We start from the raw sequence: 72,089 nt of genomic DNA, 5'->3' as shown, positions 1-72,089 counted from the left end.
CGAGATCTAGCCCTTTGACTTCCCACGGACGGGCTCTGACCAGTGGACCTCTCCACCCGGTTGTGTCAGGTCTACCCATAGGGACACCCGGGAGCAACATCCGGGCCAAACCCACAGCTACATCCACTCCGTGTAGACCCGACGCGTCCGTTTCCCCCCTCCAGGTGACGGCAGCGGCGCCGTCCATGATGGGGGGCACACCCCGGAGACGCGTGTCGCCTCTTCGGACATGCCACAACACCACCCCGCATGTATGAGGGCCCGGTACGACGCTCCGGTGGCATTGCTACCCCCAGGGCCCCCGTCCCGCCTAACGCTGGAGCGGTTGACCACGGGATCTAGCCATTTGACTTTGCACGGACGGGATTTGACCAGCGGACCTCCCTGCCCGGTTGTGTTAGGTCAGCCCAAAGGAACACTTTGGAGCAACAACCGGGCCAGACCCACAGCAAGATCCTCTCCATGTAGACCCGACGCGTCCGTTTCCCCCCTCCAGGTGCCAGCGGCGGCGCCGTCCGTGAGGGGGGGCACACCCCGGACACGCGTGTCGGGCGTTTGCAACCACCAAAACACTTCCAAACTTGTGAGAGGCCGCCTACGCAAGATTTGGCGGCATGCTAGCCCCCGGAGGCCGCCGGCCACAGCCGTAGACGCGCGAAGGGCAATCCGCGTATAGGGAATTTTTGGGATACTTCTCCATCACCAAAAATTATGAAAAAAATATTATCGTTCCATATAGCACATGTGCCCACGTCGTGCAAAAAAACTCATGATTTTATCGCGCTCCGAGGTATTTAATAATATTCACGCCGCATCTTTACCGCAGAATGGCTACTACCGTGTCATCCCCTTCCGTTAGGGGGGGGGCACGCCCCAGAGATGCGTGCCGCCTCTTCGGACATTCCACCACACCCCCCGCATGTATGAGGGCTCGGTGTGATGCTCCGGTGGCATTGCTACCCCCAGGGCCCCCGTCCCGCCTAACCCTGTAGCGTTTGACCACAGAATCTAGCCCTTTGACTTTGCACGGACGTGATTTGACCAGTGGACCTCTACACCTGGTTGTGTTAGGTCAGCCCATAGGAACACATTGGAGCAACATCCGGGCCAGACCCACAGCAAGATCCCCTCCGTGTAGACCCGACGCGTTCGTTTCCCCCCTCCAGGTGCCGGCGGTGGCGCCATCCGTGAGGGGGGACAAACCCCGGAGACGCGTGCCGGGCGTTTGCAACCACCACAACACTTCCAAACTTGTGAGAGGCCGCCTACGCAAGATTTGGCAGCATGATAGCCCCCGGAGGCCGCCGGCCACAGCCGTAGACGCGCGAAGGGCAATCCGCGTAGAGGGAATTTTTGGGATACTTCTCCATCACCAAAAATTAGGAAAAAATATTATCGTTCCTATAGCACATGTGCCCACGTTGTGCAAAAAAAACTCATGATTTTATCGCGCTCCGAGTATTTAATAATATTCATGCCGCATCGTTACCGCAGAATGGCTACTACCGTGTCATCGCCGTCCGTTAGGGGGGGCCACGCCCCGGAGACGCGTGCCGCCTCTTCGGACATGCCACCACACCACCCCGCATGTATGAGGGCCCGGTGCGATGCTCCGGTGGCATTGCTACCCCCCAGGGCCCCCGTCCCGCCTAACCCAGGAGCGATTGATCACAAGATCTAGCCCTTTGACTTCCCACGGACGGGCTCTGACCAATGGACCTCTCCACCCGGTTGTGTCAGGTCTACCCATAGGGACACCCGGGAGCAACATCCGGGCCAAACCCATAGCTACATCCACTCCGTGTAGACCCGACGTGTCCGTTTCCCCCCCTCCAGGTGACGGTAGCGGCGCCGTCCGTGATGGGGGGCACACCCCGGAGACGCGTGTCGCCTCTTCGGACATGCCACAACACCACCCCGCATGTATGAGGGCCCGGTACGATGCTCCGGTGGCATTGCTACCCCCAGGGCCCCCGTCCCGCCTAACCCTGGAGCGGTTGACCACGGGATCTAGCCCTTTGACTTTGCACGGACGGGCTTTGACCAGCGGACCTCCCAGCCCGGTTGTGTTAGGTCAGCCCAAAGGAACACTTTGGAGCAACAACCGGGCCAGACCCACAGCAAGATCCTCTCCGTGTAGACCCGACGCGTCCGTTTCCCCCCTCCAGGTGCCGGCGGCGGCGCCGTCCGTGAGGGGGGCACACCCCGGACACGCGTGCCGGGCGTTTGCAACCACCAAAACACTTCCAAACTTGTGAGAGGCCGCCTACGCAAGATTTGGCGGCATGCTAGCCCCCGGAGGCCGCCGGCCATAGCCGTAGACGCGCGAAGGGCAATCCGCGTAGAGGGAATTTTTGGGATACTTCTCCATCACCAAAAATTATGAAATAAATATTATCGTTCCTATAGCACATGTGCCCACGTCGTGCAAAAAAAACTCATGATTTTATCGCGCTCCGAGTATTTAATAATATTCACGCCGCATCGTTACCGCAGAATGGCTACTACCGTGTCATCGCCGTCCGTTAGGGGGGGCCACGCCCCGGAGATGCGTGCCGCCTCTTCGGACATGCCACCACACCACCCGCATGTATGAGGGCCCGGTGCGATGCTCCGGTGGCATTGCTACCCCCAGGGCCCCCGTCCCGCCTAACCCTGTAGCGGTTGATCACGAGATCTAGCCCTTTGACTTCCCACGAACGGGCTCTGACCAGTGGACCTCTCCACCCGGTTGTGTCAGGTCTACCCATAGGGACACCCGGGAGCAACATCCGGGCCAAACCCACAGCTACATCCACTCCGTGTAGACCCGACGCGTCCGTTTCCCCCCCTCCAGGTGACGGCAGCGGCGCCGTCCGTGATGGGGGGCACACCCCGGAGACGCGTGTCGCCTCTTCGGACATGCCACAACACCACCCCGCATGTATGAGGGCCCGGTACGACGCTCCGGTGGCATTGCTACCCCCAGGGCCCCGTCCCGCCTAACCCTGGAGTGGTTGACCACGGGATCTAGCCCTTTGACTTTGCACGGACGGGCTTTGACCAGCGGACCTCCCCGCCCGGTTGTGTTAGGTCAGCCCAGAGGGACACATTGGAGCAACAACCGGGCCAGACCCACAGCAAGATCCTCTCCGTGTAGACCCGACGCGTCCGTTACCCCCCTCCAGGTGCCGGCGGCGGCGCCGTCCGTGAGGGGGGCACACCCCGGACACGCGTGCCGGGCGTTTGCAACCACCAAAACACTTCCAAACTTGTGAGAGGCCGCCTACGCAAGATTTGGCGGCATGCTAGCCCCCGGAGGCCGCCGGCCACAGCCGTAGACGCGCGAAGGGCAATCCGCGTAGAGGGAAATTTTTGGGATACTTCTCCATCACCAAAAATTATGAAAAAATATTATCGTTCCTATAGCACATGTGCCCACGTCGTGCAAAAAAACTCATGATTTTATCGCGCTCCAAGTATTTAATAATATTCACGCCGCATCGTTACTGCAGAATGGCTACTACCGTGTCATCGCCGTCCGTTAGGGGGGGCCATGCCCCGGAGATGCGTGCTGCCTCTTCGGACATGCCACCACACCACCCCGCATATATGAGGGCCCGGTGCGATGCTCCGGTGGCATTGCTACCCCCCAGGGCCCCCGTCCCGCCTAACCCTGTACCGTTTGACCACGGGATCTTGCCCTTTGACTTTACACGGACGGGATTTGACCAGTGGACCTCTCCACCCGGTTGTGTTAGGTCAGCCCATAGGAACACTTTGGAGCAACATCCGGGCCAGATCCACAGCAAGATCCCCTCCGTGTAGACCCGACGCGTCCGTTTCCCACCTCCAGGTGCCGGCCGTGGCGCCATACGTGAGGGGGGCCAAACCCCGGAGACGCGTGCCGCCTCTTCGGACGTGCCACCACACCACCCCGCATGTATGAGGGCCCGGTGCGACGCTCCGGTGGCATTGCTACCCCCCCGGGCCCCTGTCCTGCCTAACCCTAGAGCGGTTGACCACGAGATCTTGCCCTCTGACTTTCCACGGACAGGTTTTGAACAGGGGACCTCTCCACCCGGTTGTGTCAGGTCAGCTCAGAGGGACACCTGGGAGCAACATCCGGGCCAAACCCACAACAAGATCCCCTCCGTGTACACCCGACGCGTCCGTTTCCCCCCTCCAAGTGTCGGCGGCGGCACCGTCCGTGAGGGGGGGCACACCCCGGACACGCGTGCCTGGCGTTTGCAACCACCACAACACTTCCAAACTTGTGAGATGCCGCCTACGCAAGATTTGGCGGCATGCTAGCCCCCGGAGGCCGCCGGCCACAGCCATAGACGCGCGAAGGGCAATCCGCGTAGAGGGAATTTTTGGGATACTTCTCCATCACCAAAAATTATGAAAAAATATTATCGTTCCTATAGCACATGTGCCCACGTCATGCAAAAAAACTCATGATTTTATCGCGCTCCGAGTATATAATAATATTCACGCCGCATCGTTACCGCAGAATGGCTACTACCGTGTCATCGCCATCCGTTAGGGGGGGCCACGCCCCGGAGACGCGTGCCGCCTCTTCGGATATGCCACCACACCACCCCGCATGTATGAGGGCCCGGTGCGATGCTCCGGTGGCATTGCTACCCCCCAGGGCCCCCGTCCCGCCTAACCCTGTAGCGGTTGATCACGAGATCTAGCCCTTTGACTTCCCACGGACGGGCTCTGACCAGTGGACCTCTCCACCCGGTTGTGTCAGGTCTACCCATAGGGACACCCGGGAGCAACATCCGGGCCAAACCCACAGCTACATCCACTCCGTGTAGACCCGACGCGTCCGTTTCCCCCCCTCCAGGTGACGGCAGCGGCGCCGTCCGTGATGGGGGGCACACCCCGGAGACGCGTGTCGCCTCTTCGGACATGCCACAACACCACCCCACATGTATGAGGGCCCGGTACGACGCTCCGGTGGCATTGCTACCCCCAGGGCCCCCGTCCCGCCTAACCCTGGAGCGGTTGACCACGGGATCTAGCCCTTTGACTTTGCACGGACGGGCTTTGACCAGCGGACCTCCCCGCCCGGTTGTGTTAGGTCAGCCCAAAGGAACACTTTGGAGCAACAACCGGGCCAGACCCACAGCAAGATCCTCTCCGTGTAGACCCGACGCGTCCGTTTCCCCCCTCCAGGTGCCGGCGGCGGCGCCGTCCGTGAGGGGGGGCACACCCCGGACACGCGTGCCGGGCGTTTGCAACCACCAAAACACTTCCAAACTTGTGAGAGGCCGCCTACGCAAGATTTGGCGGCATGCTAGCCCCCGGAGGCCGCCGGCCACAGCCGTAGACGCGCGAAGGGCAATCCGCGTAGAGGGAATTTTTGGGATACTTCTCCATCACCAAAAATTATGAAAAAAATATTATCGTTCCTATAGCACATGTGCCCACGTCGTGCAAAAAAACTCATGATTTTATCGCGCTCCAAGTATTTAATAATATTCACGCCGCATCGTTACCGCAGAATGGCTACTACCGTGTCATCGCCGTCCGTTAGGGGGGGCCATGCCCTGGAGATGCGTGATGCCTCTTTGGACATGCCACCACACCACCCCGCATGTATGAGGGCCCGGTGTGATGCTCCGGTGGCATTGCTACCCCCAGGGCCCCCGTCCCGCCTAACCCTGTAGCGGTTGATCACGAGATCTAGCCCTTTGACTTCCCACGAACGGGCTCTGACCAGTGGACCTCTCCACCCGGTTGTGTCAGGTCTACCCATAGGGACACCCTGGAGCAACATCCGGGCCAAACCCACAGCTACATCCACTCCGTGTAGACCCGACGCGTCCGTTTCCCCCCCTCCAGGTGACGGCAGCGGCGCCGTCCGTGATGGGGGGCACACCCCGGAGATGCGTGTCGCCTCTTCGTACATGCCACAACACCACCTCGCATGTATGAGGGCCCGGTACGACGCTGTGGTGGCATTGCTACCCCCAGGGCCCCCGTCCCGCCTAACCCTGGAGTGGTTGACCATGGGATCTAGCCCTTTGACTTTGCACGAACGGGCTTTGACCAGCGGACCTCCCCGCCAGGTTGTGTTAGGTCAGCCCAAAGGAACACATTGGAGCAACAACCGGGCCAGACCCACAGCAAGATCCTCTCCGTGTAGACCCGACGCGTCCGTTACCCCCCTCCAGGTGCCGGCGGCGGCGCCGTCCGTGAGGGAGGGCACACCACGGACACGCGTGCCGGGCGTTTGCAACCACCAAAACACTTCCAAACTTGTGAGACGCCGCCTACGCAAGATTTGGCGGCATGCTAGCCCCCGGAGGCCACCGGCCACAGCCGTAGACGAGCGAATGGCAATCCGCGTAGAGGGAATTTTTGGGATACTTCTCCATCACCAAAAATTATGAAAAAATATTATCGTTCCTATAGCACATGTGCGCACGTCGTGCAAAAAAACTCATGATTTTATCGCGCTCCAAGTATTTAATAATATTCACGCCGCATCGTTACCGCAGAATGGCTACTACCGTGTCATCGCCGTCCGTTAGGGGGGGCCATGCCCCGGAGATGCGTGCTGCCTCTTCGGACAAGCCACCACACCACCCCACATGTATGAGGGCCCGGTGCGATGCTCCGGTGGCATTGCTACCCCCCCGGGCCCCCGTCCCGCCTAACCCTGTACCGTTTGACCACGGGATCTAGCCCTTTTACTTTACACGGACGGGATTTGACCAGCGGACCTCCCCGCCCGGTTGTGTTAGGTCAGCCCAAAGGAACACATTGGAGCAACAACCGGGCCAGACCCACAGCAAGATCCTCTCCGTGTAGACCCGACGCGTCCGTTACCCCCCTCCAGGTGTCGGCGGCGGCGCCGTCCGTGAGGGGGGGGACACCCCGGACACGCGTGCCGGGCGTTTGCAACCACCAAAACACTTACAAACTTATGAGAGGCCGCATACGCAAGATTTGGCGGCATGCTAGCCCCCGGAGGCTGCCGGCCACAGCCGTAGACGCGCGAAGGGCAATCCGCGTAGAGGGAATTTTTGGGATACTTCTCCATCACCAAAAATTATGATATAAATATTATCGTTCCTATAGCACATGTGCCCACGTCGTGCAAAAAAACTCATGATTTTATCACGCTCCGAGTATTTAATAATATTCACACCACATCGTTACCGCAGAATGGCTACTGCCGTGTCATCGCCGTCCGTTAGGGGGGAGGGCACGCCCCGGAGATGCGTGCCGCCTCTTCGGACATGCCACAACAACACCCTGCATGTATGAGGGCCCGGTGCGATGCTCCGGTGGCATTGCTACCCCCAAGGCCCCCGTCCCGCCTAACCCTGTAGCGTTTGACCACAGGATCTAGCCTGGGGACCTCTCCACCCGGTTGTGTCAGGTCAGCTCAGAGGGACACCTGGGAGCAACATACGGGCCAAACCCACAAGAAGGTCCCCTCCGTGTAGACCCGATGCGTCCGTTTCCCCCCTCCAGGTGTCCGCGGCGGCGCCGTCCGTGAGGGGGGGCACACCCCGGACACGCGTGCCGGGCGTTTGCAACCAGCACAACACTTCCAAACTTGTGAGAGGCCGCTTACGCAAGATTTGGCGGCATGCTAGCCCCCGGAGGCCGCCGGCCACAGCCGTAGACGCGCGAAGGGCAATCCGCGTAGAGGGAATTTTTGGGATACTTCTCCATCACCAAAAATTATAAAAAAATATCATTGTTCCTATAGCACATGTGCCCACGTCGTGCAAAAAAAACTCATAATTTTATCGCGCTCCGAGTATTTAATAATATTCACGCCGCATCGTTACCGCAGAATGGCTACTACCGTGTCATCGCCGTCCGTTAGGGGGGGCCACACCCCGGAGACGCGTGCCGCCTCTTCGGACATGCCACCACACCACCCCGCATGTATGAGGGCCCGGTGCGATGCTCCAGTGGCATTGCTACCCCCCAGGGCCCCCGTCCCGCCTATCCCAGGAGCGGTTGATCACGAGATCTAGCCCTTTGACTTCCCACGGACGGGCTCTGACGAGTGGACCTCTCCACCCGGTTGTGTCAGGTCTACCCATAGGGACACCCGGGAGCAACATCCGGGCCAAACCCACAGCTACATCCACTATGTGTAGACCCGACGCGTCGTTTCCTCCCCTCCAGGTGACGGCAGCGGCGCCGTCCGTGATGGGGGGCACACCCCGGAGACGCGTGTCGCCTCTTCGGACATGCCACAACACCACCCCGCATGTATGAGGGCCCGGTACGATGCTCCGGTGGCATTGCTACCCCCAGGGCCCCCGTCCCGCCTAACCCTGGAGTGGTTGACCACGGGATCTATCCCTTTGACTTTGCACGGACGGGCTTTGACCAGCGGACCTCCCCGCCCGGTTGTGTTAGGTCAGCCCAAAGGAACACAATGGAGCAACAACCGGGCCAGACCCACAGCAAGATCCTCTCCGTGTAGACCCGACGCGTCCGTTTCCCCCCTCCAGGTGCCGGCGGCGGCGCCGTCCGTGAGGGGGGCACACCCCGGACACGCGTGCCGGGTGTTCGCAACCACCAAAACACTTTCGAACTTGTGAGAGGCCGCCTACGCAAGATTTGGCGGCATGCTAGCCCCCGGAGGCCGCCGGCCACAGCCGTAGATGCGCGAAGGGCAATCCGCGTAGAGGGAATTTTTGGGATACTTCTTCATCACCAAAAATTATGAAATAAATATTATCGTTCCTATAGCACATGTGCCCACGTCGTGCAAAAAAACTCATGATTTTATCACGCTCTGAGTATTTAATAATATTCATGCCGCATCGTTACCGCAGAATGGCTACTACCATGTCATCGCCGTTCGTTAGGGGGGGCCACGCCCCGGAGATGCGTGCCGCCTCTTCGGACATGCCACAACACCACCCCGCATGTATGAGGGCCCGGTGCGATGCTCCGGTGGCATTGCTACCCCCAGGGCCCCCGTCCCGCCTAACCCTGTAGCGTTTGACCACGGATCTAGCCCTTTGACTTTGCACGGACGGGATTTGACCAGTGGACCTCTCCACCCGGTTGTGTTAGGTCAGCCTATAGGAACACTTTGGAGCAACATCCGGGCCAGACCCACAGCAAGATCCCCTCCGTGTAGACCCGACGCATCTGTTTCCCACCTCCAGGTGCTGGCGGTGGCGCCATCCGTGAGGGGGGCCAAACCCCGGAGACGCGTGCCGCCTCTTCGGACATGTCACCACACCACCCCGCATGTATGAGGGCCCGGTGCGTTGCTCCGGTGGCATTGCTACCCCCCCCCCCCAGGGCCCCTGCCCTGCCTAACCATAGAGCGGTTGACCACGAGATCTTGCCCTTTGACTTTCCACGAACAAGCTTTGAACAGGGGACCTCTCCACCCGGTTGTGTCAGGTCAGCTCAGAGGGACACCTGGGAGCAACATCCGGGCCAAACCCACAACAAGATCCCCTCCGTGTAGACCCGACGCGTCCGTTTCACCCCTCCAGGTGTCCGCGGCGGCGCCGTCCGTGAGGGGGGGGGGCACACCACGGACACGCGTGCCGGGCGTTTGCAACCACCACAGCACTTCCAAACTTGTGAGAGGCCACTTACGCAAGATTTGGCGGCATGCTAGCCCCCGGAGGCCGCCGGCCACAGCCGTAGACGCGCGAAGGGCAATCCGCGTAGAGGGAATTTTTGGGATACTTCTCCATCACCAAAAATTATAAAAAAATATTATCGTTCCTATAGCACATGTGCCCACGTCGTGCAAAAAAAACTCATAATTTTATCGCGCTCCGAGTATTTAATAATATTCACGCCGCATCGTTACCGTAGAATGGCTACTACCGTGTCATCGCCGTCCGTTAGGGGGGGCCACACCCCGGAGAGCGTGCCACCTCTTCGGACATGCCACCACACCACCCCGCATGTATGAGGGCCCGGTGAGATGCTCCAGTGGCATTGCTACCCCCCAGGGCCCCCGTCCCGCCTAACCCAGGAGCGGTTGATCACGAGATCTAGCCCTTTGACTTCCCACGGACGGGCTCTGACCAGTGGACCTCTCCACCCGGTTGTGTCAGGTCTACCCATAGGGACACCCGGGAGCAACATCCGGGCCAAACCCACAGCTACATCCACTCTGTGTAGACCCGACGCGTCCGTTTCCCCCCCTCCAGGTGACGGCAGCGGCGCCGTCCATGATGGGGGGCACACCCCAGAGACGCGTGTCGCCTCTTCGGACATGCCACAACACCACCCCGCATGTATGAGGGCCCGGTACGACGCTCCGGTGGCATTGCTACCCCCAGGGCCCCCGTCCCGCCTAACGCTGGAGCGGTTGACCACGGGATCTAGCCATTTGACTTTGCACGGACGGGATTTGACCAGCGGACCTCCCTGCCCGGTTGTGTTAGGTCAGCCCAAAGGAACACTTTGGAGCAATAACCGGGCCAGACCCACAGCAAGATCCTCTCCATGTAGACCCGACGCGTCCGTTTCCCCCCTCCAGGTGCCGGCGGCGGCGCCGTCCGTGAGGGGGGGCACACCCCAGACACGCGTGTCGGGCGTTTGCAACCACCAAAACACTTCCAAACTTGTGAGAGGCCGCCTACGCAAGATTTGGCGGCATGCTAGCCCCCGGAGGCCGCCGGCCACAGCCGTAGACGCGCGAAGGGCAATCCGCGTAGAGGGAATTTTTGGGATACTTCTCCATCACCAAAAATTATGAAAAAATATTATCGTTCATATAGCACATGTGCCCACGTCGTGCAAAAAAACTCATGATTTTATCGCGCTCTAAGTATTTAATAATATTCACGCCGCATCGTTACCGCAGAATGGCTACTACCGTGTCATCGCCGTCCGTTAGGGGGGGGGCACGCCCCAGAGATGCGTGCCGCCTCTTCGGACATTCCACCACACCCCCCCGCATGTATGAGGGCTCGGTGTGATGCTCCGGTGGCATTGCTACCCCCAGGGCCCCCGTCCCGCCTAACCCTGTAGCGTTTGACCACAGAATCTAGCCCTTTGACTTTGCACGGACGGGATTTGACCAGTGGACCTCTACACCTGGTTGTGTTAGGTCAGCCCATAGGAACACATTGGAGCAACATCCGGGCCAGACCCACAGCAAGATCCCCTCCGTGTAGACCCGACGCGTTCGTTTCCCCCCTCCAGGTGCCGGCGGTGGCGCCATCCATGAGGGGGGACAAACCCCGGAGACGCGTGCCGGGCGTTTGCAACCACCACAACACTTCCAAACTTGTGAGAGGCCGCCTACGCAAGATTTGGCAGCATGATAGCCCCCGGAGGCCGCCGGCCACAGCCGTAGACGCGCGAAGGGCAATCCGCGTAGAGGGAATTTTTGGGATACTTCTCCATCACCAAAAATTAGGAAAAAATATTATCGTTCCTATAGCACATGTTCCCACGTTGTGCAAAAAAACTCATGATTTTATCGCGCTCCGAGTATTTAATAATATTCACGCCGCATCGTTACCGCAGAATGGCTACTACCGTGTCATCGCCGTCCGTTAGGGGGGGCCACGCCCCGGAGACGCGTGCCGCCTCTTCGGACATGCCACCACACCACCCCGCATGTATGAGGGCCCGGTGCGATGCGCCGGTGGCATTGCTACCCCCCAGGGCCCCCGTCCCGCCTAACCCAGGAGCGGTTGATCACGAGATCTAGCCCTTTGACTTCCCACGGACGGGCTCTGACCAATGGACCTCTCCACCCGGTTGTGTCAGGTCTACCCATAGGGACACCCGGGAGCAACATCCGGGCCAAACCCATAGCTACATCCACTCGGTGTAGACCCGACGTGTCCGTTTCCCCCCCTCCAGGTGACGGTAGCGGCTCCGTCCGTGATGGGGGGCACACCCCGGAGACGCGTGTCGCCTCTTCGGACATGCCACAACACCACCCCACATGTATGAGGGCCCGGTGCGATGCTCCGGTGGCATTGCTACCAGCCAGGGCCCCCGTCCCGCCTAACCCTGGAGCGGTTGACCACGGGATCTAGCCCTTTGACTTTGCACGGACGGGCTTTGACCAGCGGACCTCCCAGCCCGGTTGTGTTAGGTCAGCCCAAAGGAACACTTTGGAGCAACAACCGGGCCAGACCCACAGCAAGATCCTCTCCGTGTAAACCCGACGCGTCCGTTTCCCCCCTCTAGGTGCCGGCGGCGGCGCCGTCCGTGAGGGGGGGCACACCCCGGACACGCGTGCCGGGCGTTTGCAACCACCAAAACACTTCCAAACTTGTGAGAGGCCGCCTACGCAAGATTTGGCAGCATGCTAGCCCCCGGAGGCCGCCGGCCATAGCCGTAGACGCGCGAAGGGCAATCCGCGTAGAGGGAATTTTTGGGATACTTCTCCATCACCAAAAATTATGAAATAAATATTATCGTTCCTATAGCACATGTGCCCACGTCGTGCAAAAAAACTCATGATTTTATCGCGCTCCGAGTATTTAATAATATTCATGCCGCATCGTTACCGCAGAATGGCTACTACCGTGACATCGCCGTCCGTTAGGGGGGGCCACGCCCCGGAGATGCGTGCCGCCTCTTCGGACATGCCACCACACCATCCCGCATGTATGAGGGCCCGGTGCGATGCTCCGGTGGCATTGCTACCCCCAGGCCCCCCGTCCCGCCTAACCCTGTAGCGGTTGATCACGAGATCTAGCCCTTTGACTTCCCACGAATGGGCTCTGACCAGTGGACCTCTCCACCCGGTTGTGTCAGGTCTACCCATAGGGACACCCGGGAGCAACATCCGGGCCAAACCCACAGCTACATCCACTCCGTGTAGACCCGACGCGTCCGTTTCCCCCTCTCCAGGTGACGGCAGCGGCGCCGTCCGTGATGGGGGGCACACCCCGGAGACGCGTGTCGCCTCTTCGGACATGCCACAACACCACCCCGCATGTATGAGGGCCCGGTACGACGCTGCGGTGGCATTGCTACCCCAGGGCCCACGTCCTGCCTAACCCTGGAGTGGTTGACCACGGGATCTAGCCCTTTGACTTTGCACGGACGGGCTTTGACCAGCGGACCTCCCCGCCCGGTTGTGTTAGGTCGGACCAGAGGGACACATTGGAGCAACAACCGGGCCAGACCCAGAGCAAGATCCTCTCCGTGTAGACCCGACGCGTCCGTTACCCCCCTCCAGGTGCTGGTGGCGGCGCCGTCCGTGAGGGGGGCACACCACGGACACGCGTGCCGGGCGTTTGCAACCACCAAAACACTTCCAAACTTGTGAGACGCCGCCTACGCAAGATTTGGCGGCATGCTAGCCCCCGGAGGCCACCGGCCACAGCCGTAGACGCGCGAAGGGCAATCCGCGTAGAGGAAATTTTTGGGATACTTCTCCATCACCAAAAATTATGAAAAAAATATTATCGTTCCTATAGCACATGTGCCCACGTCGTGCAAAAAAACTCATGATTTTATCGCGCTCCAAGTATTTAATAATATTCACGCCGCATCGTTACTGCAGAATGGCTACTACCGTGTCATCGCCGTCCGTTAGGGGGGGCCATGCCCCGGAGATGCGTGCTGCCTCTTCGGACATGCCACCACACCGCCCCGCATGTATGAGGGCCCGGTGCGATGCTCCGGTGGCATTGCTACCCCCCAGGGCCCCCGTCCCGCCTAACCCTGTACCGTTTGACCACGGGATCTTGCCCTTTGACTTTACACGGACGGGATTTGACCAGTGGACCTCTCCACCCGGTTGTGTTAGGTCAGCCCATAGGAACACTTTGGAGCAACATCCGGGCCAGATCCACAGCAAGATCCCCTCCGTGTAGACCCGACGCGTCCGTTTCCCACCTCCAGGTGCCGGCCGTGGCGCCATACGTGAGGGGGGCCAAACCCCGGAGACGCGTGCCGCCTCTTCGGACGTGCCACCACACCACCCCGCATGTATGAGGGCCCAGTGCGACGCTCCGGTGGCATTGCTACCCCCCCGGGCCCCTGTCCTGCCTAACCCTAGAGCTGTTGACCACGAGATCTTGCCCTCTGACTTTCCACGGACAGGCTTTGAACAGGGGACCTCTCCACCCGGTTGTGTCAGGTCAGCTCAGAGGGACACCTGGGAGCAACATCCGGGCCAAACCCACAACAAGATCCCCTCCGTGTACACCCGACGCGTCCGTTTCCCCCCTCCAAGTGTCGGCGGCGGCACCGTCCGTGAGGGGGGGCACACCCCGGACACGCGTGCCTGGCGTTTGCAACCACCACAACACTTCCAAACTTGTGAGATGCCGCCTACGCAAGATTTGGCGGCATGCTAGCCCCCGGAGGCCGCCGGCCACAGCCATAGACGCGCGAAGGGCAATCTGCATAGAGGGAATTTTTGGGATACTTCTCCATCACCAAAAATTATGAAAAAATATTATCGTTCCTATAGCACATGTGCCCACGTCATGCAAAAAAACTCATGATTTTATCGCGCTCCGAGTATATAATAATATTCACGCCGCATCGTTACCGCAGAATGGCTACTACCGTGTCATCGCCATCCGTTAGGGGGGGCCACGCCCCGGAGACGCGTGCCGCCTCTTCGGATATGCCACCACACCACCCCGCATGTATGAGGGCCCGGTGCGATGCTCCGGTGGCATTGCTACCCCCCAGGGCCCCCGTCCCGCCTAACCCTGTAGCGGTTGATCACGAGATCTAGCCCTTTGACTTCCCACGAACGGGCTCTGACCAGTGGACCTCTCCACCCGGTTGTGTCAGGTCTACCCATAGGGACACCCGGGAGCAACATCCGGGCCAAACCCACAGCTACATCCACTCCGTGTAGACCCGACGCGTCCGTTTCCCCCCCTCCAGGTGGCGGCAGCGGCGCCGTCCGTGATGGGGGGCACACCCCGGAGACGCGTGTCGCCTCTTCGGACATGCCACAACACCACCCCACATGTATGAGGGCCCGGTACGACGCTGCGGTGGCATTGCTTCCCCCAGGGCCCCCGTCCCGCCTAACCCTGGAGTGGGTGACCACGGGATCTAGCCCTTTGACTTTGCACGGACGGGCTTTGACCAGCGGACCTCCCCGCCCGGTTGTGTTAGGTCAGCCCAAAGGAACACATTGGAGCAACAACCGGGCCAGACCCACAGCAAGATCCTCTCCGTGTAGACCCGACGCGTCCGTTACCCCCCTCCAGGTGCCGGCGGCGGCGCCGTCCGTGGGGGGGGCACACCACGGACACGCGTGCCGGGCGTTTGCAACCACCAAAACACTTCCAAACTTGTGAGACGCCGCCTACGCAAGATTTGGCGGCATGCTAGCCCCCGGAGGCCACCGGCCACAGCCGTAGACGCGCGAATGGCAATCCACGTAGAGGGAATTTTTGGGATACTTCTCCATCACCAAAAATTATGAAAAAAATATTATCGTTCCTATAGCACATGTGCCCACGTCGTGCAAAAAAACTCATGATTTTATCGCGCTCCAAGTATTTAATAATATTCACGCCGCATCGTTACCGCAGAATGGCTACTACCGTGTCATCGCCGTCCGTTAGGGGGGGCCATGCCCTGGAGATGCGTGATGCCTCTTTGGACATGCCACCACACCACCCCGCATGTATGAGGGCCCGGTGTGATGCTCCGGTGGCATTGCTACCCCCAGGGCCCCCGTCCCGCCTAACCCTGTAGCGGTTGATCACGAGATCTAGCCCTTTGACTTCCCACGAACGGGCTCTGACCAGTGGACCTCTCCACCCGGTTGTGTCAGGTCTACCCATAGGGACACCCGGGAGCAACATCCGGGCCAAACCCACAGCTACATCCACTCCGTGTAGACCCGACGCGTCCGTTTCCCCTCCTCCAGGTGACGGCAGCGGCGCCGTCCGTGATGGGGGGCACACCCCGGAGATGCGCGTCGCCTCTTCGTACATGCCACAACACCACCTCGCATGTATGAGGGCCCGGTACGACGCTGTGGTGGCATTGCTACCCCCAGGGCCCCCGTCCCGCCTAACCCTGGAGTGGTTGACCATGGGATCTAGCCCTTTGACTTTGCACGGACGGGCTTTGACCAGCGGACCTCCCCGCCAGGTTGTGTTAGGTCAGCCCAAAGGAACACATTGGAGCAACAACCGGGCCAGACCCACAGCAAGATCCTCTCCGTGTAGACCCGACGCGTCCGTTACCCCCCTCCAGGTGCCGGCGGCGGCGCCGTCCGTGAGGGAGGGCACACCACGGACACGCGTGCCGGGCGTTTGCAACCACCAAAACACTTCCAAACTTGTGAGACGCCGCCTACGCAAGATTTGGCGGCATGCTAGCCCCCGGAGGCCACCGGCCACAGCCGTAGACGAGCGAATGGCAATCCGCGTAGAGGGAATTTTTGGGATACTTCTCCATCACCAAAAATTATGAAAAAATATTATCGTTCCTATAGCACATGTGCGCACGTCGTGCAAAAAAACTCATGATTTTATCGCGCTCCAAGTATTTAATAATATTCACGCCGCATCGTTACCGCAGAATGGCTACTACCGTGTCATCGCCGTCCGTTAGGGGGGGCCATGCCCCGGAGATGCGTGCTGCCTCTTCGGACAAGCCACCACACCACCCCGCATGTATGAGGGCCCGGTGCGATGCTCCGGTGGCATTGCTACCCCCCCGGGCCCCCGTCCCGCCTAACCCTGTACCGTTTGACCACGGGATCTAGCCCTTTTACTTTACACGGACGGGATTTGACCAGTGGACCTCTCCACCCGGTTGTGTTAGGTCAGCCCATAGGAACACTTTGGAGCAACATCCGGGCCAGACCCACAGCAAGATCCCATCCGTGTAGACCCGACGCGTCCGTTTCCCCCCTCCAGGTGCCGGCGGTGGCGCCATCCGTGAGGGGGGCCAAACCCCGGAGACGCGTGCCGCCTCTTCGGACATGCCACCACACCACCCCGCATGTATGAGGGCCCGGTGCGACGCTCCGGTGGCATTGCTACCCCCCCGGGCCCCTGTCCTGCCTAACCCTAGAGCGGTTGACCACGAGATCTTGCCCTCTGACTTTCCACGGACAGGCTTTGAACCGGGGACCTCTCCACCCGGTTGTGTCAGGTCAGCTCAGAGGGACACCTGGGAGCAACATCCGGGCCAAACCCACAACAAGATCCCCTCCGTGTACACCCGACGCGTCCGTTTCCCCCCTCCAAGTGTCGGCGGCGGAACCGTCCGTGAGGGGGGCCACACCCCGGACACGCGTGCCAGACGTTTGCAACCACCACAACACTTGCAAACTTGTGAGAGGCCGCCTACGCAAGATTTGGCGGCATGCTAGCCCCCGGAGGCCGCCGGCCACAGCCATAGACGCGCGAAGGGCAATCCACGTTGAGGGAATTTTTGGGATACTTCTCCATCACCAAAAATTATGAAAAAATATTATCGTTCCTATAGCACATGTGCCCACGTCGTGCAAAAAAACCCATGATTTTATCGCGCTCGGAGTATTTAATAATATTCACGCCGCATCGTTACCGCAGAATGGCTACTACCATGTCATCGCCGTCCGTTAGGGGGGGCCACGCCCCGGAGATGCGTGCCGCCTCTTCGGACATGCCACCACACCACCCCGCATGTATGAGGGCCCGGTGCGATGCTCCGGTGGCATTGCTACCCCCCAGGGTCCCCGTCCCGCCTAACCCAGGAGCGGTTGATCACGAGATCTAGCCCTTTGACTTCCCACGGACGGGCTCTGACCAGTGGACCTCTCCACCCGGTTGTGTCAGGTCTACCCATAGGGACACCCGGGAGCAACATCCGGGCCAAACCCACAGCTACATCCACTCCGTGTAGACCCGACGCGTCCGTTTTCCCCCCTCCAGGTGACGGCAGCGGCGCCATCCGTGATGGGGGGCACACCCCGAAGATGCGTGTCGCCTCTTCGGACATTGCACAACACCACCCCGCATGTATGAGGGCCCGGTACGACGCTCCGGTGGCATTGCTACCCCCAGGGCCCCCGTCCTGCCTAACCCTGGAGCGGTTGACCACGGGATCTAGCCCTTTGACTTTGCACGGATGGGCTTTGACCAGTGGACCTCTCCACCCGGTTGTGTCAGGTCAGCCCAAAGGGACACCGGGGAGCAACATCCGGGCCAGACCCACAGCAAGATCCTCTCCGCGTAGACCCGACGCGTCCGTTTCCCCCTCCAGGTGCCGGCGTCGGCGCCGTCCGTGACGGGGGCCACACCCCGGAGACGCGTGCCGCCTCTTCGGACATGCCACAACACCACCCCGCATGTATGAGGGCCCGGTACGACGCTTCGGTGGCATTGCTACCCCCCAGGGCCCCCGTCCCGGCTAACCCTGTAGCGTTTGACCACGGGATCTAGCCCTTTGACTTTGCACGGACGGGCTTTGACCAGTGGACCTCTCCACCCGGTTGTGTCAGGTCCGCCCATAAGGACACCCGGGAGCAACATCCGGGCCAAACCCACAGATACATCCACTCCATGTAGACCCGACGCGTCCGTTCCCCCCCTCCAGGTGCCGGCGGCGGCGCCGTCCGTGACGGGGCCACACCCCGGAGATGCGTGCCGTCTCTTCGAACATGGCATAACACCATCCAATTGTGGTAGGTCATCCGATATATATGAACACTTGGAGCAAAGTCCCCTTCGTATAGACCCGATGCGGCTGTTCCCCATTCCAGTTGCCGGCTGGCGGCGGCACCGTTCGTGAGGGGGGTCACACCGCTCTGTACAGAACCGAAAAATAATGTATGTATGCTTATTAACACATACTATATGTATGCTTATTAACACAATCTATATGTATGCTTATTAACACATACTGTATGCTTAATAATAATAATAATAATAATACTATACGGAAAAAAGAAAAAAAGAAAAGAACTATGCCGACGGCGTCGGCATAGCTGCGGCCAGGGCAGATGGACAGCGCCGCGGATCGATGATGTGTCAGCTATGCCGACGGCTGCCGTCGGCATAGGTCCTGGTCGGTGCGCTCTGGATCGGTGACGTGTCACCCGTATCTATGCCGACGGCCACCCGTCACGGCCGTCGGCATAGATTTGACGTCGTTAGCCGGCCGTGATAAGTGTTGTCGGCGGGCCCGCATCTATGCCGACGGCCTATATATGCCGACGGCAGCTGTAGGGGTAGTCTGGGATAGGCCGACGGCTGCTGTGGGCGTAGACGGGGATAGCCCGACAGCCATTGTACGCCGACGGCCAGGACCTAGCTGTCGGCATAGCTCGGATTAGGCCGACAGCGGCCGTCGGCATACATTTGGCTGTCGGCTTAGAGCCCTGTTCCGGTAGTGACGGGAATCCGGGAAACTAGCTGCATGTGCACATGTGACATGGTACATATAACGTGCCCAAGTCCACATGGTTAGGAGAAGACTTGGCTTTCTATTAGACCAAGATATAAAGATGATGACTTGGTTTTATATATGCACAAAGTCTTTACTAGCAGGTTTTATGCATGTTCGTGGTTGCATTAATTTAGAGATCACTGGCTTGTTCTATGCACGTTGGTCGCTCATACCTATCAATGTCTGTAAAGACTACTGTAGCGAGCATAATTGATCTGTGGACGGTTCGTTTGATTCCCCTCGTTTTTGTTCCCATCCAAATACACTTGGCCATGAAGGTAGAGCATCTTTATCTTCATGTCCATATAAACCAAGCTGGGAAGGCTACAGGACACGATCAACATACATAGACACACATATTCAACTGTCAACTCTACACCTAGAGAGAAGAAGAAACAATATGAGTGTTGTGGTGATCAGCAAGTCCCCGCCCGTGCTCATCGCGCCATCGGAGGCCATAGTCATCGGCGAGGACATCAATCTCTCATCTTATGACAAGATGTTTGGTGGCAGAGCAGTTACAGTGTTCTTCATTTTCGAGTCTCCAATTCAAGATCCCATGGAGACCATTAAAAGGGGATTGTCACAAGCACTTGTCCACTACTACCCTATCGCTGGCCGCCTTGCTGTTGGAGCCACATCCGGCGAATTCGTCATCAAATGCACCGGCGAAGGTGTTTCCTTCGTTGCCGCCTCTGCCAACTGCGCCGTCAAGGACGTCCCAGATTTCTGTGACTCGTCGCTGCAAGAAGAGCTCGCCGTCTTCCATGCGGCCGAGGGTTTCAGCAACACTGAACCACTAGTGTTGATGCAGGTGACCGTGTTCACTTGTGGCGGGTTCGTCCTAGGGGTGATGTGGAACCATGCCATCGGCGATGGCACCGGGATGGCGCAGTTTATGCAGGCAATCGGAGAGTTGGCCCGCAGGCTGCCGTCGCCGTCTGTCATCCCGGTGAGGTCCAAGAATTCGCTCGTTTTGGACTTGCCTCCATTTTCCACAAACTTTGTTCAATTTTTGGGCACCCTCCAGCCGTCCCCAATGGTGTTCCTTGACATTACTGTCTCATCAAGCTTAGTCAACCACATCAAAAGCAACTACATGATGAATTACAAGCGGCCATGCTCGGTGTTTGAGGCAGTTGCCGCCGTTCTGTGGCAGTGCCGAACCCGTGCAATCATGTCTGACCCGTCGGCCCTCGTCGTGCTTACCTTCCCAGCAAACGCGAGAAAGCACGCGGTTGCTAGGGAGGGCTACTACGGCAACTGCGTCACCGCGCAGCTGGTCACGGCGAGCACTGGCGCCGTGGTGAACGGCGACCTCATGGAGCTAGTGAAGATGATCCAGCATGCCAAGGATCGAGTGTCTGGTCAGTCGGAGATCGACGAGCTGCGACAGTTGGATGGGTACAATCTTTTCTTCATGTCATGTTGGCGAAACCTTGGCATGGAGGCGATTGACTTTGGTTTTGGGCCGCCGGCGAGATTGATGGAGTACACCAAGGTTAGGACGACGCTGCCAAGCTGCGCGACGTGCGTCCCTTGCAATGACGAGTACAACGTGCAGTCCATCTGTGTCATACAGGAGCACGCCGACGCTTTCATCCGCGAATTAGCAAAATCCCACCTCACATATAATCTGCTTTCAGCTTCATCCAAGCTTTGATTTTCTATTAGATGCAAGGAAGGATATGTATCCTTACTTTTATTTCCTCCAATTCATTTGCTTTCTTCAATGATATGTATCATACTGATTTGTATTGAGGGAACGGTAATAAAACTTTAGTACATAGTTGTACTAAATCTGCGACAATTAATATGGATTGGAGGGAGCAACATGTATGCTGGATATTCATTTTGGAACCTAGCATTCCCACGGAGATGTGCACTGCCTTGGGTATTTGAAATGTTCTGTATTCTTAATGCTCTGTCCTTTATGAACATTGTTTTTAAAATGTTATGTAATATTCGACGCTCTGTCCTTTATGAACAATGTTTTTAAAATGTTCTGTGTCGTCATGATACCAGTAATCACAACGTTTCTGTTCTGTGTCGCCATGTATCTCTACATATAGAGTTGTTGTAGATAGTGCGGCTCGAGAATCCATTTCAGGACTAACTTCCTCCTCCAGTGCAGATGAAAAAACAGGTGATTTTAATTGGTCAAAGTTGTGGTTGCTTCCTCTTCCAAATAAGATTATTCACTTCCTGTGGCGCATGTCTACAGATAGCCTACCTTTGTGCATGAAGCTTCAGTACAGAGGTATGCAAGTAGATACCCGCTGCCCTGTTTGTTTTCGGTTAGATGAGGATGGCGGACATTGTTTCATTAAGTGCAAGAAGGTTAAGGATGTATGGATGAAAGCTCAACTGGAGCATGTTAGAGTGCAGATTTTGTCTTGTGCAGATGCTTTGGGATGTATGGAAATAATTATGAACCTTAACGAAGAAGAAAAACTTAAGTCTTGCCTACTCCTTTGGTATTGGTGGCATGAAAGGAATAAAGCAAATGCAGGAGAAAAAAAATACTTGTCATCAAAATGGATAAAAATGGGTGTATCTAGAACAAAAATACATGTAGATACATCTCTTTTTGTTCATTTTGATGACAAGTATTTCCGGACGGAGGGAGTATATGTCTTTCTAGAGATTTTGATATGGATTTACATGGATGTATATAGACGTAGTTTAGATTGTAGATTCACTCATGTTGCTTCATATGTAGTGCATATTGAAATATCTAAACAGTCTTATATGTAGGAATGGAGCGGGTAGAATGAAATTAACCGGACTGATTTTGCGGAAGGATTTGGCTCGAAACATTTGTAAGTTGAAGAAAAACTAGGTAAACTTAAAATAAAGGGGTTGGTTTGTTAGAGGTGTTTGAATGGAATCATCGATGTTTGGAAGGACAAATAAACTACAAGAAAATTAAACTAAAAGAGTCAAACTAAATAACTAAGTAAACTTAAAATAAAGGGGTTGGTTTGTTAGAGGTGTTTGGATGGAATCATTGAAGTTTGGAAGGACAAAATAAACTACATTAAACTAAAAGAAACAAAGGAACAGACGTTATTCTGTATAATAGATTAATTTAGCATGAAGCAAGTGATCAAGTTCTGAAATATCAAGTTAGATAAGCGTAGTCCCGTGCTTTACTCAACTGGGTGCACTGACGTACTTAGGTTAGCCCTTGGAAGCCACTGCGCTGGCCGGCACCGATTGGAGGTGAAGGGATCCACTCAGGGCGAGGGAGGAGAAGGGGAAAGGAGGCGTTTTGTGGGGCCAGGGAGCTCGTATGCCATGCCATGGAGCGGTGGCCTTGGCGATCAGACGACCATCTATATTTTTTTTTGAGCGGTAGACGACCATCTACATGGTCATAGAGGAGATGACGTGAGGAAGGCTCAATTGTGCAACCGCTATGATAGTGCCCGCCTACGGCACGTGTTGAGAAAGCCAGCCCATTTAGCGGGAGCGTCCAGAATTACGGTACCTTGTTTGGTGACACTTCTGGAATCTTCCGCCCGTTTTTGTGAAGGTTACAGAAGGTATTTGTTTCTTTTTTGTTCTTTTTTCATCGGTTGTTCCTTTTGGATTCTATTTTTTGTTTTTCTTTCATTTTTCAATTTATCACTTTTGTTTCATTTTTTATTTTTCTTCTAATTTTCTCGTTTCTTTTCCATTTACAGTTTTCTTAAATATTATTTCAATCCACTGACAGTTTTACAATTTGCGCACATTTTTGAGATGTGTGTATATTTTAAAAATTCATGAACATATTTTATACCAACCAACAATTCTTGAATTCATGATTTTTTAATTAATGATTTTTTTGAATCTGCAAATAGTTTCTAAATTTACAAACAGTTTCTCAATAATCACAAACATTTTAAAATGCGTGAGCATTTTCCAAATCCAATAATATTTTTAAAACGTACAAACATTTTTCAAATCGAACAACATTTTATTAAAATTTCTCCACATATTTTTATATCCTTGGACAATTTTTGAATCGGGAAAATAAATAAATTAAAGAAATATTTTTGAAATCTTCAACTTTTTTCAGTAAGTTTTAAAAATTGACAAACAATTTCTCAAATTTGTGAATATTTTTGAAATTTGTGAAGTTTTGAAAAGTAACCAATAATATTCAAATTTGTATATGTTTGTCAAATTCATGGAAAATTAAAGTAATGAACATTTTTTGAATTCATGAAATTATAAAAAATATTTCATATTGCACAAACAGTTTATTAGGTGACTACAACCTTGTGGGAGAGCTATAAATATTGTGTAAATATAAGAATTTGTCATGATAAACTTCATTTTCAAATGTGATAATATTTAAAAATTCATGAACACATTTTGTATCCGCGACCAATTTTTAATCATGAATTGTTTTTAAAGTCACAAACAATTTTTGAATCTTTGGACAAATTTTGATTTATGAACTTTTTTTCAAATTTTGAACCATTTTCAAATATGCAAATATTTTAAAATACTTGATTTTTTCCTGAAATTCATGTACTTTTTTGTGTCCTTGAACAAACTTTAAAATTTTGAAACTATCTCAAATTCACAACATGTTTTGAACCCGCGAACAATTTTTTAAATCATGAACTATTTTTAAAATTCGGGAACATTTTTGAAATGTGCAAAGTTTGGTGAATTCGCAAAAAATGATAGACATTTTTTAAATTCATCAATATTTCTAAATTGTCTAACGTTTTAAAACCCCATGAATAATTTACCTATTTGTGACCAATTTTAAAATTTCCAAACATTTTTCAGTTCGTGAAGTTTTCCAATTCGTCAATATTTTTCTAATTTGAGTATGTTTGCCAAATTCAGAAAAAAATTTCAAGTTACTGAATTCTGTGAATTCATGAACTTTAAAATAATATTGCATATTAAGTAAGCGTAAGCATCAGACACGATTAACTTGCCTCACTAGTTGTAATCTAGACAATGCGAATTAATATTTTGGCAACTTATATATTTAGCGTGAACTAAAGAAATGTCCAACATTTGTATGTCTGTTGTCGAGTGATATATCATGCAACATGGGGAAAGTATCCTGCGCACCCGCACTTATGGTGCTACCGGTGCACCCGATGCCATAGAACATTTTTAAAAATCTAAAAACAAATATAGCACATTAACACAACATTAATGTATGATGTCACAAAATTTTGTATCAAAGTTTGAAGCATTTTTTAAGATACTAAAATGAAAATTTTGACATCAGTGTGAAAATGGGCCAAATCTAAAGCCCAAGTTAAGTTATGTACTATCCAGTGTTGAATTTGTCATTTTTGTTTTTCGAGTTATGTTTCAAATTTTGACTTGAAATTCGTGACAAGCTACATGATGTTGTGTGACTGTGCTATTTTTTCAGAATTTTTTTAAAAAAAGTAAAAGCACAATATGAGTTCAGTGCACAGGTAGTACCACAAACTCCGTGCCCCAGATACAGGCCCGTATCTTGGCATGTGCAGCCGGAGCGGTTGCACAGGGCCTCCAAATTCTAAGGGCCCAAAATCAGAGATTAGTATTATTACTGGTCAAGAGATTAGGTACTCATGGGCCTTTAAGAGCAACATAAATGAAAATGACTCACCCAAAAATCCAAGGACTACATCAGAAACCCTTCAGGCCAACCTCACGTCTCTCTCTCTCTCTCTCTCTGTGTGTGTGTGCGCGCGCGCGCGTGTACTGCTATTTATGGTCTCCAGCCTTTCACCCCTCTAATTAGGTTCTACTCTGATAATATTTGTTCTTTCTGATACTTTATTATTATTATCTTGTTGGGTGCATTCACATCTTAACATAAAATGTGAATTCGCTGAAAGAATCTTTAGCATCGAAATAATTTACACAAATATTTTAATTTATATATTTAAAATAAAGGGCCTAATTTTCATTTTCCATGGCGCCCTGAATTTTAAAGGTACGGCCCAGATATTTTCCATGGTGCAACATGTTCTCCCCCCTTGAATAAGCATAGGCAACTGTGATGTCGTAGCTAGCAAGCAAGCTAGCAAGCAAGTTGTACAATCTGACCGCATGGAATTGTAGATTTTATTTTCCTTGCAAACTGTAGTTGATATAGATAGGTAAAAGATCGATATCGATACAAGTATATCATTTTCTGTTTCCCGGGTTGCTGGCCACGGCATGTAGAACCATTGTCTTGATAGTGAACCCCTTTGCAAATCCGATCATCACACCCCACTCACCCGTCGTCCCTCCGTCCTCCTCAATCTGGCGCCATTGCTCATCGAGCACGAATATCACAGTGGCACCGAGCATGTTCACATACTCTATTAGCACGGTCCGACTTGCCGCCAGCTTCCACACTCTAGTTGGAGTGCCTACCGCACTTGGTTGGTTCCGTTCCACCAGGGCGGCTCGGGACAGCGACCGTGGTTAGCAGCGGGGTGGGTCCACCAGCTTAGGCTGACGAAATTTCTTTGCCCGCTGGGACCACCAGTTGGGCACACACTTGGGCCGTTCTCGTCAGCTTGCCCATTAAATGCCGGCATCCAACGCGCCTGCTCAAACTTTGGATGTTGTCGGGTCCTGTTGTGGCCTCCCGCGCTAGTGCTTAGGTGTGTGAGCGGCTGTTATTGAGATCCTCCAGAGCTGTGAACTCACAAGTATAGGGGATCGCAAAAGCTTTCGAGGATAGATTTTTCAACCCAAATTTACTGATGCAACACAAGGAGAGCCAAACAATATTTGGAAGTGTTATCAATTGAGTTGGGACTGAATGGATTTTGACCATTATTTATTTCATATAAATAATAATAAGGAATAAGCAGAAATTGTGAGTCCATTGTAAAATTTATGTAATGTCACTTCATTTAAAATTTCAACAAATATAACGTACGATTAAAAGACGCTACACTTGGAAAACATGATAACCAATATACTATCATGCCTTAGTAGTAGATTTTATTTTCATTGCAAACTGTAAATGATAGAGATAGCTTCAAGATCAATATCGATACAAAAAGTATATCAATTTTTGTTGTGCGTGTTGCTGTCCACCGCATGCAGCACCATTGTCTCGATAGTGAACCCAGGTCCAAATCCCATCATCACACCCCACTCGCCCCTCATCCCTCTGTCCTCCTCCATCCGGCGCCGTTGCTCATCGAGCACAAAGATCACAGTGGCGCCGAGCATGTTCCCATACTCTCTGAGCATAGTCCGACTGGCCACGAGCTTCCCCGTCTCCAGCTGGAGTGCCCCCTCGATGTGATCCAGTATTCCTCGGATGCCGGGGTGCACCACAAAGAAGAGATCATTCCAGAGGGTGGCGCCGTCGCTCATTACTCCAAGCGGCTGGAACGCATCCGTGAGACACTGGTCGATGTGTTGCGCCGCTATAGGAACCAGCTCCTTCGTGAAGATGTGGCCATCGAGGCCGGCCTCTGTTAGCTGCATGGTGAGCACACGGTCGGTCCCTGGTATCATGGTCTGTGAGGCGGACACCATCTCGAAGATTGGGTGCTCGATGGTGTGCACGGCGTCGGCGCCGACGATAACCGCGCCAGCACCGTCGCCAAAGAACGCCTGGCTGATGAGAGTGTGTGGGTGGGCATCTGCCTCCTCCGGGCCACGGAACGAGACGATGGTGAGCTCGATGCAGACCACCAACACACGTGCGCCGCGGTTATTCTCTGCCAGGTCCTTGGCAAGGCGCAACGAGGCGGCACCGGCGGAGCAGCCGTTGAGGTAGAGCATGGTCCGACGTACCGACACGCGGAGGCCGAGCAGAGAGGCAAGGCGGAGGTCGGCGCCAGGGGAGTGCGCACCTGAGTTGGTGCTGACGACGAGGTGGGTGATGTCGGTGGCCGGACGGCCCCACTCGGCTATGGCTTTGGCTGCAGCTGACGCTGCAAGCTCTGGCGCAGCGACGGCCGTGATGGCTAGGCGGGCATCCAGGGACGGCTTGCCGCGGCAGAGGAAGTCGGGGTGGGCGTCCAGGAGCTCCTCCGTGTGGTGGAAGTAACGCTTGTCCGTTGGTGTCATCTGGCCTGGAAACAACAAAACACGTACGCGATGTTAACTTGATCATTGTTGTATTAAGAATTTAAGATCGATCGTACAAACAGCTAACATATAATTAGACGATCAAGCAATTTGACCACTGTATTTATGCATGCATGTGCTCATCTGCTTGCTTACACATGGCCTTGAATTTTTGCTTGAGGTCGGTGAGGTGCTGGCTCTTGGTGACCCGGAAATAGTAATCCGGGTACTCCTCCTGGGACACGCAGTTGGCCGGGTTAGCTGTGCCGATGGCGAGGACGGCCGCCGCCCCCTCCGCACGCTGCGAACGACGGATCTCCCGCACCGTCGACAGCAAGGTGGCCATGTTCTCGTATGTCTACATAAGATAGAAAATCAACTTGTGTTCACACAAAACACATGAGCAATCCGAAAATTTGTGAGGGATGACGTATAGATTATATATATGTACAATCATCATGGAGAGTGGAGTCCGCCCATATCTAAGCTTGTTCACTATATTAGTCTACGTACAGGTATGAAAAAAGTGAGACCCCTTTGTATATTTTTAAGACCGGCGCATAAGACTCGCCTTATTCATATACCATAAGTAGATTACTCATCCTTATAAAATAAAATAAAAAATAAGCGGGCTATTCATAGTGGATTACTCATCACAACCGCACATCAACACTTCTACAATGCAAAGTAATGGAACCCCTAAACGAGAACGCATGCATCAACAAAATGCAATGGACAGCACCAATCCCACAATAACAACCCTAACCATGAGGATGAGATGAGAGACTGAAGATGATCAGTTACACATACGTCAACGCCTTTCCTATGGTGCAACTCTGCATTCCTTTGCAATCAATTTTGAGTAGATAGGTACACATTACATGTCTACTTTAAATATGAAAATAAATAAAAAAATTGATTTATTTACATACAAGCTGCAAACTCTATAAAATAGCTATATTTCAGAGGATATAAGAACTACCGTTTGCTTCATATATAAAACTAAACTCAAAACAGAAATGTCCAATGAAATACAAATAATAAAAATGGATTTAATTAATATACATTACATGTTATGTGATGTAGCTGCTTTAATTATTTTTAGGTAGATGTTATGCAATAGAGCTGCTAGCTAAAAACGGCAATGAAATTGTATATTTTATTGAGTACACAAATATCCATGTATCCAAATAGGTGGGATTGATGCATCATACACAACAAGAATAGTGATCAGATCAATTTCAATAATATGTGTGCGAGCTATAGCATATGAAGGAGGCAAAGCGATGTCATGACCAAAATGGAAACAACAAACCCAAGATTAGAAAGAACAATATGACATGACAGACGGCATGCTGCAAACATTAATACCAACGGTCATGTCTTGTTGAAAAAGCTAATATAGTTAATGCACAATAATATTTATGTAAGTGCAACTATGTTCTCACAAGACGAAATATCTTCAAGATAAAACAAGACAAATGTCACAGCCTGTATTAACACTGCTTGTTTAAGAATGGAATGAAAAGGATAGAACCAATGTAAGCAAAAGCAAACGATGAGATACCAAAGTAGAGGGAAAACTGCTTGATGCACACAATGCGATGGAGGAGCTTCTTCAAGATTATATGCTCTACGAGTTGTGAAGGTCTGAGCAAAGAAAGTGGCACGTATTTATAAGGAATAGATATCCATGGATGGAAGCACGCATGCATGCACCGTCCAGTAGATGCTCCACTCTGTCTCTAAGACATGCATGCATCATGTTAATCAGTGGGAGTATTAATTGTTGATTCCCTGAGATGCATGGAATTATTATCTCCGTCCACTGCTTTCCTTTTTTCTAGCGAAAACAGCCCACTGTTTTTCCCTGTGTACTTGTCCTATTGCGGCCGGTCAGTTTTCTAAACCAACTAGAGATATATCAGAGTACTATGTTAACAAAACATAGTCGGTGTAGCCTATGGAACATGTATTTCAGATGTGTAGGTTCATTTCAGAGCACTAACCTAAATCACTGATTCATGGGCCTTTTTTAGATTTCATGCCAATCATTTTCCTTAGTAGTTATCAATAGAGTTCCTGTAGCAGTTAAAATCCCTTAAGAGTTGCATTAGTCTTGTTACAATAGCTATTAGATGTGTGTGTGTGTGTGTGTGTACGAAACCTATTTAAGATAGGAAGTTGCTTTGAAAGTGACTGTACTTGTGTTACAATCTCCAGAGTTCCCTTCACGGAAAGAGGCACCTTTGGATCCTACTGTATAAATAAATGATTAACTTCACAAGCTCACAATCTAATGGCACCATACGTCATTTCATAATACGTCATTGCACCATACATGCACAGTTCACAGCTGCTTCCTTTTTCTATTGTTCAGGAAAACTTCAGTCACATGGTGCTGAATATACATTGTACTATGTGTGCTAACTTGACAATATGCTACATCATGCAACTACTTTTCTTTTATCACAATACGTCTATGCTAATTTTGTTTAGTCACTAAGGAGCTTATTAGCCGCCGTAGCTTGATTATTAAGGAATCAATTATGTACAGTGTTTGCCGTATTCTATGACGCACAGAACCAAGTCTGACCACCATCTGGAATCTAACACATGCATGCATGACGTTAATCAGTGGGAGTATTAATTGTTGATACCGTGAGATGCATGCAATTATTATCTCCGTCCACTGCTTTCATTTCTTTTGGCGAAAACAGCCCACTGTTTTTCGAAACCACTATTGCGGCCGGTGAGTTTTCCAAACCAACTAGAGATACATCAGAGTACTATGTTAACAAAACATAGTTGGTGTAGCCTATGGAACATGTATTTTAGATGTGTACGTTCATTTCAGAGCACTAACCTAAATCACTGATTCATGGGGCTTTTTTAGATTTCATGTCAACCATTTTCCTTAGTAATTACCCCCAGAGTTCCAGTAGCAGTTAAAATCCCTTTGGATCCTACTGTATAAATAAATGACTAACTTCACACGCTCACAATCTAATGGCACCATACGTCATTTCATAATACGTCATTGCACCATACGAGCGCAGTTGGCAGCTAGAATGTTATGCACATGCATGCAACTGCTTTCTATTTCTATTATTGAGGAAAACTTCAGCCACATGTTGCTGAATAGACATTGTACTCCCTCCATTCCCTTATACAAGGCCACTATCAAAAATACATTTTGCATCAATACAAGGCCACCAACAGTAATCGAGGCAAAAATTAATAATGCTACCTCGTACTAGAAACTTTTTAATACTTACATGCATGTAGTCATAATGATACTCAACCACTTCCTTCCCATTCATTTGTTGCATGCTTGTGGTGTATTAATGATCCCGGTTAACGAAAAGAAAAGTTGACTTGCAAATGAGTCATTAAATTTTATCTTGGTACTTGTAATATGAGTTTGCGGCCTTGTATAAGGGAATGGATGGAGTACTATATGTGCCAACTTGACAATATGCTGCATCATGCAACTACTTTTTTTCTGTCATAGTACGTCCATGCTAATTTTGTTTAGTCAATAAGGAGCTTATTAGCCGCCGTAGCTTGATTATTAAGGAATCAATTATGTACAGTGTTTGCCGTATTCTTTGACACACAGAACCAAGTTTGACCACCATTGGAATCTTTAGCACACGTTGCTCACCGCAATGATCATTTTTTGTTTGACAACAACATCACATGTGCATGTATTTTGGATATACTTCACACCTGGCCGAACTTTTGTGGTCCATGTTTGGGTTAGGAGTACGTTTGAGATTCCGTTGGGAAAAAAGGTCGAATTTATAGGGAGGAATGTTCATAGCATTACCTAGTTGCATGCCATTGTTTGTTGATTGGCTTGATCTGTTAGTTCCAGAAATCTGTAAAATATGCTCCACTTGAAGAGGAAAAAAACTTCCTATCCATGGGGCAACCAGCGTAGAGACTGAAAACTATCCACATTATGGATCAATAGTAGAAGTATGTGAGGTGACATTTTTTCTTTTGAGAAACACTTCAGCTCATGGTTCAGTATAAACATTGTAATATATATACATGAACCTAAAAATGTACTACTTTCGAAAAAAAAGAACTTGAAAGTGTACTATGTTGTGCGGGTGGTCCCTTCTTTGCTCGGGATTGTACTATATACGTCGACTTAACTGTGCTAACTATGTTCATCATAAGGAGCTTATTAGCTACCCTTGATTATTGTGGAATCAATCATCTACAGTTTTGTCCTATTCATTGACTAACTTGACCAAGCATGTCCACCAATTCGAATCTTCACCCACGCTGCTCACCAAGATGCTCTTTTTGTTTGACAACAACCTCGCAGGAATATGCCGACAAGAACGTAACATGCACACACAAATAATATAGTACAAATTTTCTTGCATCTACATACCATGTCTGAGAGAAATGCTACGTGGACATTTGAACATATCTTATAGATATTAACTAGGACAAAAAGTTGTTCTGAGGGACTTAGTGGACAAGTTTACGAGAAGTAGTTTGTAATCCAATATATGTTGGTATATGTATAGTTGGTATATTTTATTTTGTGAATAATATAAAGTTGGTATATGCATCTGAGTTGTTACAACCAACATCAAACTATGCATGTGGTTGGAGAAGCTTGCATTATAAGATCAAAATGATCATATATACACATTCATTCATTTACACTATCAAGTAATTTTGCAACATAAATAGTGTTCTTCCAATTGTAGCACCGTCTGGAACAGGGTCGTATATGGGCATGTGCAACAGGAGCGACGGAACAGGGCCCCCAGCACCAGAGGGGCCCCATTTTTTGTTAATCACGGTGCTAACTGAAGCATTAGGTACTAGAATAAACAACTGTTTGAAATATTTTACACCAAGCCAGCCTACGCATATCTCTCAATCTCACAGCTCTTCCAAAATACCATGGTACAACTAAAAAAAGCAGATTATGTACGTGCTATTACATGGTTACATTTCTTTAAACTTTCCGGTTCCAACTGGTGTAATTTTATGTGAAAAACTACACTGGCTGACAAAAATATGATGGTTTTTCTTTGACACATGGGGCCTAATTTTGATTTGCACAGGGCCTCCGATTTCCCTGGTACGGCCCTGGTCTGGAATACTTGTCCACTAAGGTACGCCATGTCACATGGGTACGGTAGACTTGTCGTGTATGAGGCGGGAGCCATCAGATCACACATCAAGAGCACCTGGTTGTCTGAATGTTCAGGCAACAACTCGAGCACGTCGATAAGATTTGTGATGGCTGCATGATCAGCAAGTAGCATCGGTTATCCGTTCTGTGTGTCAGTTCATACCGCTCCGTGCGCGCCCTCGACCTCGTCTACAGCCGGTCCGATCAAGCCGGTGGTAACTATTACTTTCTGTTAGTAGTTCATGACTATGGCAGATACACGTGGCTTGAGGTTCTCATAACAAAGGGCGAGGCCTTTTCGCGCTTCAAGATGATCCAGGTGCATGCCCAGGCAAAGCAGAGCTGTCGGTTGCGCGTGTTACGCTCTGACCGGGATAAAGAATTCAACTCCGGTAGGTTCAACGTGTACTGCAAGAAGGGTGGCATCGAGCACTTCACCACTGCACCAAACTCTCCCCAACAAAATGGCGTCGACGAGCACTGTATCTAGACGCTAGTGGATATGGAGAAGTGCATGCTAAAGGGCATGTCAATGCCGGTGAAATTCTGGGGGAAGGCGTTCATGTGCGCCATCTACGTCCTCAATCGCGCGCCGACGAAGAGCCTCAACTCCATCTCTTTCCTTTTGACGTCCCCATGCCGCCACACCAAGTGGGGACATGGGGATGTAAAAGAAATTAAGACGTTGGTTTCTTCGGTTCTTTTCATTTTTTTTCTTCTTCTTCCATTTTTTTCTTTGTGAATTCTTGATGTCTTGACTTGGTCATGATATTGTATTATTGCAAAGGCTGGATGTAATTAGTATCATTTTGATGTTACTTAGAAAAAGGATAATTTTGCAAAATTAATGTGACAACATTGTAAGTATAAATTATTTTCCCTGCTTAAATGAGAACATTTTGTGTTCTTGTGTGAGATAATGGTCCTTATCGTCTTAAAAGACAATGAAGACGCAAAAAATGCATGTTCAGCAGATCTAGCAGCTACCCAGCTACTTCTAGTAGTCAATATACCTGAATGGACACGTTTTCCATCACTCAGATGATCGGCTCAATTCAACCGCTCTTGAGTAGTTGTGCATACACATACACACACATATTGTATATGCATGGCCATGTTAGAGTGGAATCAAATTCTAGCTATAAAAACGAGGAGCAGCCACCAGAACGTACTACACAAGGTAGATTGAGCTGCATGCATAGTTGGCCGCACCCACACTAGATCCTACGTCGACACACGTGCAAGGGTACAACTGCTAGCTCGACCAATATGCCTCCAAGAAATGACAAGGACGGTGGTGAAGACATCACCGTCGACCTCTATCCATTCATTCGCGAGTACAAGGGCGGCCGTGTCGAGCGCTTTCTGCGCAGCCCATTCGTGGCAGCGACGGAGGACCCGGCAGCCAACCGTGGAGTGGCGACGAGGGATGTCATCATCGACAACTGCACCGGCGTGTCAGCACGCCTCTTTCTGCCTTCCGATGCTGCAGCCGCCGGCGAGAGGCTTCCGGTCATCATGTACGTGCACGGTGGATCGTTCTGCACCGAGAGCGCATTTGGCCGCACATACAATAACTATATCAGGTCCCTCGCCGCACGGACTGGGGCTCTCGTCGTGTCTGTGGAGTACCGTCTTGCACCGGAGCATCCTGTGCCTGCGGCCTACGACGATGCATGGGCCGCGCTCCAGTGGGTGGCGTCCCTCTCAGACCCCTGGCTGTCTAGCTATGCCGACCCGGAGCGCACCTTCCTAGCGGGCGACAGCGCCGGCGGCAACATCGTCTACAACACGGCGGTGCGTGCGGCTGGCCGCGGTACAAACATCGTCGACATCGAGGGGCTTGTCATCGTTCACCCCTACTTCTGGGGGGTGGACCGGCTGTCCAGCTCCGAGACCGTCTGGGACGGCGTCGCCATGTTTACGCCAGACTTTGTGGACAGGCTCTGGCCGTACGTCACGGCTGGCCAGCTTGAGAACGACGATCCATGGATAAACCCTCTGGACGGGGACATTGCCTCGCTGATGTGCCGGCGTGTGCTGGTCGCCGTCGCTGAGAAGGATAGCTTGTCTGGCCGTGGGCGCCGGTTGGCGGCTTCCATGCGCAACCTCATGTGGGCCGACGATCAACACGCGGTGACATTGGTGGAGTCAGAGGCCGAAGACCATGGCTTCCACCTCTACAACCCCATGCGTGCGACTAGTAAGACACTCATGGAGAGTATCATACAGTTCATAAACCAGCGCCCGGCATTGCCGTTGCCGGCCGCTTTTCCGCCGGAACGGCACGAGCTGCATCTGCATGCATGCCAAGGTAAGGACCAGACTTCCTACTCTGCTGTCCAGCCCATTCTGGGTGTGCCTACCAGGCCCTACGTGGACGTATTTGGTTATGGGGTGGCCATGAAGGATTCCAGTGGCCCAAAAAATACCACACGTACTAGTTGCTTGCAGATTGGTGGACATGAACGAAGATCATCACCCAGGACCAGAAGATATGGATTATCTCTCGGCCACCCTATAACATCCAACATGAGGTTCCCGTTATCAGCAACGACGTCACCTGGGGGTGGTTGTGTTCATTTTCACAAGTTCATGACCATCTAATCGACCAAGTTTGGGGATCCCAAACCAAACCAAATCAAGCGCTTGAGAATCACAATGTTGGGGTTAAGGGCTCGGCATGCTCCTACGTAAGTGTAATCCTACAGGGACCTCCTTAGCAAACTGTTTCTTTGGGCAAAATGGTACCCAAATAAATGTCTATTGTTTATCTCCTTTTTCTTTTCTTCCACAAACTATGTGTGTAAGATCCATATGTGTAACTCATGTATTTTGTGTATTGTCTTATAATGGATTTATACAAATTATAATTGTGCACAACTATATAGACATCAACACCTCCTGTGTGTGTTCAAAAAAGATAATGGCCAAATCTTCATTGTGCAACTTCTGCATTGTTGCCTTCATCCTATCCCTGCCCACCAGAATCCAGTCATCTAGTTCATCTATATGCCATAAATAACAGAAGTACATAACAAACTGAGGAGAACAAAAAACTATGAACTAATTAAATGTAATCAAGCCGAGCCGACTGCTTTCTTAGAAGGATTTGGTTGGAAACATTTCTAAGCTGAAGAAAAGCAAAATAAACTGGCAAAACTTAAATAAACACTACAAGAAATATGTCAACTTGTGACCACCACTATTGGTCACTGAAAGGTCATGGTTTTTCATTTGCGACCTTTTTGTGACCAAAAACAGAAGGTCAAAAGCTGGCGGTCATAAACTGACTATAGCGACCTTTCTTCTGAAAAGGTCGAAGACGTTTATGACCAAAATACGTCTACTGTGGCGTTTTGGTCACTAGCAACCTCCCCAGGCCACGTAGGCATCCAACGTGGCAATCTGACGTGGCACAAGATTCAGCCCGGTCCAATTCGATTTTCTACATGGGCCTAGCCCAACAATTCGGCCTTTTTATTGTATTTTTTCCTATTAATTTGGTTGACTACATGGGCCAAGCCCACATTTTAGCCTTTTTATCTTTTTTTTGAAATGAGTCCAGCCCAATGTTTTCCAGGTTTTTCTTTCCTGGGCCTTGGCCTTTCCACATTCATTTATTTTCGTTTGACTTTTTTACCCAAAATATTTGTCCAATATAATTAATCCTTAGCCTCTTTAAGGTCCAACTCAAAACCATTTAAAGAAAATTTTCAAACCAGTTTGAATAACAATATGAATCAAGTTACCACGAATTAGCTGAATATTACGGAAATATCTCAGAACACACATTCGACAAATTTCCATCACATATGTACAGATTCAAGCAACCTACAACATGTTGTAGTCAAGCATTCAGGTGCGGGAATACTCTAGAACAGGAAGAATAAATAGAACAAGCCTATCTAGTGCTTCACGACGAGAAAACATTGTAATCTGCTTCTTCAAGTACTGCTTCTTCCTTTTGCAAAACATCTGGACATTCAAAAGAGAACAAAAAGTATGTCACTGATAGAAGAATTATTACACGGATACTTTTAATATAAAAACTAAAGACACACCAGTATTTTATCATTCTACTTATTATTATTTTAACAAGCTCATTCTACTTATCTGGAATAGGCATATTCATCAAAACAGGGAATTGAATTGGCACATATGACAAACTTAGCAAGAAATAAGCATTGAATGTTTCACATACACGACAAGGTTTAAAAACGATCATTCAAAGTTACAACAGATCAAAGTTTCATTTGAGTATAAGGAACAATACTCATATTCAATCAATAAGCAACCATGTCAAAATTAATTCAGATTACTAATGTATGTGTCAAATGATACATGTAATAGGACAGTGGCGTTAATACTAATCAGGTTACTCAATCATAAGGCATGTGAGCAGGATTGATGAATATGGCATGAAAAACCAGTAATGTGAAACTGGACATACATGAAGAACACAAACAAAGTAAAATTGTTTAAGAAAGGGCAAATGGGCAACTTTGACACATCAGGGTCAGTATATTTCCTTGGAAATATACTCACAGCCCTGCAAATAATAATGTGCATCAAACAAGAAACCACCAGAGATAAAGCATCTAGAGAAACCGTATATGGTGTCAACTTTATTCTACAACATCATCATCAGGACTAAAACAACATATGGATATTCAGTGCTGGATTAGACCATATATTGTACCAAAAAAAAATCAATTGTTACAACCAAAGAACTAACAGGGGTTTGGCAATCATTCAGCAATTCCCATCTAGCCAGCAGCAATACCACTAGTACTTAACCAGAGTCAACAAGCAGTAAGCAACAGAACCAGCTAGTAGATACAAGCAACACACTCTAAAGAGGAATTGATTTTGATGTCAGTTTCTAGTTTACCAAAAGAAACTGACATATGTAGCATCAAGGAACACCTGCAGCTGCAGCATCGATTTGATTGTGAGGAAATTTGTGAAGGGGAATGGGTGAGACAGTGTAGTGGGGAGAGAAATCTCAAGTACCTCAACTCAACGGCATTAGGAACGGACGACGACAGCATCCTGCGCCGACATCCCTTGTACGACACCAGACACGGCTGCGTCGCTGCCGACAGAGGGCTCTCCCGGCACGCGACCATCAAGGAGGAGGTGAGCAGGCCCGGCTCGACGCCGCAGACGGGGGAGTGCGGTCGGAGATGGCGGAACCGGTGACGCAGCTGATCTGGATATGGATCGGCGGTGGGATACCTACATCAAGATTCAAGAATCAAGGTTTCATCAGTAAATCATAAGAAAGAAAATCTCAAGTCAAGTTTTCCTAAATAACCTAGACTTCACTGTGTAGGTACTACCAAGTACCAACAACTTAAATGGCTAAGTACCACGCTTTAGTTCTACATCTCTACAGTTCTATATTTACCAACCCAATATGCCCAATTTCCGACGGACCGATTCACAGTTATTATAACTTACAGGTTAAGCCTAGGGAATCAAAGGAAATACACATCAGAAATGCTAGGTACATGTTGGGGTCAGCACTACAATGTTTCACACTTATTTTGCACAAAAAACCATAGGAGGTTTGTTGTACTCGATTAGGAAACAGTGACAATGGCGGAGTGAATAATTTCATCTGTGCATATACTAGGATGACTTTGTGAGGTACTAGCACACACAAAGCACTAGTTTACCAATCAGGCTATCGCTGCTCGAAATGAAGAGGCTTCACTGACAAGGTACAAACAAAATAATAAATACCTAACTGTCAAGCTACAGCTCTACATTTCTACATGTTCTCAAGCAGAAAAAAGCTTTGTGTGTGCACTGCGTGCTTACTCCGGCCTCCTTACATTGCAGATCAGCTCCCCATGGAAACCACCAGCCGCCAGGAGGTTGTCTTTCACCGTCATGGTGCTGATCTTCACCCTGGACAAGGGCCGACCTCCCTGCATATCCTGCACAGTGTAGTTGCACAGTGGATCAGAGATTGACCGACATTCTGACGATGCAGGACTATCACATCGCTCTGTGGTAGATCACCTGATTTGGGCCTGCCATGTTGAGCACTTATTTTCCTCTCCGGAGTAAGGACGACCAATGCCTCACAGAATAGTTCTGCATCACGTACACATCATGCTTGGAAGTAGCCCACAGGAGGTTCCTCAGCTGCACATGTACAAGTATACTGTCAGTGCGTTCGTACTAAAATTCTTCTTAAAACTCAGCAGAAATACAATGATGCAAATGAGCACCATTTTATTCAAGCACACCAAATTCTACTGCGTTAACAAACAAGCATGAACACTTAACCAATTAATCAATATATATACCCAACCATTCGTCCAAATTAAATAAGACATAAATTAGCTACATAATTGGAGTTAGCTTATCTTAATCAGGGCCAATCAAGCTAGGATCCATAACATGAAAAGGAACTTGAATTAATTGCTGACACACATAGTATTCCTTTGTCCCTCGTCAGCTAGCTGCAAACAAAGGCACCACACACGAATGCTTTCCGTCTTGTTACCTTTACAGACTAACGTTTACTTAATTATTAACTGTAGATTCTCCTAGCAATCTAGCTACCTTGTCCCCCCTGCCCTAATTAGAGAAGATATCCAAGTGCTAGACCAAATAATTCTCGAGGCAAACAACTACAGGTGTCAAGGAATTAAGGTGGATGACAAATTCATCACACCTGAATCTGAAACAAATTCCTTGACTGACTGACTTGACTGAACATACATCCATGCATGTATCACTTGAGCTAGCATGCACCAACCAGTGTGTAACTAACCAACTACTCCAGCTAATTAACTTCAAGCATGAACAATTAACCAATTAAACAAGACAGAAACTAGCATAATGATCTATAAACAAAATGGGAAGTAAGCAGACGTGACCTGGAGGTCGTTGGAGAGCTCGGGCGTGACCTGGAGGTACTTGGTGTTGTCCTTGAGCCCGGCCATGGCCACCTTCCCCCTCTCGTCCCCGAACACGGACACATACACCTTGCACACCTGCGGACACAAATCAGAGCAGAGACAAGGAACTCAGCATCCCAGATTGCAGCGCAGTCGCATCGTTTCGAGGGAGAGTCCGGGCGTGACCTGGAGGTCATTGGAGAGCTCGACGTCGGCGATGGTGGTGGGGGAGGAGAGGTAGCGGTTGGCGCCGAGGGCGGCCTCAGGGAGGACGGCGCGCTGCATGACAGGGTCGCGGGTTAGCATGTCCGCCAGCTCCCGCTGGATCTGCTTCGCCACCATCCGCACCCGCCGCTCCTTGGCCATGCACCGCACCACGCGCAACCGCTGCACGGAAACGGGCACCTCGGCGGCGAGGGCCCGCGGCAGCGGCGGGGACACCAGCGGCCGGCATGGGAACATCCTCGATGGCTTCGTGGTGGTGGGGGATTTTGCGCCACGATGAGGCCGTCGGCCATCGCTGTGGGGAGTGGGAAGGGGAGGGGCGAGAGGAGGAGGGCGTGGGGAACGACGACGAGCTCCGCCGGAGGGAGGTGGTAGCGGCGGCGTGGGGAACGGCGACGAGTTCCGCCGGCATGGTGGTGGAAGGAAGGATGGCCAGCGCTGGGGGCGATGAAGAGGTCGGCGGCGGCGGGGGTGTGGGAGGCCGGCGGCGGGGTTGGGATGGCTGAGAGATGGAGGTCTGGGTCGGGGAGAGGGGGATCTGGGAGGAGGTGGCGGCGGCGAGGAGCTGAGGGAGGAGGAGTGCGGGTGCGGGTTAGGGTTTGGGCTGCGGATGGATGGCTGGATGGAGAGGTGGAGAGTTGGACGGATGGATGGGCGCCATGTCATCGATCCGTGTGACAACTAAACCCACCAATGAGAATAGAGCACATATAATTGTGTTTTTCCTTTCGTTTTTCTTCTACTTTTACACATGAAAAAAATTCAAAAAAATGGTCTCACATTATGCATATGTTTGTATCTTGAATGGAAAACAATGTTGCCTAAGAAATTTTTCATTTTCGTTGCACCAAATTTTCATTTTCCATTTCTCGAGTGCCTAAAATAAGTTTTTTTGTGAAGGGCCTACCGAATATTTGTTGCAAAATTGGACCAAATCAATTTTCTAAAATATTAGGCCATATTTAATGCATAATTGATCAAATGGTTGGGTTTTAAAAGGTTTTATCCACCTCTCGTGAAAAAGAGAAATTTTCACCGATTCAGCGGGAAGCGAGTCAAATTTGAACTGCAGCTACCTCATAATTTGCTCTTTATTTTTTCCAAAAATCATTTCTAGGTACATAAATATATATTTAATAAGAGAAACACCAAAAGTTTGCCAAGATTCAACCACTAGCTAAGAACGGTCATGCCCGCCGTTTTGACCGCATTTTGAAACGGGCATAAAAATTCAAAAAAATCAAAAAATTGGAAAACCTTCGCATTATGTCATCATATGTAACCAAGTTTCCAGGAAAAATAATAAACTTTTAATAAGCCAATTATTTTTAAAAAGTATTCTCAGAAACGAGCTATCACGTGTGGAGATCAATGGCTTTCAAGCCAAATGATCAATCTTATGGCCACATTCATGTCATAGTTTGTTCAAATGATCTCATATTGTGCACAAGGGTGCATATCGGAATGGCAAATAATGTTGCCTAAGGAAGTTTTCATTTTCTTTGGACGAAAAAACATTTTCCATTTTTCGAGTGCCCAAAAGGAGGTTTTTTGTGAAGGACCTCCCAAATAATTGTTGCAAAATTGGACCAAATCATTTTTCTAAAATACTAGGACATATTTAATGCACAATTGATAAAATGGTTGGGGTGTAAAATGTTTTGATCCGCCTCTCGTGAAAAAGACAAATTTCCGCCGATTTAGCTAGAAGCGGGTCAAATTTGAATTGCAGCTGCCTCATAGTTTGCTATTTATTTTTTTCCAAAAATCATTTATATGTACATAAGTGTCTATTTAATCAGAGAAACACCAAAAAAATTCCAAGATTCAACCACTAGGTAGGAACGGTCATTCTCGCCGTTTTGACCGCATTTTGAAACGGGCATAAAAAATTCAAAAAAATTAAAAAATTGGGAAACCTTCGCATTGCGTCATCATATGTGGCCAAGTTCCCAGGAAAAATAACAAACTTGTAATACAACAATTATTTTAAAAACGTGTCCTCAGAAACGAGCTATCACGTGTGGAGATCAATGGCTTTCAAGCCAAATTATCAATCTTACGGCCACATTCATGGCAGTTTATTCAAATGATCTCATATTGTGCACAAGGGTGCATATTGGAATGGAAAATAATGTTGCCTAAGGAAGTTTTCATTTTCTTTGGACGAAAAAACCATTTTCCATTTTTTGAGTGCCCAAAAGGAGGTTTTTTTTGTGAAGGACCTCCCAAATAATTGTTGAAAAATTGGACCAAATCATTTTTATAAAATACTAGGACATATTTAATGCACAATTGACAAAATGGTTGGGTGTAAAAAGTTTTGATCCACCTCTCGTGAAAAAGACAAATTTCCGCCAATTCAGCTAGAAGCAGGTCAAATTTGAACTGCAGCTGCCTCATAGTTTGCTATTTATTTTTTCCAAAAATCATTTTTAGGTACATAATTACCTATTTAATCATAAATACATGGTTTGGTGGCGATACGTCGAGGTTTGGGCAGTGGCCGAGGGCCCCAACTCTACAGCGCATAAACTCGCATGCCCGCCGCGTGGTCACCGCGTGACCCTGGCATTGCCATGTGTTCTGGGAGGCATAGGCATGTCTAGTGGGTTGGGCACTCCCCAGGTAGGTGCTAGAAAGAAAATTACAACATAATATTCTCACGAGGAGACCGATCGATGCTCAAACATGAATTAGCAGCCAAGTGTTCGATTAGCGGTACAGGAAATGTACATGGCTAATGGGCGTGAGTTTTGGCTGAGGATGATCAGTTACTAAGAAGACCGTATTCACAAACTTTCAGCTCAAAAGGAGGAGCGTAGGTGGTACTTTCTTTGCAAACTACCACACTGAACATAACTACGAATGTTGAAGCTCGGCTCAAAATAATGAATGGATTGAGCTGGTATTTGTTGGAGGATGGTTATTTGGGCATAGGAAAGCACTGTAGAAAATGGATACTATTTGGACATGCCAAAGTGGTACTTCCTTCACAAACTGTTGTTCTGAACAGAATAGGAAAATGAATATTTTTGAATTATTTTTGAACTAGGCAAGGAAGGTTTTTACATATTTGACGAAGATATGACCCAAAGAATTTATGAGATTTTTTTGGGAATTTTGGGAATGACAGAAATATAGGTTGCTTCACAACCTATGGAAAAAACTGCCACATGGACATGACACATAGGCAAAACTGATGAGGTGGCGCCTAGTCATAGCAACCCACCACAATTTACAAGGCTATGACCATCTGTATTGGTCGTTAACAACTAGAAATAAGGCAGCGGACTAGCGCTGTTTGCTTTATGACCATTTCCTCTAATGAAATTATGACCTTTCTGACCAAAATGGTCGTTATGGTTTAGGGTTTAGAGCCCCCCAGACAGCTTTTGACCAATTGGCCTAAAATGGTCATAAATTTTGGATGAAGCGAGAGATCGAGTTTTGAAATATCAAGTCCCACAATCGTAATCCGTTGCTTTACTCAGTTGAGTTAAGTGATGTACTTAGGGGAGCCCTTGGGAGCCACTATGCTGGCCAACACCGATTGCATGTGATGGGATCCAACCAGGGAAATGGAGAGAAGATGGGATTGAGACATTTTATGGGGCTTAAGAGGAATTTTTGACCATTTTTCTCCAAATTCATAAACGTTTTGGAGGTACTAACAATTTTTGAATCATGATTTCTTTGTTAAATTCATGAGCATTTTTTAATCTGCAAACAAAATTGAATTCATGACCATTTTCTATATTGGAAAATAATTTTTCAAAATCGTCACTATTTCAAATGCATGAACATTTATTTCAACTCATAAATTGACGAACATTTCTCAAATTTCATGTATGTTTTTAAAATTCATGAAAATGATTTTCTACATTCGTGAACTGTTTAAATGTATTACATAGTGCACAAACAAATGATGAAGTGATCACAAACTTTGAGGGAGAACTTCAAACATTGCATAAGCATAGGCATCAGTCTTGATTAACTTTATTTCACTAATGTAATCTAGACTGTGGGGGTTCAGGCCGCATTCCTTTTTCCCCTTAATTAAAAAATCTGGTTTATATTTCTGAACAAATCTTGTTCACATTTTGATCAGCAAATTTTTATCAAATAAAAACATCAAAAGTTAACTTGATAATTATTACTAGCAAAAAACCCGTGCGTCGCAACCGGAGAGAAAAATCATAATCTCCGATGGCCATGACCATATTTTTGCTGCCTCACCGAGATATGCTATCACTCTCATTTTCATGAAATCGTGAACAATTTTTCAAAATCATGCACATTTTTCAAATTAGTGAACATTTTTACTGATTTATGAACACTTTCTAAAATCATGAACTTTTTTGAATTCATGACAATTTTATATTATTTACAAGCATTTTTAAAAAATTGTGAAAAAAATTTAAAACATTTTTCTTGAATAGGCGAACATTTCTAGAATCGACGATCATTTTGACGAAATTGGTGGAGAAACTTTTGAAATGCATGAATACTTTTTTGATTAAATGAACATTTTTTGAATTCATGAACATTATATATTATTTACAAGCATTTTTTCAAAATATTGAACATTTTTTCAAAATTGTGAATATTTTTTAAAACATTTTTCTTGAATAGGAGAACATTTCTAGAATGGGCGATAATTTTTAGGAAATCGGTTGAAAAACTTTTAAAATGCATGAACATTTTTTTGATTTAACAAACATTTTTTGAATCAACAAAAATTTATGAATCAATAAACTATTTTGTAAGTCATGAACAGTTTGCGAATTTTTAGGATATTTTTTAATTTGTGAACAATTTTTGAATTGACAAAATTTAGATCAATTTCATTAACATTTTTTAATACATGAACATTTTTTGATATCTCAAAAGTTTGTTTTCAAAATTGCACACATTTTTTGAATATGCGAATATTTTTTAAAACATTTATGAATTATTAAACATTTTATTTCAACATTCTCATTTTTTGATTTTACGAAAATTTTTGTAGTCCCAAATTATTTAAAGTAGAAAAAAATGAAGAAGGAAAAGGAAAACAAAATTGAAAAACGAAAATTAAAAAACAAGCCTCTCAGACATTGGTCAGCCCGAATAGGCGCGCTATGTCTTCTCTCTGCGCGCAGAGCGTGGTATAGAAGGTTCCTACTGCATGGGCCGATCTAGGCAGAGATTCCCCTATGTGAAAAGTTTTTTATCACTTATGGCATCGGTTGGTAATATTTTACATCTTTGGGGCAATTTTGGTGATATATCGCCAGATGCAATAGCTCATTTATTATTAGATATAGATATATATTTAAGAAAACAATAGTTAGTATAATAAAGACAGGTTCGTTCCACATGTTTCCGATGCGGCTTCTACTGAAGCAATTGCTCTTAGGAATGGTATTAATTTGTCAGCTCATGTGGGATGCTTCAAGATAGAAGCCGAGTCAGATTGTGAACTTGTGATTGATGAAGTAAAGATTATGAACTAACCATATTCATAATAAAATTTAGGTCTCACATTTACTCATATCAATGGCATAACCATCTAGCGAGCAATAATAATAAATCTCGGATGAAAACACTTTCTCAATATAATCATGATATGATATAACAAGATGGTATCTTGCTAGCCCTTTCTGAGACCGCAAAACGTAAATGCAGAGCACCCGTGAAGATCAAGCACTGACTAGACATTTTAATTCATGGTAAAAGAGATCCAGACACAGTCATACTCAATATAAATTAATAACAATGCATACAAATGAAAGCGGTGTTCCCTAACTGGTGCTTTTTATAAGAGGATGATGACTCGGCAATAAAAGTAAATAGATAGGCCCTTCGCAGAGGGAAGCAGGGATTTGCAGAGGTGCCTGCCACCTCTTGAGCACTGCGTTGTTTTTCCCTTGAAGAGGAAAGGGTGATGTAGTAAAGTAGCGTAAGTATTTCCCTTAGTTTTTGAGAACCAAGGTATCAATCCAGTAGGAGGCCACACTCGAGTCCCACGCACCTACACAAACAAATAAGAACCTCGCAACCAACGCGATAAGGGGGTTGTCAATCCCTTCATGGTCACTTACGAGAGTGAGATATGATAGATATGATAAGGTAATATTTTTGGTATTTTTATGATAAAGAGAATAAAGATGCAAAGTAAAAATAAACGGCAATAAAAATAGCTAAGTGTTGGAAGATTAATATGATGGAGAATAGACCCGGGGGGCATAGGTTTCACTAGTGGCTTCTCTCAAGAGCATAAGTATTACAGTGGGTGAACAAATTACTGTCGAGGAATTGATAGAATTGAGCATAGTTATGAGAATATCTAGTTATGATCATGTATATAGGCATGACGTCCGTGACAAGTAGACCGAAACGATTCTGCATCTACTACTACTCCACACATCGACCGCTATCCAGCATGCATCTAGAGTATTAAGTTCAAAAGAACAGAGTAATGCTATAAGCAAGATGACATGATGTAGAGGGATAAACTCATGCAATATGATATAAACCCCATCTTTTTATCCTTGATGGCAACAATACAATACGTGCCTTGCTGCCCCTGCTGTCACTGGGAAAGGACACCGCAAGATTGAACCCAAAGCTAAGCACTTCTCCCATTGCAAGAAATATCAATCTAGTAGGCCAAACCAAACTGATAATTTAAAGAGACTTACAAAGATAACCAATCATACATAAAAGAATTCAGAGGAGATTCAAATATTGTTCATAGATAAACTTGATCATAAACCCACAATTCATCGGTCTCGACAAACACACCGCAAAAGAAGAATTACATCAAATAGATCTCCAAGAGGATCGAGGAGAACTTTGTATTGAGATCCAAAGAGGGAGAAGAAGCCATCTAGCTAATAACTATGGACCCGAAGGTCTGAGGTAAACTACTCACACATCATCAGAGAGGCTATGGTGTTGATGTAGAAGCCCTCCATAATCAATGCCCCCTCCGGCAGGACGCCGGAAAAGGCGCCAAGATGGGATCTCACGGGTACAGAAGGTTGCGTCAGTGGAATTAGGGTTTTGGCTCTGTATCTGATGTTTCCAGGGTGTATGGGCATATATAGGAGGAAGATGTACGTCGGTGGAGCAACATGGGCCCCATGAGGGTGGAGGGCGCGCCTGGGGGAGGTGGTCGCGCCCCCCTACCTCGTGCTCTCCTTGTTGATTGCTTTACGTAGACTCCAAATCCTCTGGATCACGTTTGTTCCGAAAATCACATTCCCGAAGGTTTCATTCCGTTTGGACTCCGTTTGATATCCTTTTCCTTCGAAACACTGAAATAGGCAAAAAACGACAATTTGGGTTGGGCCTCTGGTTAATAGGTTAGTCCCAAAAATAATATAAAAGTGTATAATAAAGCAAATTAATCATGCAAAACAGAATATAATATAGCATGGAACAATAAAAGTTATAGATACGTTGGAGACGTATCAAGCATCCCCAAGCTTAATTCCTTCTCGTCCTCGAGTAGGTAAATGATAAAAACAGAATTTTTGATGTGGAATGCTACTTAGCATAATTTTCAATGTAACCCTCTTAATTGTGGTATGAATATTTAGATCCGAAAGATTCAAGACAAAAGTTTAATATTGACATAAAAGTAATAATACTTCAAGCATACTAACTAAGCAATTATGTCTTCTCAAAATAACATGGCCAAAGAAAGTTCATCCCTACAGAATCATATAGTTTAGTCATGCTCCATTTTCGTCACACAAGAATGTTCTCATCATGCACAACCCCGATGACAAGCCAAGCAATTGTTTCATACTTTAGTAATCTCAAACTTTTTTCAACTTTCATGCAATACATGAGTGTGAGCCATGGATATAGCATTATGGGTGGAATAGAATATAATGATGGGGGTTATGTGGAGAAGACAAAAAAGGAGAAAGTCTCACATCAACGCGGCTAATCAACGGGCTATGGAGATGCCCATCAATTGATATTAATGTGAGGAGTAGGGATTGCCATGCAATGGATGCACTAGAGCTATAAATGTATGAAAGCTCAACAAAAGAAACTAAGTGGGTGTGCATCCAACTTGCTTGCTCATGAAGACCTAGGGCATTTGAGGAAGCCCATTGTTGGAATATACAAGCCAAGTTCCATAATGAAAATTCCCACTAGTATATGAAAGTGACAAAACAAGAGACTATCTATCATAAGGATCATGTTGCTACTTTGAAGCACAAGTATGGAAAAAGATAGTAGCATTGCCCCTTTTTCTTTTCTTTTCTTTTTTGGGCCTTTCTCTTTTTTTCGTTTTTTTGGCCTTTCTCTCTTTTTTTGGGACAATGCTCTATGAATGATGATCATCACACTTATATTTATTTACAACTCAATGATTATAACTCGATACTAGAACAAAGTATGACTCTATATGAATGCCTCCGGCAGTGTACCGGGATGGGCAATGAATCAAGAGTGACATGTATGATAATATGCATGGTGGCTTTGCCACAAATACGATGTCAACTACATGATCATGCAGGGCAATATGACAATGATGAACGTGTCATGATAAAAGGAACGGTGTAAAGTTGCATGCAATATATTTCGGAGTGGCTATGGAAATGCCATAATAGGTAGGTATGGTCGCTGTTTTGAGCAAGATATAAGGAGGTTTATGTGTGATTGAGCGTATCATATCACGGGGTTTGGATGCACTGGCGAAGTTTGCACCAACTCTCAAGGTGAGAAAGGGCAATGCATGGTACCGAAGAGGCTAGCAATGATGGAAGGGTAAGAATTCGTATAATCGATAGACTCAACATTAGTCATAAAGAACTCACATACTTATTGCAAAAATCTACAAGTCATTAAAAACCAAGCACTACGCGCATGCTCCTAGGGGGTAGATTGGTAGGAAAAGACCATCGCTCGTCCCCGACCGCCACTCATAAGGAGGACAATCAAAGAACACCTCATGTTTCAAATTCGTTACACAACTTTTACCATACGTGCATGCTACGGGACTTGTAAACTTCAACACAAGTATTTCTAAAATTCACAACTACTCAACTAGCACAACTTTTATATCACTACCTTCATATCTCAAAACAATCATCAAGCATCAAACTTTTCTTAGTATTCAACACACTCATTAGAAAGTTTTTACTAATTTTGAATACCTAGCATATTAGGACTAATTTCCCAATTTAAGAAAATTACCATGATGTTTTGTAGGACTCTCAAAATAATATAAGTGAAGTATGAGAGAACAATAATTTCTATAAAACAAATTCACCACCGTGCTCTAAAAGATATAAATGAAGCACTAGAGCAAAACTATATAGCTCAAAAGATATAAGCGAAGCACATAGAGTATTCTAATAAATTTCGAATCATGTGTGTCTCTCTCAAAAGTTGTGTACAGAAAAGATGATTGTGGTAAACTAAAAAGCAAAGACTCAAATCATAAAAGATGCTCCAAGCAAAACACATATCATGTGGTGAATAAAAATATAGCTCCAAGTAAAGTTACCGATGGACAAAGACGAAAGAGGGGATGCCTTCCGGGGCATCCCCAAGCTTTGGCTTTTTGGTGTCCTTAGATTATCTTGGGGTGCCATGGGCATCCCCAATCTTAGTATGTTGCCACTCCTTGTTCCATAATCCATCAAATCTTTACCCAAAACTTGAAAACTTGACAACACAAAACTGAACAGAAAATCTCGTGAGCTCCGTTAGCGAAAGAAAACAAAACACCACTTCAAGGTACTGTATTGAACTCATTCTTTATTTATATTGGTGTTAAACTTAATGTATTCCAACTTATATATGGTTTATAAACTATTTTACTAGCCATAGATTCATCAAAATAAGCAAACAACACACGAAAAACAGAATCTGTCAAAAACATAACAGCCTCTAGTAATCTGTAACTAACGCAACTTCTGGAACTCAGAAAAATCTACCAAAATAGGACGACCTAGATAATTTGTTTATTGATCTTCTGCAATTTGAATCAGTATTTTATAACGTTCTGGTGATTTTTAACAATTGTTTTCGTGAACAGAAAGTTTCTGGAATTTTCAGCAAGATCAAATAACTATCATCCAAGAAGTTCCTGTAGGTTTAACTTGGCACAAACACAAATTAAAATACAAAAACAAATATAACCAGAGGCTAGATCAAATATTTATTCCTAAACAGAAGCAAAAAGCAAAAAACTAAAATAAAATTGGGTTGCCTCCCAACAAGCGCTATCGTTTATCGCCCCTAGCTAGGCATTGATAATTTTAATGATGCTCACATGAAAGACAAGAATTGAAGCACAAAGAGAGCATCATATAGCATATGAAAAACACATCTAAGTCTAACATACTTCCTATGCATAGGCATCTTATAGGCAAACAAATTTTCATAGCAAGCAAAAAAAACTAGCATATGCAAGGAAGTGGAAAGAAACAATAGCAATCTCAACATAACGAGAGGTAATTTTGTAACATGAAAATTTCTGCAACCATATTTTCCTCTCTCATAATAATTACATGTGTGATCATAAGCAAATTCAACAAAATATCTATCGTAAAACATATTTTCAACATGATCCACATGTATGCAAAGTTGACACTCTTCCAAAATAGTGGGATTAACATTAACTAAAGTCATGACCTCTCCAAACCCACTTTTATCAAATATTTCATAAGATTGAACATTCTCCAAATATGTGGGATCTAAAGTTGACATTCTTCCAAACCAACTTTCAATAATATTGTAAACACTATTATCAATCTCATATTCATCATGGGGCTTAAATAAAATTTCAAGATCATAAGAAGCACTATCACCCCAATCATGATCATTGCAACAAGTAGAGGACATAGCAAAACTAGCATCCCCAAGCTTAGGGTTTTGCATATTATTAGCACAATTTATATCAATAGAATTTATAATAAAATCATTGCAATCATGCTTTTTATTCAAAGATCTATCGTGAATCGCTTCATAAGGTACTTCATCACAATTTTCAGATTCACGAATTTCAAGCAAAACCTCATAAACATAATCTAGTGCACTCAACTCACTAGCAATAGGTTCATCATAATTGGATCTCTTAAAGAGATTAGCAAGTGGATGAGGATCCATAAACTTTTAGCAAGCAAAGATGCAAGCAAAAAGGAGGTACATGGTAACACAAGATAGAACGGAGGAAGGGCGAATAAAACGGCAAAGGTGATGTCGGGGAGAGGAAAATGAGAGGCAAATGGCAAATAATGTAATGCGAGGGATAAGAGTTTGTGATGGGTACTTGGTATGTCTTGACTTGTGCGTAGACTCCCAGGCAACGGCGCTAGAAATCCTTCTTGCTACTTCTTGAGCACTGCGTTGGTTTTCCCTTGAAGAGGAAAGGGTGATGCAGTAAAGTAGCGTAAGTATTTGCCTTAGTTTTTGAGAACCAAGGTATAAATCCAGTAGGAGGCCACGCTCGAGTCCCACACACCTACACAAACAAATAAGAACCTCGCAACCAACGCGATAAAGGGGTTGTCAATCCCTTCACGGTCACTTACGAGAGTGAGATCTGATAGATATGATAAGATAATATTTTTGGTATTTTTATGATAAAGAGAATAAAGATGCAAAGTAAAAATAAACGGCAATAAAAATAGCTAAGTGTTGGAAGATTAATATGATGGAGAATAGACCCGGGGGCCATAGGTTTCACTAGTGGTTTCTCTCAAGAGCATAAGTATTACGGTGGGTGAACAAATTACTGTCGAGCAATTGATAGAATTGAGCATAGTTATGAGAATATCTAGGTATGATCACGTATATAGGCATCACGTCCGTGACAAGTAGACCGAAACGATTCTGCACCTACTACTATTCCTCCACACATCGACCGCTATCCAGCACGCATGTAGAGTATTAAGTTCAAAAGAACATAGTAATGCTTTAAGCAAGACGACATGATGTAGAGGGATAAACTCATGCAATATGATATAAACCCCATCTTTTTATCCTCGATGGCAACAATACAATACATGCCTTGCTGCCCCTACTGTCACTGGGAAAGGGCACCACAAGATTGAATCCAAAGCTAAGCACTTCTCCCATTGCAAGAAAGATCAATCTAGTAGGCCAAACCAAACTGATAATTCGAAGAGACTTACAAAGATAACCAATCATACATAAAAGAATTCAGATGAGATTCAAATATTGTTCATAGATAAATTTGATCATAAAACCACAATTCAACGGTCTCGACAAACACACCGCAAAAGAAGAATTACATCAAATAGATCTCCAAGAGGATTGAGGAGAACTTTGTATTGAGATCCAAAGAGAGTGAAGAAGCCATCTAGCTAATAACTATGGACCCGAAGGTCTGAGGTAAACTACTCACACATCATCGGAGAGGCTATGGTGTTGATGTAGAAGCCCTCCGTGATCAATGCCCCCTCCGGCAGGACGGCGAAAAAGGCCCCAAGATGGGATCTCACGGGTACAGAAGGTTGCGGCGGTGGAATTAGGGTTTTGGCTCCGTATGCGATGTTTCCAGGGTGTATGGGTATATATAGGAGGAAGAAGTACGTCAGTGGAGCAACGTGGGCCCCATGAGGGTTTAGGGCGGGCCTGGGGGAGGTGGGCGCGTCCCCCTACCTCGTGCTCTCCTCGTTGATTGCTTTACGTAGACTCCAAGTCCTCTGGATCACGTTTGTTCCAAAAATCACGTTCCCGAAGGTTTCATTCCGTTTGGACTCCATTTGATATCCTTTTCCTTCGAAACACTGAAATAGGCAAAAAACAGCAATTTGGACTGGGCCTCCGGTTAATAGGTTAGTCCCAAAAATAATATAAAAGTGTATAATAAAGCCCATTGATCATCCAAAACAGAATATAATATATCATGGAACAATAAAAAAATTATAGATATGTTGGAGACGTATCAGTGCCAGAGCTCGAGTTTTGAAATAGAGATAAATAATATTTTGAACGGTATGCTTTCATTCTCAACGCAACAACCAAGAGATCTCGGTATCTTCCATGCTACATTATAGGCGGTTCCCAAACAGAATGGTAAAGTTTATACTCCCCCACCACCAACAAGCACACTCCACGGCTGGTCTGAAACAACAGGTATCGTACAACTAACAACAATCCTGGGGGAGTTTTGTTTGTAATTATTTTGATTTGATTTGAGCATGGGACTGGGCATCCTGATTCCCAACCATTTTCTCGTGAATGATGAGCGGAGTGCACTCATCGTGAGAATAACCCACCTAGCATCACTACAAGAAACCTGTTAATCCGTGGCGGATTTTGGGTGACGTTCTGAAAATCTGTCATAGTTGATGACGGTTTTCCCGCGTCCGTCATGGAAATCGTCATCGATCTGCAAGATACAATGTGCCTAGAAACTTCGGGAAGCCTATGTGGCCTTTGTTTTTTCGTGGAGACTGTAGATTTTAATTATTAATATAAAAATGCGACCAAGACTTGATCCCAATACCTCTTCGGTAAAAAAGAGTAGCGTGCGACAACTACACTACCAGTGTAACTAAAGGAGCATTCAGTCTTTTCGGTTTGGTTATACATCTACAATATAAGTTTTAGGCAAAAAAAACAAATTTACGCCATCGATCCATCCCTCACCTACTTGAATAGTTTAATACCAGTTAGTCAAGAAATCATGGTGTGATGAATTGCGTACATAAAGCTTCGCACACGTAAACAACAACTCTATATAATAGTATGTGACTCTAAAAATTAAGTTATGTTTACTTGAAAAATATGATTTTTTTTAAATCATGAATATAATTTGTTAATTTCATCTAGTAGATGGAGTGAACATAGTCTAACTTCTTCTCTAAACCATCATGGCCGGTGAGGATCAGATGATACAAAAAAGATTTGACGGGCTGAGCTTTTGTTTCTTTAATTTACATTGTCCAGCATTTGATGTAAAAAACATTGCCCAAAGTCCAAACCGTCACGGCCTGTTGCTGCTCTTTTTTTCCAAGGAACGGAACTGCTCCTGCTGATGTGGCAATCCAGTGTGAGGGCAAACTCGCTTTGTGATTGGCTAACCAAACCGTCCCACGGATCGCAGATCCAAACCGTCCGCTCCTCTGAAATCCAACGGCTAGCAAACACCCCTAGCCCCTCCTTCTCGATTTTTCAGCCCACCCATGCGCACATGTATTCTCCTCACCGATCCTTCCAGATTCCTCGATCCCCCGCACCACCCACCTCTTCCCTCTCACGCAGCCAGGTCACCGTACCCACCTACTCCTTTCCGGCTCGTCGCCGTCGAGCAGACATCCTCCCCCCACCGGTGACTTCCCGTCGTGCACAGCTACCCCTCAATCGGCCACGTCCCCTACACTCCCACTGTGCCACCATAGCGTACTCTCCCACGGCCAGATCCGGTCGAGATCCGCGACCCCGTTGCAACTGTGCGCGGATCACGGCATGAACACGGCCCTCCCACTCTACACATCGGCCATGGGCGCTCCCACCTGCCCTCCTTGCAAGATCCAGCATCCAGTAGTCGGGTAGGGCCATGGTGAGGTACGCCCAGGAGTGCGATGTCGCCGGTCAGCACTGTACCCGCTTGGGTGCTCGAGCTCGCCGTGGCATCCATGGTACCGGGGCATAGCCATGCTCGTTACCTCTATCCACCAGCGTGTAGTGTACAGCGGGGGCGTGGGCGCGGGCTAATGTGGCGAGGAGCGCCGCCGTCTAGGACACTGGAGCCTCGACTTCTTCCACCATGAAGATATGATTTATAGAGGACCACCGGCGAGTGCAGCGACACATAGCACGGACGGTTGCTACATGCGTTGGTGCCGTCTCGAATTTTTGTTATGTTGGTGCGGATCTCTTTTCCGGCTGGCGTCCAGACGGTGGCAGGTTTCCAGATCGGCGTGTGGCGGCTGGCACAAGGACCTACAAGGTCGTCAGTGTTTCTTTCTTGCAGGGGCTTCTGTGCAAAAGTTCGAGATGCGTGTAGCTCTGTTTTTTTAAACTCCTGTTTTCTTTTCTTTAGACAATCTGGATCCTTCTGGTGGGTTCCTGCTTTGTAATTCTTGATTTGATGGCGATGGACTGAAAAATGTTAATGGACTGAAAATGTGCTACTTGTTCGGACTAAATTAGTGGGATAGAGGTGTATTGGGTCGAGCTGAAATTAGAGGCCCAAAGTCCTAACTGGGCTGATTGCCACACTTGCCACAACTAAAATTGCCTGACCAAAACTTGATGCACATGGCCTGCAACATGCATTAGTGGGTCGTAATCCTAGTTGGGCCGACCTCCTCATGGGCCGCCATGTCATATCTGTGTAGGGTGCCACGTCATATGATGACATGGCAGGCATGTTAACACTGTTATCATCATGCTAGTTAAGTGCCCTTGACTACTATACATGACGGTCAAAAAATCGTCATGGATCTGTGACGGTTCTAGAGATCCGTCATGTAGTGTATGTTGGTCAAATTATGACGCGATATACATGACGAATTTCAGCTCCGTCACGCGTGACCTACCACGACGATTTTGCACACACCTATGACAGCTTGTATCTGTCATGGATTAACACATTTCTTGTAGTGCATGGAAGATATTGACAGCCCTAGTTGGCACATGAGTGATTCGAGCATACAAAACAGATTATCATTTGAAAGTTTAGAGTTCGGCACTTGCAAATTAACTTGGAACGGCAGGTAAATACCCCATATAGGAAGGTATTGTGGACTCATATGGAACAACTTTGGGTTTATGGAAGTGGATGCACAAGCAATATTCCCGCTTAGTACAAGTGAAGGCTAGAAAGAGGCTGGGAAGCGACCAACTAGAGAGCGACAACAGTCATAAACATGCATTGAGATTAACCAACATTGAGTGCAACCATGAGTAGGATATAAATCACTATCAACATAAATATCAGAGGCTGTGTTGATTTTGTTTCAACTACATGTGTGAACATGTGCCAAGTCAAGCCACTCGAATCATTCAAAGGAGGATACCATCATATCATACTACATGATAACCCACAAGTATAGGGGATCGCAGCAGTTTTCGAGGGTAGAGTATTCAACCCAAATTTATTGATTCGACACAAGGGAGCCAAAGAATATATGCAAGTATTAGCAACTGAGTTGTCAATTCAACCACACCTGGAGATTAATTATCTGCAACAACGTGACCAGTAGCAAACTAATATTATAGTTTTGATAGTAGTGACAGCAGCAATAGTAACGGTAACAGTGATAACAGTATTTTTGTAGCAAGTGCAACTATAACGAAAGCAGTAGTAACTTAGCAAGAACAATGTAAGATAAATTTGTAGGCATTGGATCGGTAATTTGTTGGATGGTATTCATCATGTGACAGTTATAACCTAGGGCGATACGGCACTAGCTCCAGTTCATAAATATAATGTAGGCATGTATTCCGTAAATAGTCATACGTGCTTACGGAAATAACTTGCATGACATCTTTTGTCCTACCCTCCCGTGGCAGCGGGGTCCATGTTGGAAACTAAGGGATATTAAGGCCTCCTTTTAATAGAGAACCGGAACAAAGCATTAACACATGGTGAACACATGAACTCCTCAAACTACGGTCATCACCGGGAGTGGTCCTGACTATTGTCACTCCGGGGTTGCTGGATCATAACACGTAGTAGGTGACTATAACTTGCAAGATCGGATCTAGAACATGGATATAATCGTGATAACATAAACAGTTCAAATCTGAATTCATGGCACCCGGGCCCAAAGTGACAAGCATTAAGCATGGCAAAGTCATAGCAACATCAATCTCAGAACATAGTGGATACTAGGATCAAGCCCTAACAAAACTAACTCGATTACATGATGAATCTCATCCAACTCCTCACCGACCAGCGAGCCTACGAAGGAATTACTCACTACCGGTGGGGAGCATCATGGAATTGACGGTGGAGAAGGGTTGGTGATGACGAAGAATGAAGATCCCCCTCTCCCGAGCCCCAAACGGACTCCATATCTGGCCTCTCGATGAAGAACAGAAGGTTACGGCGGCTCCGTCTCGTGGATCGCGATAATTCTTTCTCCCCCATTTTTTCTGTAAAAATAGTATTTTATATCATCGGTTTCAGGGTCTGCGGGGCCACCGGGTGAGTACAACCCACCTGGGCGGGCCTGGGAGGGCAGGCGCGGCCTAGTGGGTTGTGCCCACCCAGGTGGCCCCCTCCGGTGGCTCTTGGCTCCAGAAATTCTCTTTTATTGTATAAAAAATCCTTGCAAAGTTTCATTCCATTCCGAGAACTTTTATTTCTGCACAAAAACAACACCATGGTAGTTCTGCTGAAAACAACGTCAGTCCGGGGTTAGTTCCATTCAAATCATGCAAATTAGAGTCCAAAACAAGAGGAAAAGCGTTAGGAAAAGTAGATACATGGGAGACGTATCAACTCCCCAAAGCTTAAACCTTTGCTTGTCCTCAAGCAATTCAGTTGATAAACTGGAAGTGAAAAAGAAAAACTTGTATGAACTCTTTTGCTCTTGTTTGCATAACTAAGCTTAAACATCACCCAGGTTTTCAGCCAACATTATAACTAACCATGCCGGCAATAACTCTTAAAAATTATATTAACTCATATTAATGACACAATTAGCTAGTTTTGTGACAAGGTAAATTGTAACGAGCAACAAGTAACAAAAGTAAATAAGGTGCAGCAAGGTGGCCCAATCCTTTTTGTAGCAAAGGACAAGTCGGAACAAACTCTTATAATAGGAAAAGCGCTCCCGAGGACACATGGGAATATCGTCAAGCTAGTTTTCATCACGTTCATATGATTCGCGTTCGGTACTTTGATAATTTGATATGTGGGTGGAACGGTGCTTGGGTGCTGTTCTTACTTGAACAAGCATCCCACTTATGATTAACCTCTATTGCAAGCATCCGCAACTACAACAAAAGTATTAAGGTAAACCTAACCATAGCATGAAACATGTGGATCCAAATCAGCCCCTTACGAAGCAACACATAAACTAGGGTTTAAGCTTCTGTCACTCTAGCAACCCATCATCTACTTATTACTTCCCAATGCCTTCCTCTAGGCCCAAATAATGGTGAAGTGTTATGTAGTCGACGTTCACATAACACCACTAGATGCTAGACAACATACATCTTATCAAAATATCGAACGAATACCAAATTCACATGACTACTAATAGCAAGACTTCTCCCTTGTCCGCAGGAACAAACGTAACTACTCAAAAAGCGTGTTCATGTTCATAATCAGAGGGGTAATAATATACATAAAGGATCTGAACATATGATCTTCCACCAAATAAACCAACTAGCATAAACTACAAGGAGTAATCAACACTACTAGCAACCTACTAGCACCAATCCTGGAGTTGGAGACAAGAATTGGATACAAGAGATGAACTAGGGTTTGGAGATGAGATGGTGCTGGCGAAGATGTTGATGGAGATTGCCCTCTCCCAATGAGAGGAGCGTGGTGATGACGATGGTGATGATTTCCCCCTCCCGAAGGGAAGTATCTCCGGCAGAACAACTCTGCCGGAGCTCTAAATTGGTTCCGCCAAGGTTCCGCCTCGTGGCGGCGGAGTCTCGTCCCGAAAAGTTCCCTCTTATTTTTTTCTCATCGAAAGACTTCATATAGGAACTCCGCCTATGTTGTCTCAACATAGCCGGTCCCAAGCCCGGGTAAAGGAGGAGGGTTGTGATAGGCTTGGCGAGCCAACGTAAAAACTCAGCCACTCTTATGGAGATGAAACCCAAAAGAGCGAACGCGCCACATCGGAACCCGGGTGTGGTGGAAAATGGGCAAGGGCCGGGCCGTCACCCCCCAGGTGGCGCGCCGTATCTTGATCCGGATACGGTGGCAAGTGAGCGAGGATCGGGTCATCGCATCCTTAGTGGCGCGCTACATCGGCGCCCGGATGTAGTGGAAAATGTGCAAGGGTCTTCGCATTTGACTCGACGAGTGCGAAGGGTAAGGAAGCTAGCCGAGCCTAGGAGGATTCGCTTAGGTAGCTGGAACGTAGGGTCTCTGACAGGGAAGCTTCGGGAGCTAGTTGATGCAGCGGTGAGGAGAGGTGTTGATATCCTTTGCGTCCCAGAAACCAAATGGAGAGGACAGAAGGCGAAGGAGGTGGAGGATACCGGCTTCAAGCTATGGTACACGGGGATGACTGCAAACAGAAATGGCGTAGGCATCTTGATCAACAAGAGCCTCAAGTATGGAGTGGTAGACGTCAAGAGACGTGGGGACCGGATTATCCTGGTCAAGCTGGTAGTTGAGGACTTGGTTCTCAATGTTATCAGCGCGTATGCCCCGCAAGTAGGCCACAATGAGAACACCAAGACGGAGTTCTGGGAAGGCTTGGAAGACATGGTTAGGAGTGTACCGATTGGTGAGAAGCTCTTCATAGGAGGAGACCTCAATGGCCACGTGGGTACATCTAACACAGGTTTTGAAGGGGCGCATGGGGGCTTTGGCTATGGCATCAGGAATCAAGAAGGAGAAGATGTCTTAAGCTTTGCTCTAGCCTACAACATGATTGTAGCCAACACCCTCTTTAGAAAGAGAGAATCACATCTGGTGACTTTTAGTAGTGGCCAACACTCTAGCCAGATTGATTTCATCCTCTCGAGAAGGGAAGATAGGCGTGCGTGCCTAGACTGTAAGGTGATACCTGGAGAGAGTGTTGTACCCCAGCATAAGCTGGTGGTTGCTGACTTCCGCTTTCGGATTCGTGTCCAGCGGGATAAGCGGGCTAAAGTCGCTAGAACGAAGTGGTGGAAGCTCAAGGGGGAGGTAGCTCAGGCGTTCAAGGAGAGGGTCATTAAGGAGGGCCCTTGGGAGGAAGGAGGGAATGCGGACAATGTGTGGATGAAGATGGCGACTTGCATTCGTAAGGTGGCCTCAGAGGAGTTTGGAGTGTCCAGGGGAAGGAGAAGCGAAGATAAGGATACCTGGTGGTGGAATGATGATGTCCAGAAGGCGATTAAAGAGAAGAAATATTGCTTCAGACGCCTATACCTGGATAGGAGTGCACACAACATAGAGAAGTACAAGATGGCGAATAAGGCCGCAAAGCGAGCTGTTGGTGAAGCAAGGGGTCGGGCGTATGAGGACCTCTACCAACGGTTAGGCACGAAGGAAGGCGAAAGGGACATCTATAAGATGGCCAAGATCCGAGAGAGGAAGACGAGGGATATTGGCCAAGTCAAATGCATCAAGGATAGAGCAGGCCAACTCTTGGTGAAGGACGAGGAGATTAAGCATAGATAGCGGGAGTATTTCGACAAGCTGTTCAATGGGGAGAACGAAAGCTCTACCATTGAACTAGACGACTCTTTTGATGAGACCAGCATGCGTTTTGTGCGTCGAATCCAGGAGTCTGAGGTCAAGGAGGCTTTAAAAAGGATGAAGGGAGGCAAGGCGATGGGCCCGGATTGTATCCCCATTGAGGTGTGGAAAGGTCTCGGGGACATAGCGATAGTATGGCTAACCAAGCTTTTCAACATCATTTTTCGGGCAAACAAGATGCCAGAAGAATGGAGACGGAGTATATTAGTACCAATCTTCAAGAACAAGGGGGATATTCAGAGTTGTACTAATTACCATGGAATTAAGCTGATGAGCCATACAATGAAGCTATGGGAGAGAGTCATTGAGCACCGCTTAAGAAGAATGACAAGCGTGACCAAAAACCAGTTTGGTTTCATGCCTGGGAGGTTGACCATGGAAGCCATTTTCTTGGTACGACAGCTTATGGAGAGATATAGGGAGCAAAAGAAGGACTTGCATATGGTGTTCATTGACTTGGAGAAGGCCTATGATAAGATACTGCGGAATGTCATGTGGTGGGCCTTGGAGAAACACAAAGTCCCAGCAAAGTACATTACCCTCATCAAGGACATGTACGATAATGTTGTGACAAGTGTTCGAACAAGTGATGTCGACACTGATGACTTCCCGATTAAGATAGGACTGCATCAGGGGTCAGCTTTGAGCCCTTATCTTTTTGCATTGGTGATGGATGAGGTCACAAGGGATATACAAGGAGATATCCCATGGTGTATGCTCTTTGCGGATGATGTGGTGCTAGTTGACGATAGTCGGGCGGGGGTAAATAGGAAGTTGGAGTTAGGGAGACAAACCTTGGAATCGAAAGGGTTTAGGCTTAGTAGGACTAAAACCGAGTACATGATGTGCGGTTTCAGTACTACTAGGTGTGAGGAGGAGGAAGTTAGCCTTGATGGTCAGGTGGTACCTCAGAAGGACACCTTTCGGTATTTGGGGTCAATGCAGCAGGAGGATGGGGGTATTGATGAAGATGTGAACCATCGGATCAAAGCCGGATGGATGAAGTGGCGCCAAGCTTCTGGCATTCTTTGTGACAAGAGAGTGCCACAAAAGCTAAAAGGCAAGTTCTACAGGACGGCGGTTCGACCCGCAATGCTGTATGGCGCTGAGTGTTGGCCGACTAAAAGGCGACATGTTCAACAGTTAGGTGTGGCGGAGATGCGTATGTTGAGATGGATGTGTGGCCACACGAGGAAGGATCTCCGGAATGATGATATACGAGATAGAGTTGGGGTAGCACCAATTGAAGAGAAGTTTGTCCAACATCGTCTGAGATGGTTTGGGCATATCCAGCGCAGGCCTCCAGAAGCTCCAGTGCATAGCGGATGGCTAAAGCATGCGGAGAATGTCAAGAGAGGGCGGGGTAGACCGAATTTGACATGGGAGGAGTCCGTTAAGAGAGACCTGAAGGATTGGGGTATCACCGAAGAGCTAGCTATGGATAGGGGTGCATGGAAGCTTGCTATACATGTGCCAGAGCCATGAGTTGGTTGCGAGATCTTATGGGTTTCACCTCTAGCCTACCCCAACTTGCTTGGGACTAAAGGCTTTGTTGTTGTTGTTGTTGTTGTTGTTGAAAGACTTCATATAGGAGAAGATGGACGTCGGAGAGCCACCAGGGGGCACACGAGGTAGGGGGCGCGCCCTAACGGGGGGGGGGGGGGGGGGGGGGGGGGGCGCCCCTACCCTCGTGAGCAGGGTGTGGGCCCCCTGGCCTTCATCTTTGGCGAGGATTTTTCTTTATTTATTTTAAGATGTTCCGTGGAGTTTCAGGACTTTTGGAGTTGCGCAGAATAGGTCTCTAATATTTGCTCCTTTTCCAGCCCAGAATTCCAGCTGTCGGCATTCTCCCTCTTTATGTAAACCTTGTAAAATAAGAGAGAATAGCCATAAATATTGTGACATAACGTGAAATAACAGCCCATAATGCAATAAATATTGTTATAAAAGCATGATGCAAAATGGACGTATCAACTCCCCCAAGCTTAGACCTCGCTTGTCCTCAAGCGAAAAGCCGATAACAATAAATATGTCCTCATGTTTAGAGGTAGAGGCGTGGATAAAAATAAAATACAGACATGAAAGCATCATGATTATTCTCATAACAGCAACATATATAGATTTTGTCATATGATTACTTATGTTCAAGTGATGATCTATTCACAAAGCAAAAGTATGAATCAGAAACCTTATTGAGCATAAACAAACTATAACCTCAGTCATTGAAGCAATTGCAATTTATCATAACATCGGAAAGAGTCTATGTCAGAGCTAAATAGCAAGTGCACATACTCAACTATCATCTAGTCCTTCATAATTGCTAACACTCATGCGATACTTGTAGTTCCGGAGTTTTGATCAGACACAGAAAAAGATAGGGGCTTATAGTTTTGCCCCACAACCTTTTACCTCAGGGGTAATGTCAACAATAATAATTCATGCTCCCCTACATCCAATTAGATATGTGTATCATGTTCTTTCCAACATGCTGGGCTTGCCAAAGGATAAAATGAAAAAGGAAAGGTGAAGATCACCGTGACACTTGCATAAGGTAGAAAATAATAATAAAAGATAGGCCCTTCGCAGAGGGAAGGAGAGGTTTCCATAAGCTTTTATGGTTGGATGCATAAAATCTCAATGTGAAATAACGTAACTTTATATTGCCCCTTGTGATATGAACCTTTATTATGCAGTCCATCGCTTTTATTACTTCCACATCACAAGATCGTATAAAGCTTATTTCTCCCACACCAATCAATCATACATATTTAGAGCAATTTTTATTTCTTTGCACTGATGACAACTTACTTGAAGGATCTTACTCAATCCATAGGTAGATATGGTGGACTCTCATGGCAAAACTGGTTTAAGGGTATTTGGAAGCACAAGTAGTATCTCTACTTGGTGCTGAGAATTTGGCTAGCATGAGGGGGAAAGGCAAGCTCAACATGTTAGAGGATCCATGACAACATACTTTATCTCAGATATAAGAAAACATAACTCATTATGTTGTCTTCCTTGTCCAACATCAACTCTTTAGCATGTCATATTTTAATGACTGCTCCCAATCTTAAAAGATGTCAACGATAATATATCTATATGTGAAACCTATCTTTCCTTATTACTTCCTATTAATTGCAACAATGACCAAAGCTATGTCTGCCAACTCCCAACAACTTTTAATCATCATACTCTTTCTATATGAAGCCATTACTTTCAATAAGATCAATATGAACTCTTTGTTTCTTTTTATTCTTTTTCTCATTTCTTTTATTCACCCAAGATCATGGAAAAATAATAAAGCCCTTGACTCAACACTAATCTTTATTTTATATATATATATATATATATATATATATATATATATATATATAGCTCACGGACTTGATTACAAAGAGAGATCATAAAGCAAAACTCAAAACTAGATCATGCCATAAACTTTATTCTACTAGATCAAGATACTACTAAAAGGATAGAACTAAGAAAAATGGTAAAGATAGGAGTTGTGATTGTGCTACGATACCGGGGCACCTCCCCCAAGCTTGGCAGTTGCCAAGGGGAGTGCCCATACCCAGGTGATTATGTCTCCTTTGTCGGTGAAGAGGGTGGAGGTGTTGTTGATAATGCGGGCTGTGCGTCCATCTTCCAAGGCATAGGTTCACCATCATAGAAGGATGATCGAGTCTCCAAAATCCTCAAATCTGCAGCGAAACTCATCCTTTTGAATCTATATTCATACTCACAATTTTGGTTTTGCAGGTCATAGATTTGGGCTTGGAGGTGCTCGATCTTCTCGTGAAGCTTGAAGATGGCCTCCCCAATGTTGTCAGCATCCAACTTGTGGTTGCTAGTGAACTCCGCGATCATCATGTGGTTGGAATTGAGTCCATGTTCCACCATCCCTTGGCACTTGAAAACTTGTTGCTCCACTGCTTCGAGCCTTGTCTCCACGCTTCCGGTCCCCTTTGGTCCCTCTTCATCGCGGATGTGCAGCGACCCATCACGCAACTCAATTGTTTGAGGGTGTCGCAGCACCTCCGCAAGGTAAGGGTTGATGACCTTCTCGAAGAACTTGTCCTTGGAAACACTTGGGGCCGTCATGATAATCTAGATCTGTCAGAAAAACAGCTCGAAACAAGAACAGAGGAGATTTGCGTGATACGGGAGTCAAAACCTTTGGGAGAATATATAATGAATTTTTACCAACCAAAATACGTATCATGCAAGAAAACGGAGTCTGGAGGGCACACGAGGTGCTCACGAGGTAGGGGGCGCGCCCACCACCCTCGTGGAGCCCTCGTGTCCTTCTCGGACTGCTACTTATTTTTCTATTTTTCTAAATATTCCAAAACGGATAAATATTGCCTTAAAAATTGTTTTGGAGTCGGTTTACTTACCGTACCACATACCTATTCCTTTTCGGAGTCTGAAACATTCTGGAAAATGTCCCTTATGTATTCCTCCTGGGTTATGGTTTCAATAATATTGGTTTCAACATTTATGGGATTACCTGAGATATAATGTTTAATTCTTTGACCGTTTACCACCTTACGGTTTGTGCCTTCGAAGTTGTTGATTTTTATGGCACCGGAACGATAGACCTCCTCGATAACATAGGGGCCTTCCCATTTAGAGATAAGTTTTCCTGCAAAAAATCGTAAACGAGAGTTGTATAGCAATACATAATCACCTACGTTAAACTCACATTTTTGTATCCTTTTGTCATGCCATCTTTTAACTTTTTCTTTAAACAACTTGGCATTTTCATAAGCTTGGGTTCTCCATTCATCAAGTGAGCTAATATAAAATAACCTCTTTTCACCGGCAAGTTTGAAATCATAGTTGAGCTCTTTAATAGCCCAATATGCCTTATGTTCTAGTTCGAGAGGTAAGTGACATGCTTTTCCATAAACCATTTTATACGGAGACATACCCATAGGATTTTTGTATGCAGTTCTATAAGCCCATAATGCATCATCAAGTTTCTTGGACCAATTGTTTCTAGACCTATTAACAGTCTTTTGCAAAATTAATTTGAGCTCTCTGTTGCTCAATTCTACTTGACCACTAGACTGTGGGTGATAAGGAGATGCAATTCTATGATTAACATCATAATTAGCAAGCATTTTACGGAAAGCACAATGAATAAAATGTGAACCACCATCAGTCATTAAATATCTAGGGACTCCAAACCTCGAAAAAATAACTTCCTTAAGCATCTTAATAGAAGTATTATGATCAGCACTACTAGTTGGAATAGCTTCTACCCACTTAGTAACATAATCAACAGCAACTAAAATATGTGTATATCCATTAGAGGCAGGAAAAGGTCCCATATAATCAAAGCCCCAAACATCAAATGGTTCAATAACAAGTGAATAATTCACAGGCATTTCCTGACGTCTACTAATATTACCAATTCTTTGACATTCATCAAAAGACAAGACAAACTTACGGGCATCCTTGAAGAGAGTAGGCCAATAAAAACCGGATTGCAATACCTTATGTGCAGTTCTATCTCCAGCATGGTGTCCTCCATAAGCTTCGGAGTGGCACTTGCGTAGGATCTGTTCCTGTTCATGCTTAGGTACACAACGTCTAATAACACCATCTAATCCTTCTTTATAAAGATGTGGGTCATCCCAAAAGTAATGTCTTAAATCATAGAAAAACTTTTTCTTTTGCTGGTATGTGAAGCTAGGTGGTGTAAATTTAGCAACAATATAATTAGCATAATCAGCATACCAAGGAGTACTACGAGAAGTACTTATAACATTTAATTGTTCATCAGGAAAGCTATCATCAATAGGTAGTGGGTCATCGAGAACATTTTCTAGCCTAGACAAGTTATCTGCAACGGGGTTCTCAGCTCCCTTTCTATCAATGATATGCAAATAAAATTCTTGTAGCAAGAGAACCCATCTAATAAGTCTAGGTTTAGCGTCTTTCTTTTCCATAAGATATTTAATAGCAGCATGATCGGTGTGAATAGTTACTTTAGAATCAACAATATAGGGTCTGAACTTAGCACAAGCAAATACAACTGCTAAAAGTTCCTTTTCAGTAGTAGCATAATTCCTTTGAGCATTGTCTAGAGTCTTACTAGCATAATGAATAACATTTAATTTCTTATCAACTCTTTGTCCTAGAACAACACCTACAGCATAATCACTAGCATGACACATAATTTTGAAGGGTAAATTCCAATTAGGTGGCTGAACAACAGGTGCAGAGACTAATGCTTTCTTAAGTATTTCAAATGCTTCTACACAATCATCATCAAAGACAAATGGTATATCTTTTTGCAATAAATTAGACAGAGGCCGAGAAATTTTTGAGAAGTCCTTAATGAACCTCCTATAAAATCTGGCGTGACCAAGGAAGCTTCTTATACCTTTGATGTCCTTGGGACATGGCATCTTTTCAATAGCATCAACCTTGGATTTATCAACTTCAATACCTCTTTCAAAAACTTTGTGCCCCAAGACAATACCTTCATTAACCATAAAGTGGCACTTTTCCCAATTCAAGACAAGATTAGTTTCTTCACATCTCTGCAAAACTCGATCAATATTGCTCAAGCAATCATCAAAAGAGGAACCATAGACGGAAAAGTCGTCCATGAAAACCTCACAAATCTTTTCACAAAAGTCAGAGAATATAGCCATCATGCATCTTTGAAAGGTAGCAGGTGCATTACATAAACCAAAAGGCATATGTCTATAAGCAAAAGTACCAAAAGGGCATGTAAAAGTAGTCTTTGATTGATCTTTAGCCGACACAGGTATTTGAGAGAAACCAGAATAACCATCTAGAAAGCAATAATGTGTATGTTTGCATAATCTTTCTAGCATTTGATCAATAAAAGGTAAGGGGTAATGATCTTTCTTAGTAGCCTTATTTAATTTGCGGAAATCAATTACCATCCTATAATCTGTGATAATTCTTTGTGGAATCAATTCATCCTTATCATTAGGAACAACAGTAATACCTCCCTTCTTAGGGACACAATGGACAGGACTTACCCACTGACTATCAGCAACGGGATAAATTATACCTGCCTCGAGAAGCTTTAGTATTTATTTTCTTACCACTTCTTTCATTTTAGGATTCAGACATCGTTGAGGATCACGAACTGGTTTGGCATCTGCTTCCAAATTTATTTTATGTTGACATAGAGTGGGACTAATGCACTTAAGATCATCAAGAGTATATCCAATAGAGGCACGATGCTTCTTTAGAGTTTTCAATAATCTTTCTTCTTCATGCCCTGAAAGGTTAGCACTAATAATAACAGGATATATCTTCTTTTCATCGAGATAAGCATATTTAAGATTATCAGGCAACGGTTTTAGCTCAAACACGGGATCACCCTTGGGTGGAGGAGGATCCCCTAAAATTTCAACAGGCAAATTCTGTTGTAGAATAGGTTCCTGTTAAAAGAATACTTCATCTATTTCCCTTCTTTCATTCATGAACATATCATTTTCATGGTCTAGCAGATAGTGTTCTAAAGGATCACTAGGAGGTACGGCAATAGAAGCAAGACCAATAATTTCATCCTTACTAGGCAATTCTTCCTCACGATGTTGTTTACTAAATTTAGAGAAATTAAACTCATGAATCATATCATCCAAGCCAATAGTAACAACATTCTTTTCACAATCTATCTTAGCATTAACAGTGTTCAAGAAGGGTCTACCAAATATAATGGGACAAAAGCTATCTTGTGGGGAACTGAGAACAAGAAAATCAGCGGGATATTTAGTTTTCCCACACAAGACTTCAACATCTCTAACTATTCCCACTGGTGAAATAGTATCTCTATTGGCAAGCTTAATTGTGACATCAATTTCTTCTAACTCAGCAGGTGCAATTTCATGCTTGATCTCTTTATACAAGTCATAAGGTACAACACTAGCACTAGCACCCATATCACATAAGCCATGATAACAATGATCTCCTATTTTAACAGAAATAACAGGCACGCCTACCACAGGTCTATGTTTATCTTTAGCACAAGGTTTAGCAATTCTAGAAGTTTCAGCGTTGAACTGAATAACATGCCCATCAATATTATCAGACAAGAGATCTTTAACAATAGTAATATTAGGTTCTACTTTAACTTGCTAAGGAGGTGTATAAGATCTAATATTACTTCTACGAACAACAGTTGAAGCTTTAGCATGATCCTTTATTCTAACAGGGAAAGGTGGTTTCTCAACATAAGAAGTAGGAACAATAGGATCATTATAAGTGATAGTCTTTTCTTCAACTTTAATAGGTGCAGCTACTTTTACTTCTATGGGAGGATGATATTTAAACCACTTCTCCTTGGGGAGATCAACATAAGTAGCAAAAGATTCACAGAAAGAAGCTACTATCTCAGAGTCAAGTCCATATTTAGTGCTAAACTTACGGAAAATATCAGTATCCATAAAAGATTTAACACAATCAAACTTAGGTATCGTACCTGTCTCCTTACCTTCGTCGAGGTCCCAATCTTCAGAGTTGCATTTAATTCTATCCAATAAATTCCATTTAAATTCAATAGTCTTCATCATAAAAGTGCCAACACAAGAAGTATCGAGCATGGTGCGATTGTTTTCAGAAAGCCGAGCATACAAATTTTGAATAATTGTTTCCCTTGAAAACCCATGATTGGGGCATGAATATAACATTGATTTAAGCCTCCCCAAGCTTGAGCGATGCTTTCTCCTTCGCGGGGCCAGAAATTATATATATAATTGCGATCACGATGAACAAGATGCATAGGGTAGTACTTTTGATGAAATTCCAGTTTCAATCTTTTATAGTTCCATGATCTCGTATCATCACATAGCCTATACCATATCAATGCGTCTCCCTTCAAAGATAAAGGGAAGACCTTCTTCTTAGCAACATCATCGGGTATACCTGCAAGCTTAAATAATCCACAAACTTCATCCACATATATTAAGTGCTCATCAGGATGTTTTGTTCCATCTCCTGTAAAAGGATTAGCTAGCAGTTTTTCCATCATACCTGAAGGAAATTCAAAAGGAGTTTCATTTTCAATAGGTTCAATAGGTTGAGGAGCAACTCTTTGCTCTACTGGATGGGGTGAAGATACCCCGAACAAGCCCCTCAGAGAATTACTTTCCATAGTAACAAGCCTCTCGATGAAGAACAGAAGGTTACGGCGACTCCGTCTCGTGGATCGCGATAATTCTTTCTCCCCCATTTTTTCTATAAAAATAGGATTTTATATCGTCGGTTTCAGGGTCTGTGGGGCCACCGGGTGAGGACAACCCACCTGGGCGGGCCTGGGAGGGTAGGCGCGCCCTAGTGGGTTCTGCCCACCCAGGTGGCCCCCTCCGGTGGCTCTTGGCTCCAGAAATTCTCTTTTATTGTATAAAAAATCCTCGCAAAGTTTCGTTCCATTCCGAGAACTTTTATTTCTGCACAAAAACAACACCATGGTAGTTCTGCTGAAAACAACGTCAGTCCGGGGTTAGTTTCATTCCAATCATGCAAATTAGAGTCCAAAACAAGAGGAAAAGTGTTAGGAAAAGTAGATACGTTGGAGACGTATCAACTCCCCAAAGCTTAAACCTTTGCTTGTCTTCAAGAAATTCAGTTGATAAACTGGAAGTGAAAAAGAAAAACTTGTATGAACTCTTTTGCTCTTGTTTGCATAACTAAGCTTAAACAGCACCCAGGTTTTCAGCCAACATTATAGCTAACCATGCCGGCAATAACTCCTAAAAATTATATTAACTCATATTAATGACACAATCAGCTAGCGAGCAATAATAAGATATCTCAAACACCAACATGTTGTCAAAAAAACCATGATATAATATGACAATAATGGTATTTCACTAGCCCTTTCTGAGACCGCAAAACATAAATGCAGAGCACCTCCAAAGTTCAACCAGCGACTAAACATCGTAATTCATGGTAGAAAAGATCGAGTCATGATGCACCCAACATTAGCTACACACAATGCATCAGCATGACAGTAGTGCTCTCATGTTCTGGCGCTTATTTAGAAGGTGATGACACAACATAAAAGTAAATAGATACTCCCTTCATAGAGGGAAGCAGTGATTTGCGGAGGTGTCAGAGCTCAAGTTTTTAAAACAGAGGTAAATGATATTTTGAGACATGCACCCTTCCCATTTACTTCCCGGCCATCAGTTATCAACATCTTCCATGCTAAGCACGCTAGTGGCGGTTCCCAAGCGGTAAAAGTAAAGGTTTTGACTCCATTGTGAGTTTTTGTTTGATTATTTGTAAGCTTTTCTGTTGTAGTTTGGGACTGGGCATCCCTATTACCGCCCTTTTCTCATGCGATGGCGAGTGAATAAACGTTCGATCTGAGAATAACCTGCTTAGCATGGAAGATACCGACCACCTCCTGTCATTCCATGAATAATCTAGGCACACAAAAAGGATATTTATTTGAAGTTTTTAGAGGTGGCACATGCAAATTTATTTAGGACGGTAGGGTAATACCGCATATAGGAAGGTATGGTGGACTCGTCTGGAATAACTTGGGTTCCAGGTTTTTTCTGTACAAGTAGAATTCCCACTTAGTACAGGTGAAGGCTAGCAAATAGGTTGAGAAGTGATAAGCGGTTTTCAGCAAGGTATTCTCTGCAAGTACTGAAAAAAGTGGTAACAGATAGTTTTGTGACAAGGTAAATTGTAACGAGCAACAAGTAACAAAAGTAAATAAGGTGCAGCAAGGTGGCCCAATCCTTTTTGTAGCAATGGACAAGCCGGAACAAACTCTTATAATAGGAAAAGCGCTTCCGAGGACACATGGGAATATTGTCAAGCTAGTTTTCATCACGTTCATATGATTCGCGTTCGGTACTTTGATAATTTGATATGTGGGTGGACCGGTGCTTGGGTGCTGGTCTTACTTGAACAAGCATCCCACTTATTATTAACCTCTATTGCAAGCATCCGCAACTACAACAAAAGTATTAAGGTAAACCTAACCATAGCATGGAACATGTGGATCCAAATCAGCCCCTTACGAAGCAACACATAAACTAGGGTTTAAGCTTCTGTCACTCTAGCAACCCATCATCTACTTATTACTTCCCAATGCCTTCCTCTAGGCCCAAATAATGGTGAAGTGTTATGTAGTCGACGTTCACATAACACCACTAGAGGCTAAACAACATACATCTTATCAAAATATCGAACGAATACCAAATTCACATGACTACTAATAGCAAGACTTCTCCCTTGTCCTCAGGAACAAACGTAACTACTCACAAAGCATATTCATGTTCATAATCAGAGGGGTAATAATATGCATAAAGGATATGAACATATGATCTTCCACCAAATAAACCAACTAGCATCAACTACAAGGAGTAATCAACACTACTAGCAACCTACTAGCACCAATCCCGGACTTGGAGACAAGAATTGGATAAAAGAGATGAACTAGGGTTTGGAAATGAGATGGTGCTGGTGAAGATGTTGATGGACATTGCCCTCTCCCGATGAGAGGAGCGTTGGTGATGACGATGGTGATGATTTCCCCCTTCCGGAGGGAAGTATCCCCGGCAGAACAGCTCTGCTGGAGCTCTAGATTGGTTCCGCCAAGGTTCCGCCTCGTGGCGGCAGAGTCTCGTCTCAAAGAGTTCCCTCTTATTTTTTTTCTCATCGAAAGACTTCATATAGGAGAAGATGGACGTCGGAGAGCCACCAGGGGGCCCACGAGGTAGGGGCACGCCCTAAGGGGGGGGGGGGCGCCACCCACCCTCGTGAGCAGGGTGTGGGCCCCCTGGCCTTCATCTTTGGTGAGGATTTTTCTTTATTTATTTTAAGATGTTCCGTGGAGTTTCAGGACTTTTGGAGTAGCGCAGAATAGGTCTCTAATATTTGCTCCTTTTCCAGCCCAGAATTCCAGCTGCCAGCATTCTCCCTCTTTATGTAAACCTTGTAAAATAAGAGAGAATAGCCATAAGTATTGTGACATAACATGAAATAACAGCCCATAATGCAA

At 46.5% G+C, this 72,089-nt stretch overlaps 3 protein-coding genes across 3 annotated transcripts; 2 read left to right on the top strand and 1 right to left on the bottom strand.

The window, feature by feature from the left end:
- Window positions 1-19,747: 19,747 nt before the first annotated feature.
- Window positions 19,748-21,010, top strand: LOC123061573 (acyl transferase 15-like). Its single transcript, XM_044484769.1, has one exon. It carries the CDS (start codon window positions 19,748-19,750, stop codon window positions 21,008-21,010), a length of 1,263 nt encoding a protein of 420 aa, XP_044340704.1.
- Window positions 21,011-26,370: 5,360 nt separating this feature from the next.
- Window positions 26,371-27,733, bottom strand: LOC123061498 (bisdemethoxycurcumin synthase-like). The gene is made up of 2 exons (XM_044484656.1): window positions 27,544-27,733; window positions 26,371-27,392 (listed from the first exon to the last, which is right to left on the bottom strand). The coding sequence occupies exons 1-2, from the start codon at window positions 27,731-27,733 to the stop codon at window positions 26,371-26,373; spliced, it is 1,212 nt and encodes a 403-aa protein (XP_044340591.1).
- A 6,093-nt stretch (window positions 27,734-33,826) lies between these two features.
- On the top strand, window positions 33,827-35,164 carry LOC123071311 (probable carboxylesterase 3). Its single transcript, XM_044494846.1, has one exon. The coding sequence runs from the start codon at window positions 33,827-33,829 to the stop codon at window positions 35,162-35,164; it is 1,338 nt and encodes a 445-aa protein (XP_044350781.1).
- Window positions 35,165-72,089: the final 36,925 nt, after the last annotated feature.

Source organism: Triticum aestivum, chromosome 1A (assembly GCF_018294505.1).
Source record: "Triticum aestivum cultivar Chinese Spring chromosome 1A, IWGSC CS RefSeq v2.1, whole genome shotgun sequence".
Lineage (NCBI taxonomy): Eukaryota > Viridiplantae > Streptophyta > Magnoliopsida > Poales > Poaceae > Triticum > Triticum aestivum.
Note: the sequence above shows the minus strand (reverse complement) of the source record. Positions and strands in the feature narration are given on the sequence as shown.

Excerpts from the sequence above, each read along its gene's own strand:
- LOC123061573 (XM_044484769.1), top strand. The coding sequence starts at position 19,748 with ATGAGTGTTGTGGTGATCAGCAAGTCCCCGCCCGTGCTCATCGCGCCA.
- LOC123061498 (XM_044484656.1), bottom strand. The coding sequence starts at position 27,733 with ATGGCCACCTTGCTGTCGACGGTGCGGGAGATCCGTCGTTCGCAGCGT. Across the intron at positions 27,393-27,543 it reads GCAAAAATTCAAGGCCATGT|GCCAGATGACACCAACGGAC; the intron begins GTAAGCAAGCAG and ends TGTTGTTTCCAG.
- LOC123071311 (XM_044494846.1), top strand. The coding sequence starts at position 33,827 with ATGCCTCCAAGAAATGACAAGGACGGTGGTGAAGACATCACCGTCGAC.